The sequence below is a fragment of the Cibotium barometz genome, chromosome 29, assembly GCF_041138505.1.
Source record: "Cibotium barometz isolate CiBa-2024 chromosome 29, ASM4113850v1, whole genome shotgun sequence".
NCBI lineage: Eukaryota > Viridiplantae > Streptophyta > Polypodiopsida > Cyatheales > Cibotiaceae > Cibotium > Cibotium barometz.
Genome location: NC_141074.1, coordinates 52,297,069 through 52,369,157, shown reverse-complemented (window position 1 = coordinate 52,369,157; position 72,089 = coordinate 52,297,069). Strand labels below are relative to the sequence as shown.

Genomic DNA, 72,089 nt, shown 5'->3' with positions numbered 1-72,089 from the left:
TCAAAAACCAACAAATTCTCATTAGGCCAATGCCTCAATTTATAGCTTTTACATCCACAAGGTGCCAAGCACACACTCCCGCCACTGATTTCTCCTTGATTTGTGTCACCTCCCATACATCTGGGGACACCTTTTCATAGAATCTTTCCACACCCCTATATTCACTCATGCTACCCTTGATTCTCTCATCCAATAGATTCTTCTCACTTTTTCATTGCTACCCACTCAATTACGGACTCCCTTTTACAATCTCTAGCTAAGGGCTTGTTCCCGCATACACCCATTCACTTGCATATTTCAACACCTCCCCTCAAGTGAATAATTGTAGCAAACCTGGACCCTATACCAAGTTTCCCTCTTACTTGGTAGCCCGGACGACCAGTGCCTCAAGTCCCTAACTCATAGTCCTTGTTGACACTCTCTCTCTATTTGTCCAAGGCTACTACAAGTGCCCGTAACTTTGACTAAAGTGCTCACACATACATCTACCACATGGCCTACATCATCGGTGGCTCAAAGGTGGTTTTACTCTATTGGGGCAGGTTACATTGGGTTGTGGGGTTTCTCTCTTTCTCTCTCAGAGAAGATGTTCTGACTCCTCTTCCTTAGGAGTCTCCATGAAGTTTGCCAATGCTGATCCTTCTTCATTTGGTTTGTTGTAGCAGTCTCTAGCCATGTGTCATCCTGGCTTCCCACAATTGTGGCAAGTGAAGGTCCTTCCTCCTCCCCTACCTCTTCCTCGTTCTCGTGTGAGGCCTCCTCGGGTGTAGAGTGCTTTCTCCTCTCTAGTTGTTGGGTCCAATCATTTCTTCTCTTTGACCTTGTTCTCTTGCTCTAGTAGAGCTCCTTCTATCTCATACAACTTCAAATCTAGTACATTCTTTTAGGTTTCCACAATGTTCTCATACTCTCCCTTGTCCACACTCTTTAGAAGCACTACTAGTGCCTAATCATCTTCTACTTTCTTTCCAATGGCTATAAGGTGTTGTTTGATGCTTTTATATTTGTTCAAGTGTGTGGTTAGAGGTTCACTTTCCTTCATGCCAAGTTTGTAGAATTGCATTAGAAGATTTATCTTTGAATTCTTTGCTTGAGTGCCAAATAATTTGTTAAGTTCATCCCATGCATCTTTAGCTTGTTGTATCCCCACAATGTGGTTAATGTCATTTAAGCTAAGTGCGATGAGTTCTAATGCTTTCTCATTTCTTCTCTTCCACTCATCCTTTTCATGCTCCTCTAGACATTCATCTCTTCCCTCAACTAGCCCCCATAGATTCTTCCTCATGAGCAAATACATGGTTTTTCTTTTCCACGTATGGAATTGCTCCCCATTGAATTTAGCTACTTCCTGTGCAATGCTCATAATGATGCAAAGGGGTTCTTACCTCTTGATCCAATTCAAGATTCAAGGGTAGTGTCTACCCTTTTACAACTCTAATTTGGTGTTTAATGATGATTACAACAAGTTTACAAGCATGAATACACCAAAAATTGCATAAAGCCAAGGACAGTTGGTTTTGTAGTGGATGGTTGGGACATCAAACCAACTTCAAATTATAATCTAAAGTGATAGAGATCTATATCAGATACCCAATGGTAAGTTTTAACCATCAATTGCACCAAAATTTAGTGATTAGTGTTAATTAATCACTAATTAGTGAGATTAATCTTCTATTTATATGATAATTAATCACTAATTAGTGAGATTGATCCCCTATTTTATATGATAATTAATCACTAATTAGTGAGATTAATCCCCTATTTTGTGTGCAAAAAATAGAGTGTATGGGGAGGCCAGATCTGGTGCCTTAGAGTTCAAATGAGCTCAAATCCTTTTAAGGGCATCAATAACAGTTAGTCTAGTAGAGGATCAAGCCCAAAAACATAAGATCTGACCAAATATTGAATGCTTAATCTCTATTTTACCAGGTTACCTTTCAGAACTCGAAGAATCTGCGGAACAAGGGAATGATCTGAGAGGTCACCTTAGCACTGCTGGACAAGAGAGAATAAGTCACTTGCAAATTTAATCCAGAGCAGCTTGATGCCACTACTCCTTGATGAATTGCACAAATCTGAGATCATAGGCATGTAGAGCACCCTTGAAAACCCTAGGGGGGCTGAGAGGAATTAGGTTAATTCCATCTTTGGAAGTGTAGATCTACAATTTGCTCTAGAAAAAAGGCACCTACAAATCAGCGTAAATCAGCTCCATGCGTCAGCAATTTAAGGAATCGTTGTGGCAAGCCATGTTGGGAATAAAGGGTCACCGTGCCCGCCTAGCACCCTTCGGGGTTGTACCATTATTCATATACCTATCTGAAAAACCTTAGAGGTACATCATCAATGTACCCACATACTGTGTCTCTGTCTCTCTCTCTCTCTACCTGTATTGCTGCATCCATTGAAGCTCCGCACTTCGTGGTCTGTGCACTTCAAACTGGTATCAGAGCTAGACATCTGGACAGAGGAGCTCCTCGGCATTGCTTCTGCGCAGCAAACATTTCAAGGCTTACAGGACAATGGCAGTAATGGTCTTCTCTTCATGAGGTAGCCTTATCATAGCTTCTCATTTTGAAGCTTTGTTTATCTCAGCTTGTCTGAAGCCTTATTTGAGGGCTTCTTGGGACATTGTTCTTGCTCTCCCTACCTTGTCAAGCAGCCCCACGTGGCTTTCTTGGAGCACAGCAGGTAGCTCACGCAGGTTGGGCCTACTATAAACAGCATCAAAGAATGTTTTTTTCAGCTTTCTTAACATCTCCTCCATCAGGGCAGCTCAAGGACACTCATCTGTAGGTTCTTGACATTGGGAAAAGGTATTGGAGTGGTTATTGGTTGTTCCTCAACCTTCTACATAGCCAGTGCAACCCATAAACTATTCACAGGTCTACAACAGACTTACATCTCAGCTTGGCAGTTCATTGGTGACTCATATACTCAGGTAAAAGACAAATTGGGTGCCTAGTATTGATCTTAGGTACTGTCATTGGTCTTTGGAGCTTTCCACTCTCAAGCATTGGCTGTAAAACAAAGGCAGCATGCTGGAATTGACAGGGAAATCTCTGTTTTGAGCTGTCATCATTGCTCAATTATTGTGCTCATTAGATGCCACCACATGCTTACATGATGCAAATACATTGGGAGGTGTTATGCATTTGGTCTGATTTTAGCTGAGATTTTACTTAGTTTACATAGGGTTTTGTATGCTATAATAGCAGGGGCTGAATGTCATTTTGACAGTGAATGACATACCTATTGTCTTTGGATTACATTTTGGATGCTACTGATGTATTGTACATGCATATCATGAATGCCAATCATCTGGAGATGACTTTGGGGATGTTTTGAGCCTAATTTAGAGCTCGAGAAAATTGTCTTGGTTGCTGGAAGATGACTTTGGGGATGTTTTGAGCCTAATTTAGAGCTCGGGAAAATTATCTTGGTTGCTGGAAAATTGTCTTAGTTGCTCAAAACATCCCCAAAGTCATCTGGAGATGACTTTGGGGATGTTTTGAGCCTAATTTAGAGGTCGGGAAAATTATCTTGGTTGTTGGAAAATTGTACCATACCTGTAAGTGATTTTTAGTTGGGTTATATGCTTTCGGTGAAGCTCATAAGCACTGTTTTGGTACTGACATTAAGTCACATGCTTGAGCAGTGATTGGATATGTGTTATGCCTCATTTTTGAGCTGAAAACGGATCAGTTTGTGCAGACATCTTGTTGTTGTACACTGTGAATAGCAGAGACCATTTGCAGAGGCAGTTTGTACCTAGACTTGTCTGATGCTATTTAGTGATGTCTATATGCATGTTGCTGGTCTGAAATGTCACTATTATGTTGAAATATGATCAATAACCAGAACTAAGATCTGGAAGTATACTACTAGTTGGTTTTCTGCATCTCTTCTTGGTCACTTGTGTGACAGGTTAGGTTTGTTTTGGGTTGAACTCTTGTCATTTTGGGCTGTAATTATGGCTAGCAGTAGTGACAGCATGAACATAAAGAAGCTTGAAGGGGCACATAACTTTGCAATTTGGCAAAAGTAGTGCTACAATGTCTTGGTGCAGAAGAAACAAGTGAAGCCTATCAAGACGAAGGGAGTACGAGCAGCCGACATAGCACAAGATGAATAGGATGATCTGGATGAGCTTGCATGCTCTACCATTGAACTGTCAGTTTTGCAGACTCTTTGTTGTTTAACATAGAGGGATTGGACACTGCCTATGCTATGTGGATGAGACTGGAAGAGTTGTATGCTCAGAAGAGTGCTGCAAGTAAAGTCTATTGGCTAAAGAAACTCATGGATTTGCGCATGAAAGAGGGCACTGCCATGTCTACTCACCTTAGTGAGTTTAATTCTATTTTCAGCCAGCTAGCTACCTTGAAGTTCAATATCGATGATGAGTTCAAGGCTACCTTTCTGTTATGCACTCTACCTGAAAGCTGGGATACTTTCAGGACAGTTGAGCAACTCGAATGCTATGCTTGTGTACTCTGATGATGTAGAGAGTTCTCTGCTCATGGAAGAAATGAATCGGTAGAACAATGCATCTAGTAAGTCTTCCAGTGCTTTGCATACTAGAGGCAGATCACAACAACAGAAAGGGAAATCTGATAGCAAGGGATGCAGTAAATCTCGTGGTGGTAAGGATGTTGAATGCCATCACTGTGGCAAGAAGGGTCACTTCAAACGTGACTGCTATAGATGGAAGAAGGGTCACTGTGGCAAGAAGGGTCACTTCAAACGTGACTGCTATAGATGGAAGAAAGAGAAAGGAAAGGGCAAGAAGACAAATGACAGCAAGGAAGAGAAGAAAGAGAGTCAGCCTGCTAAGAAGAGCAGTGTAAAGATCGAAGACCGAGAAACCAAGTGTTTCCTTGTGGCATGGCCCGTTGGGACATATGAGTCAGACAGGAATGAAAGTACTTTCTCGTTTTTGGGTTACTTGCCTTGTCTTTGTTATGCTGATTTTGGGCACTATAATCATTGTGTTTATGGTAAGCATGCACAGACGTCTCATAAAAAGTTTCTTTCATTGAAATCTTTGCCTCTAGAGTTAGTACATTCAGATGTATGTCAGATGCTAAGGTTATCTCTAAAGGGAAAGAAATACTTTGTCACCTTTGTCGATGATGCTACACGACGGAAGGTATGGGTTTACCCTATTCATAGCAAGAACGAAGTGCTTGACAAGTTTCAGAAATTCTTGGCATTGGTTGAGAACCAGACTGATAAGACACTTAAGTGTCTTTGCTCTGACAATGGTGGGGAGTATGTGTCCAAAGCCTTTTAGGCTTTTTGTGACAGTAAGGGGATAAGAGGGAGCTCACTGCCCCTCATAATCCACCCCAAAACGGAGTTGCAGAGCGCATGAATCGGACCATACAAGATAAGGTCTGTATGTACGATGCTGTCTCATGCTGCATTTTCCCATGGCTTTTGTGGGCAGAGGCTGTTATGACAGCCGTTCATTTGATCAATAGGTCACCGAGAACAGGTCTTTGGGGGGGGAGAGTCCCTCAGGAAAAGTGGTCGGGCAAGCCACCTTCTTATGCTCATTTGAGAGTTTTTGGCTCTGCGAGGCTTTTGTGCACATACGGAAAGAAGAACGCAGTAAACTGGAACCAAAGTCCTGTAAATGCATATTCCTAGGATACGGTGACGAGGGTGAGATGGGTGGTACAGACTATGGGATCCCAAGAAAAGAAAGATAGTACGCGGCAATGATGTCATCTTCCGTGAAGATCACATGCATAAGTAGCCCGAGAAGACTGAGGAGGTCAAAAGGGTTGTTTTCAGGGAGGATGTACTTGTTAGACAACAGTTAGTGCCCAGTGGACAGTAGCGTATACCTGCTGTAAATGACCCTAAAAATGCAAGGAATGGTGTTGGAAATGACTAGCAAGGTATTGCCCATGATGCTCCACAGTTGCAGCAGCAAGAAAATATGCAGTTAGAATAGCCAGCAGGGGCTGGACAACATGCAAGAAAATATGCAGTTAGAACAGCCAGTAGGGGCTGGACAGCATGCTGAAATTTCAGGATAGCAAGCTGAAAATGCAGGATTGCAAGTTCCACAGCCTGCAAATGCTGAGCATTCACTCTGTAGTAGGTCAACCCGACCATCAAGGCCACCTGACAGGTTTGTTCCTGGTGTGCAGTATGCTGCTGTTATTTCATGGTTACTGACTGTGGTGGTGAGCCGTCATGCTTCCAGGAAGCAATGACTCTAGAACGGACAGCAAGAAGTGGTTTAAGGCCATGCTGTTGGAAATGGAATCACTTGAAAAGAATGGTACTTGTTGGGACTTGGTGCAGTTGCCTACTAAAGGGAAGAAAACCCTTCCATGTAAGTGGGTTTACAAGATGAAGGTCACTTTTGGTTCCTCGCCAAAGTACAAAGCCCGATTGGTTGCAAAGGGGTACAAGCAAGAACATGGAATTGACTTTGATGAGATCTTCTTTCCTGTAGTCAAGATGACTACTCTAAGAACCATTTTGGGCTTGGTTGCAGCTGAAGATATGGAGCTCAACCGGCTACTCCTCTAGATACGTGCTGTAAGTTGGAAATTGAATATGAGAACAATATACTTGAGTTGCCACAACCAGAAGATGCCAAGGCAACTTCAATAGCAGCAACATCGCAAGTCTCAAGTCACCAGGACACAAGAACCAAGAGCAAGAAAGTTGGAAATATGACAGTGGAAGAGCTAACTAATGCCATATTGGAGAAATTAAAGGTTAGGGATGGAAGAGAAGCATCAGGGAATGCTCATCTTTACCCTCCTGGAGAGAGTTGATTTAGTGCTTGCAGACAAAATCACATGAGCACCGAATGCCCTCACTTAAGACTAAGGCAATTACTTTATTGTGCTTACTATGTGATATTGGGAACCATGACACTACCATGTGCAAATATCTGAGGGTCCAGCCCATTAGCACAACTATCAACACCACCCAGAGTGTTGCTAGCCTTACCAGCACCACCAGTGAAACCTTTTGTAGCTGTAAGTTAGCCAAACCCATCCTATTTACCATGAGGGATGTTCTAAATGTAGGACATGTCGCCTTTTCCACCACATGTTCTACCACCACAACCACCACATGCTAAAAATCAACCAGATATTGATTGAGGAGCTCTTGGACAAGAGGGAAGTCATGTGTGAGGTAGAAATCAATAATGATTACTTCAAGGAGCCCACGGAGATTACACCAGAGTTTAATGTCTTATAAAACAACATGCTAGTGCTAGTGTTTCAAACCATGTTACAATGGAAAGGCAAAGACTTAAACTCAACTATGAGAAGGGGGGAAATACAGTGTTTTGGTTGTAACGGACCTCATCAAATAGCGGACTGTCCTCATAAGAATGTGGCTAATATGGGTCAAGCCTAACCCTTAGCAGCAGTAGCAAAAAAACCAATGTCATGCCAACACTTTCCTATGTTTAGTGTGGGGTTGATCATTTGATCAAAGACTGTTCATATCGTACACCAATGGTTCTACTTCCATTTTTAACCATGTCACTATCAAGACTATAAGTGTGTGTAGCCTGGGAATATCACGCCATTGAATGTCCTGACACGAGTGCAAGCAAAACAAGTTGGTAAGGGAAAAAACCCAGTGGGTATTACAACCTCTAATACTAGGAGAAGGAGAAGAGTGAAGAAAGTGGGAAAAGGTGATACCATGGTCACAATACAGGATGGATCCAAAGAAGACACCATTGACAATAGATCCACCCAATCAAAGGAAGAAGATGACCAAGTGCCGAAGAAGGATGGGCACGCCCAAGAAACTGCAAAGGAGAGACTAGCAACCCCTAAGGAGATTGGAGAATATCCAAATGCTGATGAAGAAATAAGGAAGCTTGAAGAAGCTAAGGCCCTAGTTGAGGAGTGCCAACAAAATCACAAAGCCAAATTAAGGGCTAATGGGGCTAGGGATATAGTGTATCTAAGAAACGAACTGATAAAGGAAAGGAAATTGGATGTGCCTACTCCAATTCTAGAAGGATCCGAGGAAGGGGCTCACAGTGACCTCATGGCAAGAATGTTTGAGGAAATAGAGACCAAGAGTTGTCCATCCATTCATTCCCTAGGGTTGAATATACGACAAACACATGGAAGGAACCCTCACTTTCTAGGGAGCCTAGAGACATAGGCAATCTTGTAGCCATTTTGTCCACCACCATCAAAATGCCGTTGGGACCATTGTTATGCAATATGTCGGCATTATGGGTAGATATCAAGAACTGGGTAGAGGGAAGATTAAACCTGATGTCCACAACAGAGGAGACTTAGTCACCTCTAGTAGAGAAAAACCTAGTGCATGAGGAGGGAACTCCCAGATTCATCAAAATACCTATCAAGCAACTGGGCCAATATTATGAGAGTGATGATACAAATGCTAAGATCCCAATTCACCATAACAAATACCAAGCACTGGCTATCTTGGGACGGAGGAGCAGAGGTGAGTATTATCACCAAATGATGTTGGGAAAACTGGGGTAAACCAAAATTGGAAAGAGCAGATCTAATCGTCAAAATGGCAGATGGAACATTCTCAAGACCCATGGGGCTATTGAAAAACGTAAGACTTAAGGTCTTTTCATTCCACTACCATCATACATGTGTTGTAATGGACTTCTTGTGTGCCAACCAAATTCATAAAACATTATCTTAGGTAGACCTTTCATGAGGGAAGCCAAATTGGTGCATGATTGGGTGTTAGATCAAGTGTATGTTCAAAAGGACATGCAAATTCTAAAGATCAATCTACAAACGTGGAAGGCACACCCAGTGGAAGGTCAACTGTTTGGGAGTGATTTGATCACCAGCGAATCACCAAACAAACCACGTCCCTACAAGTCTGCTAACCAACAAAGGAGAATTCACAGGAAGAGGAAGAGGCCGCAATGTACATGTCGCTTCCACCCCTAGATGTTAGTGAAAACTGGATGTTCTTGCTACTATAGATGTGTTGCCTTCCAAAGGAACCCAGTACGTTGAATCAGGAAACATTCCTACCACCTCAATGCACATGGTAGATGTGCAACCAAGAGAAGAAGAAATGGAGGATGAAGCCTCCAGCACAGAAGGTTCTAGATCACATGGCCACAAGAGCACCCAACGCCTTAGGAGATGGTGTAAGCAAAAGAGGTATATCACTTGACAAAATTCCTAACTACAAAGTAAGCCCATGGACACTCAATGGCTAAGATATCTCAAGGTCACTAAGGTGTATGTGGAGTTTTCTAAGAACTGGGGTGAAGAATTGAGTAAGATAACCCTGGAAGGGAAATGAGAGGAGAAGGTTATACCTCAAGAGCCAGAAGCGCCTAAAATCACAAAGGCAAGACAAAGAAAATGAAACAAGGCCCTGGCTAAAGCTAAGAGCATGAGGCTAAGAAGGCGATGGCTCAAACAAAAGATGAGGAGGACGACTGGCTAGACCTCCTCTCAGTGCCGGACCATTTTAGAACATACACCATTGACAAACGAAAAGTAGTCCAATTGACTAAAAGAGTAAAGGAAGATGGCCAATCCATGTCCTATGATGAACCAGTTGAAGTTAAGGAGGTTGATCTTGCAAAGCCACGGGAGGATCCCACACCTGTCTATATTGCTAGAGACTTAATTGCAGTGACTGAAGAACAAGAACTCGCTCTCCTCAAAGAATTCAAGGATTGTTTTTCTTGGAAATATATTGAAATGAATGGTTTATCACCCGAGGTGGTTAAACACACAATTTTGATCATACAGATCAAGACCATCCAAGCAAAAGCCATACCAGATGAATCCAAAATATGCAGTGATTTTAAAGGAGGAAATTGATAAACTCTGTGGATTTCATCTATGAGATCGAGCACATAGATTGGCTCTCACCAATCGTGATTGTCCCAAAAAATAATGGAGAATTAAGGGTCTGTGTTAATCTCAAAAGGTCAATGCAGCCACCAGGAAAGACCACTACCCACTATCGTATATACTGAACATGTATTGGAACAGGTAGCAGGTGAAGAAGCTTACAGCTTCTTAGATGGGTTTTCAGGTTATAATCAGGTGTCCATAGCACTAGAAGACCATCACAAAATGGACTTCAATACGATATGGGAAATATATTCTCATAAGGTTATGCCTTTTGGCCTCACCAATGCCCCAACAACCTTCCAACAATTTATATGCATGGCCTTCAAGGACTACTTGTTTGCAAAAGTGGCTGGAGGTATTCATTGATGAGTTTTGTGCACACTCACACTGGACTAAACATTTAGCTTGTTCAAGAAAGGTGTTTGAGTAATGTTGATTATATCGTATATCCTTAAACCCTTTGAAGTGTCAATTCTAGGTCAAGCAAGGTGTAATCTTAAGGCACATTATGTCTAAAAATGGTATTTCCACGAATGAGAGCAAGGTAAAGTTAATCTTGGAATTACACCGACCAACCAACTATGAAGGTGTACAGAGGTTTATGGGCCACGTTGGGTATTATCATTGTTTCATCATATTCTATGCTAAAATCGCCAGACCATTATATAGACTACTCATTTTCTTTGAATGGACTGAGGAATGCCAAGAAGCATATGATAAGTTGAAGAAAGCACTGGTAAGTGCACCTATTCTAAGGCCACCCAACTGGGATCTTTTATTCCATGTGCACATCAATGCATCGAATTTTATGATAGGATGCGTATTAGCGCAACCTAGGAAATTCAAATTGGATACCTAGTTTGCTTCGCAAGTCATTAACTAAGCGATGCAGAGATAAACTACACCACTACGTAGCGTGAAGGGTTGGCTATGGTTTATGCTATAAAGAAATATCAACATTACTTACTAGCCAACATATTTGTATTCTTTGTGGACCATCAGGCCCTATTATATTTGGTGAACAAGCCTTGCATCACATGAAGAATCACACGCTGGTTACTTCTACTCTTGGAATTCGACTTTATGGTTACAGTAAGAAAAGGGAAACAACATGTGTTGGCCAACCATCTATCTAGAATTCCAAATGAAGAATCTGAGTAGCATTGATGATGACCTCCCAGATGCTTGTCTGTTCCAACTTGACATGGTGCTTGAGTGGAGTAAGGAGATTTTAGACTATCTAGCTCATGGTTTGATTGACCTTTGATGAACAAGGATAAAATGTGTTGGCTTATTCAGCTGGTTGCACTTTATCAATTGATTGCTAGAGAATTATATAAGCTAGGCAAGGATGATGTCCTGAGAAGATGTGTGCGAGAAGATGAATTTGTCATGGTATTAGAAGAAGCACACTCAGGAATAGCCAGAGGACACTTCGGTGGAGAAGCTATAGCTCACAAAGTTCTTCAAGAAGGACTATGGTGGACTACGTTATTTGGGGATGCCATAGATTTTGTGAAAAGATGCGAGGAATGTCAGAGATCTGCTATTCTACAACAAAAACACAGGATGCCACTTACCCCTATAACTGTAAGACAACCCTTTGAGACATGGGGGATTGATTTTGTTGGACCCATTAGTCCAGCAGTGCATCCATCACAAGCCCGATATGTGATTGTGGCCACCCACAGATTATTTCACAAAGTGGGTAGAGGCGAGGGCCTCTAAACGAGCCAATACTCGAACCACAACCAAGTTCTTATATGAACAAATTATTTCTAGATTTAGCTGCCCACTTGAATTAGCCAATGACCGGGTTCACATTTCATTAATGAGGTGATTGAACACTTACTTACAAGATTCCTTGTAGTACATTGCAAATCATCACCTTATTATCCACAAGCAAATGGGAAGCAGTGCCAACAAGATTTTATATGCTATCTTGATGAAAACCTTAGAAGCCAATTGTATGGATTGGGAACACAAGCTAACTGCAGCTCTATGGGCTTATCGTACATCATATAAGGTGGCGACCGGATATAGTCCCTTTTGTCTAGCTTATGGCGTTGATGTGGTAATGCCAATAGCGTTTTTAGTTCCAAGCGTGCGAATTACAGTACAAGAAAGGCTTACTAAAAATGCATTAGCCAAGAGATTGGTTGATTTGAAAAAACTTGATGAAACCAAGCTAATTGCATCACATGGGCTACTACGAAGAAAATGTTGGTTTGACCATAACCTAAAACACAAGGAACTAGAAACGGGGGGCCTCATTCTCTTATATGGATGCACCAAGAAAAAGAAACTCAAATACAGAGGGCTAGGACCTTTCAGAGTGTCTGAAATCACCCCTCAAGGGTCGGTCTGAATTAAAATGATCGAGTAGAAATGGAAGGATACATCAATGGGAGCGAAGGATACATCAATGGGAGCAAAGTCAAAAAGTACTACGGACCTCTATCCCAGGAAATGCTTGCACAAGAGCATCTTCTAAAATAAAAGAAGGAGCTAGCCAAAGAAAATTGGACATGTGAATGTGCAGAGAATGAAGTCTATGCAGACTAAAGGAACTGTGACAAGCCTGCCAAAGTTTAAAGTTGAAGGTATGCAGAAAATATGTGAAGCATGCCAATTTGGAAAGCAAACAAAGCATGTATTTCCACGTGACAGAAATGTGAGCAGAAATGCACTAGATGTTGTGCATTCAGATGTATGGGGTTCTACGAAGACCATGTCTATGTGGAAGGCAAGTATTATGTGACATTTATTGATGACCACACAAGGAAAGTGTGGGTATACTTCATGAAGGAGAAGAGGGAGGTGTTCACTCATTTTCAGAATTTCACAGTTATGGTTGAAAAGCAAACAGGGAAACATGTAAAGTGCCTAAGGTCAGATGATGGAGGGGGAGAGTACTTCTCCAATGAGTTCTCTGAATTTTTGAAGAAGAATGGTATTCGGAGATAGTTTACATGCAGATACACTCCGCAGCAAAATGGAGTTGCTGAGCGAAAAAACAGGCACATTGCTGAGATTACGCGAGCATTGATGGGAGAGAAGAATATGCCACATATAGCTATTGGGCTGAGGCTATTTCTATAGCAGTTTACATCATGAACAGGACTCCAACTGTAGCCATACGTGATGTAACTCCAGAGGAGAGGTTTAGTGGCAGAAAACCTGATTTGTCTCATCTGAAAGTCTTTGGTTGCATTGCATATGTGCATGTGCCAGATGAGCTAGGTGGATCCAAAAGCTGAAAAATGTGTGTTTATTGGGTATTTCCTTGAGCAAAAGGGATACAGGTGTTATAACCCTGCTACACCTGAGTTGAGGGTAAGCAGGGATGTTGTTTTTGATGAGATGAGCAGCTGGTATGCTGCTAAAAAATAAGCTGTTGGGGCTGATGTGAGTGGAAATGTGGTGCACAGAATACAAGTCAGCAATCACAGTCTTTGAGTGGACCAGGAGAGTCCTCATCTAGTGGTTCAGTTGATAGACCATGGAGTGGCAGGCTGCGTCATAATACCAGTCCTACAAATGTGATTAGTACATCACATAAAGGCAAAGAGAAAGTGGTTGAGCCCCTAAGTATGCCTGACATTTCTGCAGGGCATTCTCATGTTGATGGAGAATCTAGTGGCTCAGAGATGAGCCTTGATGAGGATCTTGGGATATCAGCTATTTGAACACCTGGTGTAAAGAAGACTATGGAATCCATGAATGCAAAGCTGTGAAGATCTGGGAGAGTGAAGAATCCTGTGTAGAGGTTTACCCATGATGGTTATGTGGCACATCACTATGCATACATGGCAAAAGTTGTGTAGGTTGTAGAGCCCACATGCATTGATGAGGCTGTTGGAAATGTGTGTTGGGAGAAAGTTATGGATGAGGAGATGGATGCACTATATGGAAATGAGAGTTGGGATTTAGTGCAATTACCCGAAGGCAAGAAAGCCATTGGATGCAAGTGGGTGTACAAAGTAAAACATAACAGTGATGGAAGCATAAGCAGGTACAAGGCTAGATTGGTAGCCAAAGGATATGCGCAGACATATGGCATTGATTATGAGAAAACTTTCAGCCCAGTTGCCAAGATGGCAATAGTGAGAGTTGTGATAGCAGTGGCTGCATCAAAGCAATGGTCTTTACATCAGATGGATGTAAAGAATGCATTCTTGCATAGGGATTTGCATGAAGAGGTGTATATGTTGCAGCCACCTGATTATGAGGATGTGAGTCACCCCGAGCATGTTTGTAGGTTGAAGAAAGCCTTGTATGGCTTAAAACAAGCACCAAGAGCATGGTCTGACAAGATTTTTGAATATCTTGTCACTATTGGCTTTCATGTAGCCAATGCAAATTTCTCGCTGTATGTGAGACACAGTGATAGAGGGGTTACGCTTGTTGTCATCTATGTAGATGACCTGATCATTACGGGGGATCATGATGCAGAGATCTTTGATGTAAAGATCTTGCTTAGAGAGAAGTTTGAGATGAAGGATCTGGGGGAGCTCAGATATTTCTTGGGCACTGAGGTGATTAGGTCACCACATGGTATTGGATTACTGCAGAGACAGTATGGCTTGGACATGTGTCCAAGTATGGTATGACAGGCTCTAAGCCTATCTCAGTGCCATTGGATGAGAATGGCAAGTTGAGTGCAGATTCAGGAGAGATTTTAGAGGATCCTACTATGTATAGGCGCATAGTAGGAAGCTAGATCTACATGACAAACACCAGGCCAGATTTGAGCTATGCTGTTGGGTTGGTGAGTCAGTTTATGCAAGTCCCTCGAAAGCCACATTTGGATGCATTGAGATGCATACTGAGGTATGTGAGGTCTACTTTGCATTGTGGACTATTTTATGAAACTGGGACAGAGATAAGTGTACATGGGTAGATGCGGATTGGGTTGGTAGTATCTCAGATAGAAGATCTACTAGTGGCTTCATGTTTTCTTTGGGGAGTGCTGCTGTGACTTGGAGCCTACGCTTGCTCTATCCAGTACACAGAGGCCGAGTACAGAGGTGCTGCAATGGCAGCATGTGAGGTAGCTTGGTTGAGAAAGCTACTTGCAGATTTGGGTCTATCAGTGGATAGACAAGTTGTCATTTTTTGTGACAACATTAGCAGTATACAGTTCGCCAGGAACCCAGTTTTTCATGCTCGTACAAAGCATATAGAGGTCCACTACCATTTTGTTAGAGAGAAGGTTTTGGCAGGAGACGTTGACCTTGTTTATGTCAGCACACAAGATCAAGTCGCTAACATCTTCACCAAAGCATTGGGCAGTACAGAGAAGCTCTGTAGATTCAAGGCTTCGCTTGGTGTACATGAGATGGAGTTGAGCTCGAGGGGGAGTGTTGAGATATCGAGCTCATCTAGTGAGGCGGTGGACACTGATGACCCGCCTGGGGGATAGGCCCCACACTTACACCACTGGCATGGTTGGTGAGATCATGGGTGATATGCGGCTGGTGGGATGACAGGCTGTGTGGTGACAGCCATTCTAGAGACTGGCATAGTTATAGCGCCAACTCATTTAGTTGGGTTCACACTATAGAGAACCCTAGTAAGTATTTTGTTGAGTACCTTTTTATATTGTGTGTACTCTTATCTTTGTATATGGTGTGTACTCTTATCTTTGTATATGGTGTGTTGAATGTTATGTGAAGAAAAAGAAGATTTTCAGCCTCTCATCTTGTGTGTTCTCTTTTAGGGTTTTGTGAGTGTGTGTGTGCTTGCAAGAGCTCAAGCTCTCTTCTCCCCTGTATCTTTTCAGGAGCGGCTTCAAAAGAAGGTGGCACATGCGAGAGAAAGGGAAGAGCAACATACACAACAACTTAAGGATGCCCATGCCATGTTCACCACAGCTAAGGAAGAAGGATTTAAGAGGCACATCACTAAACTAAATGAAGCCATTGCTACATACGAAAAAAGAGTGGTCAACCTTCAAACCGAAATGGAGCATATAAACAAAGCCCAAGCTAACAAACTCAAGCCTTAAATGAAGTGATCCATGCAAAGACTGTGAAGGTTGATAAAATGCTGGCCAGCCACTAGCAGGTGCTTGAACATGTACATCAGCAGGCTAAGTAGTAGCTAGAGCTTGGCAATAGAAAGGTTGAAGCAAATTGAAGATGTTAATACACAGGCCACCACTACAAGAAGGGCCCAAGAAGAGGCTAGAAGAAGATATGAGGAGTTGGCCGCTGCTAGAGAGGTACGAGAGGCTGCCATTTCTGACCTCCTTTCTGCCAATGACTTAAGGATACAAGAACTAGAACGCTAGCTCGTCATGCAACAAAGGAATCAAAGAATGGAAACAAATGATGACTTACAACTCCTCATCAAACGAGCCAGAGATAGGTTTGTTTGCTGGTAACTCCTCGGGCCCCTCCTCAAAAACTAACATTGTTTTTATCTACACTAACACTTTCTCTCCTTCAATATGAGATTAACCTCATGGAAGACCTTGATCTAGGAGACCTCACACTCATCCATAAGAATATGGAAAGAGATATCGACCCCACCATCATAATGGAAATCCTTCGAAGGGGATATAGTACTAACTAACCCAGCTAATATCTTTTTCTATCCCTTACATCCCATAGTGCTCAACCTTCGTAGTTGGTGTCAGGTGCTACAACAATCAGACATCTTGGATGACATTGTCGATAAACTCGACCTATTTATGCCAGATGATATCCCAATAACACTGGCCAACTACGAGGTTGTTGCAAGAAGTTATCAATGGGTCATTAACCACGGTTGGATAGAGGTTTATAATACCTATCAGCATCTAAATCTTTTAGAATCCACCTTATATCATCCTTTTGGTATTATCAAACTTTATCAAAATATCCATAAGCATTTGGAGTCTATGGTAACTACTATGGTGTATAATTTTGATAAACAACACATTGAATATCCTAATATAACCACAGAAGATATAACTGAACTCCAAGAATTTATGAAAACTAACAAGCCCACTGACCCACCCCCAAGTTCAGGAGAGGGTCAAGAAGAGACACAAGGCTCTTCTATTTCAACTACTTATCCCGTTTTCTCTTCAATTGCAAGCAAATTACTAAATCCCTTTCTGAGTGTAGCTCCTACTAACAAATCTGAGGTAGATTGCACACTCTCTCGCTTACCATCTATCCATATTGATATTCCCACTAACCGAGGAAATGCCCGCACCCAATCTGTCTCCACCACGGCCGCTTGATGAGGCACGTAATATCTTACCTCAAGATGACATTGAATCTTTTATTGACATAAATGTCCTTGAGTCCTTAACAACTACAGATAACAACTACAGAATACTAGGGGCTCATCAGAGGAGGAAACTCACTTTTAAAGCCAAAACTCATGTTCAAGGTGTTGATGCAAATCACACCATTTGAACCCACCCGAAGGATCATGCCCAATTCTTATTCTACAATGGAATCAAGAAGGCAGCCTTATGTGCCTTACCTCTCCGTGCACCAATGCCAGATTTAGAGGAGTTGTTACCAATAGGCACATTATGCGAGAACGTGGCTAAGCACACAAAGCTAACAAACCCCCCTAGCTCACATGCTGGAAATTTGGATTATCACCTTCATGATTGGCTCTACTGTTTTGCAAGTGGCACAAGGCACACCCAGTTCATACAAGGGGAGGTTACACAACCATCACCACAAATGATACCGATCCCTGCATCGAGGATTTTTGTATCCAATCGGATTGGCGAAAGGAATACCTAACGATCTCTGAATATAGTCGCTCCCCGCCAACCCAAAGAGTGGATCCGTTCTATATGCCCATCAAGCGAAGACTCACTCCACTCTAATTCCACAATGCAAAGCGAAGAGATTCTCATGTTTGCTACAATTTTTCTCAATTTTTGACATCTACCTTCCCATATATTAGAAGCCAACAACAACAAATGCTCACATGGATACGAGCTTGGTGCTATAGAATTCTTGATCCAGACATCTTGTGGCTGCTGTCAGATTCCTGAAGTTGATCATAGTCCTTATCGATCAACCAAGGAAAAGGTGTGATAGATTTGAGGCAAAACAGCCTCTCTTTGACATAAACACAATGCCCCAATGAAAGAGGCATGATGCCGTATTATCATCGCCTACAATGTCTTCCCGGCTATATGCACATCACGTTTGAAGACATGGTGGACACCGTGTTCTAGACTTTACACTCAAAATTCAGAACCCTGAAAAAACTTCAATCACGCTGGAACTTCTACAAACATGAGTTCGACGACCAGGTCTTTCGACCTCGATAATAGATTCTGAGGACATAACCTACATCAGGTGGGGGAAAATTAATCCCATTTTGGATTAACAAAGATGCTCCTCCAATTGAGGACATTAATAAGTGTCATGTAAAGGCACTATAAAATTTGTATTGAGATACTGGCCATCACCCAAGGCCTTAGTTAGTAAGTTTTGGGCGCCCAAGCGTGAATAAGGGCCAGTTGTATAAAAGGAAATTCTCATAATAAAATGATATAATCCCCCTTTGTGCTATGATAACTCTTGTACTTTGGAGAGAGAGAGAGAGAGAGAGAGAGAAAAAATGTGTGTGTGTGTGTGTGTGTGTGTGTGTGTGTGTGTGTGCGCGCGCTCTAATACATGTGCCTCTTTCATACATGCATGTGTATGAGAGAGTGAGAGGTCGATTGCCTTGCATTCATGGTGTGAGCGACTCTCTGCAATGACAGTGTGGAATGAAAAGATGCAGGGGAGAAGAGAGCTTGAGCTCTTGCAAAGCACACACATACTCACAAAACCTTAAAAAAGAGAACACGCAAGGTGAGAGACTGAAAATCTTCTTCTTCTTCACACAACATTCAACACACTATATACAAAGATAAGAGTACACACAATATGAAAAGGTACTCAACCAAATACATACTAGGGTTCTCTATAGTGTGAACCCAACTAAATGAGCTGGCGCTATAACTATGCCAGCCTATAATGGCTATCACACAGCGTGTCATCCCACTGGCCTCATATCATCCATGATCTCACCAACCATGCCAATGGTGTAAGTGTGGGGCCTATCCCCCAGGCGGGTCATCAGTGTCCACCGCCTCACTAGATGATCTCGATATCTCAACACTCCCCCTCGAGCTCAAGTCCATCTCATGTACACCAAGCGAAGCCCTGAATCTGGTGGAGCTTCTCTGTACCCAATGCTTTGGTGAAGATGTCAGCTACCTGATCCTATGTGTTGACATAAACAAGGTCAATGTCTCCTGCCAAAACCTTCTCTCGGACAAAATGGTAATGGACCTCTATATGTTTCGTGTGAGCATGAAAAACTGGGTTCCTGTGGCCAACTGTATACTACTAATGTTGTCACAAAAAATGACAACTTGTCTATCCACTGATAGACACAAATCTGCAAGTAGCTTTCTCAACCAAACTACCTCACATGCTACCATAGCAGCACCTCTATACTCGGCCTCTATACTGGATAGAGCACAATTGTAGGCTACTTCTTCTTGCTGCTCCAAGTCACAGTAGCACTCCCCAAAGAAAACATGAAGCCACTAGTAGATCTTCTATCTGAGATACTACCAGCCCAATAAGCATCTGTGTACCCATGTACACATATCTCTGTCCCAGTTTCATAAAATAGTCCACAATGCAAAGTAGACCTCACATACCTCAGTATGCGTCTCAATGCATCCAAATGCAGCTTCCGAGAAACCTGCATAAACTGACTCACCAACCCAATAGCATAGCTCAAATCTGGCCTGGTGATCATCATGTAGATCAAGCTTCCTACTATGCACCTATACATAGTAGGATCCTCCAAAATCTCTCCTGAATCTGCACTCAACTTGCCATTCTGATCCAATGGCACTGAGAGAGACTTACAGCCTGTCATACCATATTTGGACAACATGTCCAAGCCATACTGTCTCTGCAGTAATGCAATACCATGTGGTGACCTAATCACCTCAATGCCCAAGAAATATATGAGAACCCCCAGATCCTTGATCTCAAACTTCTGTCTAAGCAAGATCTTTACATCAAAGATCTCTGCATCATGATCCCCTGTAATGATCAGGTCATCTACATAGATGACAACAAGCACAACCCCTCTATCACTGTGTCTCACATACAGCGAGAAATCTACATTGGCTACATGAAAGCCAATAGTGACAAGGTATTCAGAAATCTTGTCATACCATGCTCTTGGTGCTTGTTTTAAGCCATACAAGGCTTTCTTCAACCTGCAAACATGCTCAAGGTGACTCGCATCCTCATAACCAGGTGGCTACAACATATACACCTCTTCCTACTGCAAATCCCCATGCAAGAATGCATTCTTTACATCCATCTGATGTAAAGACCATTGCTTTGACGCAGCCACTGCTATCACAACTCTCACTGTTGCCATCTTGGCAACTCGGCTGAAAGTTTCCTCATAATCAATGCCATATGTCTGCGCATATCCTTTGGCTACCAATCTAGCCTTGTACCTGCTTATGCTTCCATCACTGTTATATTGTACTTTGTACACCCACTTGCATCCAATGGCTTTCTTGCCTTTAGGCAACTGCACTAAATCCCAAGTCTCATTTCCATATAGTGCATCCATCTCCTCATCCATAGCTTTCTCCCAACACACATTTCCAACAGCCTCATCAATGCATGTGGGCTCTACAACCTGCACAACTTTTGCCATGTATGCATAGTGATATGCCACATGACCATCATAGGTAAACCTCTACACAAGATTCTTCACTCTCCTAGATCTTTGCAGCTTTGCATTCATGGCTTCCATAGCCTTCTTTACACCAGGTGTTCTCATAGCTGGTATCCCAAGATCCTCATCAAGGCTCATCTCTGACTAGACTCTCTATCAACATGAGAATGCCCTGCAGAAATGTCAGGCATACTAAGGGGCTCAATCACTTTCTCTTTGCCTCTATGTGATGTACTGATCACATTTGCAGGACTGGTATTATGACGCAGCCTGCCACTCCATGGTCTATCAACAAAACTGAACCACTAGATAAGGACTCTCCTGGTCCACTCAAAGACTGTGATTGCTAACTTGCATTCTGTGCAACCACATTTCCACTCACATTAGCCCCAACAGATTCTTTTTTACAGCATGCCAGCTACTCATCTCATCAAAAACAACATCCCTGCTTACCCTCAACTCACGTGTAGCAGGGTTATAACACCTGTATCCCTTTTGCTCAAGGGAATACCCAATAAACACACATTTTTTAGCTTTTGGATCTAGCTTAGTTCTCATCTCATCTGGCACATGCACATATGCAATGCATCCAAAGACTTTCAGATGAGACAAATCAGGTTTTCTGCCAGTAAACCTCTCCTCTGGAGTTACATCATGTATGGCTATAGTTGGAGTCCTGTTCATGATATAAACTGCTGTAGAAACAGCCTCAGCCCAATAGCTATGTGGGATATTCTTCTCTCCCATCAATGCTTGCGCAATCTTAACAATGTGCTTGTTTTTTCGCTCAGCAACTCCATTTTGCTACGGAGTGTATCTGCATGTAAACTGTCTCCGAATTCCATTCTTCTTCAAAAATTCAAAGAACTCATTCACGTAGACAGACTTCCACCTTATCATCATCATCTACTAAAACGCCAATAGATGCAAGAGATTCCACAATACCCTTGATCTTCTCAATGCATAGTCATTCACAGACATACTCTTTTTCTCCACCACAGTATGAAGTTCATTCTTCAACTGTATCTTTCGTGCTTGGTATTCGTTTCATAGAGTTTTACCAAGGTGTCCCACGCCTCCTTGGGGGACTTGGCATCCTGTATGTGCCCAATCATGGTGTCCTGTATACTAATAGAGAGCCAATACATCACTTTCCTGGCTCCTTGGTTCCAATCCTTGAACTCTTTCACATCTGCAGCAGCAGTCGGATTGATCCCCGGTATCATTTCGGTGCCTCTTCATGCTCACCTTCTATGTAGTCCCAGTAACCCTTTCCCATCAGGAAATTTGTCAACTTGAACTTCCAAACATGGAAGTTGTTCTTATCAAGCTTCTCAGCAACAATCTAGTTTATGCCATCATTTGACATCTTGCCCCAAACACACAAATTTACCAGAAACAGCACTCTGGTTTGTCTTGCACAAACTGCTGTATTTTCTGTAGCGGTACTGTACTACACTCAAATGTCACAACCAGTGACCTCAATGTGCATACATACACCCAATGGCAACTGTTGATCTCCTTACAGCACACACAATGTTTGCACAACCAATCTGTCTTCCTGTAGTTCTTAAAAAAGAGTTCTGCATAGAATCGATGACTCACCCGCAGTGCTCGAAATTGCCTACTTTCTGAAAAATAGAGGTCTTAACGCGCCCGAAACGCGTTTCTGGCCCAAAAATTTTGGATAATATAGTTTCCCTATAGCTTTACTCCCGTGAAGAAAGCTCCTCAATCAGAGATCGTTTGCCGGTGCCTCCCGTAGAGCTCCCGACAAGGGTGTAGTCGCCAACACAAATAGGGAAGAGTAGATGAAGCTCTTACCCTCGTACCGCTTCCTGTGCTTCTCTTGCTTGCAGCTCAGCCCTTAGCATGAACCAGGCTCTGATACCATGAAAAGATACAGGGGAGAAGAGAGCTTGAGCTTTTGCAAGCACACACACACTCACAAAACCCTAAAAAAGAGAACACACAAGGTGAGAGGCTGAAAATCTTCTTCTTCTTCACACAACATTCAACACACCATATACAAAGATAAGAGTACACACAATATGAAAAGGTACTCAACCAAATACATACTAGGGTTCTCTATAGTGTGAACCCAACTAAATGAGCTGGCGCTATAACTATGCCAGTCTCTAGAATGGCTGTCACACAGCCTGTCATCCCACTGGCCACATATCATCCATGATCTCACCAACCATGCCAGTGGTGTAAGTGTGGGGCCTATCTCCCATGCGGGTCATCAGTGTCCACCGCCTCACTAAGATGAGCTCGATATCTCAACATGGAAGTGGAATTTGGAGGAGTGGAGCTTCCAAAGTGAGCTTGGGGAGCCTCAAAGGGACGTGAGCTTGAAGCATTGGTAAGTACCCAACGATTGTTGTGTCTATTGCTTCTCTTGTTTACGGTTGTGTGGAGTTCCCTCTTGGGAGATGCGTTGGGAGATGCGGTATCCCATAATAGCTTCTCTCTTGAATCATACTTGCTTCTCTATTTCATAACTCAGAAGATGCTAACCTTTGATATGACAACATCATAGCATACATCTTCATGTAAATATTTCATAACTCAAAAAACCCTAAAAAGGAAAACACTAACCTTGATATGAGAACATCATAACATACATGTTCTTCTTATCTTCATGTAAATAGTAATTTAACACACCTTCAAGACACTAATCCACCATGTAAATTTAAAAAAAAATCACTTACATCTTCAACCGTGAAAAACTAGTCAAGTTTTTCAAAAACTTAACTAGTTTTTCACACCTAGCTCTCTTCTCTCAAAATGGGATTCCACAAACATCTAATTGGACTACTCAATTAACTATTCCAAAGCCAAAATCTCAACATGAAAACTAAAAGTTTCTCATGCCTAAAGAATTTTTTTTTGTTTTTCATGCCAGTGTAACCATGATGCAATGTAACCAAAAGGCTTATTTCCTTAGTATATTACATCATACTAACCCCATGGTTGAGTGCTAAACTTAAAAAATTATGCTCTTGTTAAATGCTTCCTAACATGTACTAACATTAGCTAACCATGATAAACTCAAGCAACTTTTCCCAATCGTGAAAACACCCTAGTTTTTCATGTCAAGGAAACTATATGTACTCAAAATGATGAAATACATTGCATTGTAATGGGAAAAAAACCAATGTTTTTCATGACCGTGAAAATCATGCCCTAGTTTTTCACGCCCACCCACATGATCTAATAGGATTTTAGAGTCTAATTTTGGTCCACTTTGGAGCCAAAAATTTAAGCAAGCTTTGTGGTTACCATTTGTCTCTTCTCAAGTCTACAATTTGCCCAAAGATTTTACCCCTTAGTTAAGCCCTAATTAGCCATGGGGCTCTCATTTTCCACTAATTTTGGGAGCCAAATCAATTCCAAATTCAATGGGAATCTCCAATTGTGTTTTTTTGTTGTGTTGATTGAGTAGAGAAGAAGAAGATAGAAGAAAATTCAACTATCCATATCTCTCTTGTGTCTTGCTCTCTCTTGTGTGTGTGTGTTTGCTTGCTAGGGTTTGAAGCTCTCCCTCTCCCCCACATTCTCTTTATGGTATCAGAGTCTGGTTTGTGTAAGAGCTAAGGAGGCAAGCAAGAGGAAAGAACAAGCAAGGAAGGAAGCGATACTACACGGGTAAGAGCACCATCATCTCTTTCCCTTTCTTGGTTTAGGTACAACACCCCCTCAGTAGCTCTGGGAGCTACACATCTCCAATTGAGGAGCTGTCTTCACGAGAGAGAGCAAGTATATTATCTTATTGAACATCAATTTTTCAGCCAGATTCGCATTTCGGGCATGTTACGGGGCCCGTTTCATCACTGCAAGGTGTTTTTGGCAGTTTTCTGAAAGTTCTGGTAGAGAACTGTTTCTGCTCGAAATCTGGGTATTGCAGTGCAGCAGTGCATTTTGGAAGTGCAGACAGGGTTTGCACATGTAGTATTATCGATATTGGGTGTATGTACATGTACTCTGGTCACATTTAGTGACACACAAGCTGTGCTGAAGTACCGTTGTTGTAGCAGCAATTACAGGACATATTGTTGTATTACAAGTTGCATACATAAGTTGTCTATTTGCACGTTATTTTATTGTTGCTTTGCAGAGGAAAACATGTCTAACGGAATTAATCAGATTGTTAGTGAGAAGCTGGATAAGAATAACTTCCATGCTTGGAAGTTCAGAATGACCAATTTCCTAATAGGTAAAGGATTTTGGGATTATGTAGAAGGAGATAATGAGGAGCCTCCAGAGTTATCTGAGGATAATGCCACTCCTACAGATATAAAAGCATTCAAGGATTGGAATCAAGTTGCAAGAAAAGTCATGTACTGGCTTTCAATTAGTGTCACAAACACTATGATAGGACACATACAAACACTCCAGCAGTTGCATGGCAGAATCTGGTTCAAATGTTTCAGACTAACACAAAGGCAAGGAAGTTGCAGTTAAAGAGCAAGAGTTGCATACTGTGGAAAAGAAAAGCATGTCCATCAATGAATATGCCTTAAAGATCAAGGGCATTGTTGAATCCCTTGGGTCTATCAATGTATCAGTGGAGGATGATGATTTGGTGAGTGTTTGTCTGAATGGACTTGGCAAAGAGTACAAGCCATTCAAGACCTCCATTACAGTTAGGGAGAATATTCCCAACTTTCAAGACTTGATATCTATGCTGATCATAGAAGAAAAGGCTTTAGGTGATTGAGGATTCTTCTTCACAAAACAAGAACACATCGGAATAGGCCTTCTACTCTAATTCAAGTAGAGGCAGAGGTAGAGGCTATGGTTGAGGCCAAGGTGGTGGCCGATAAGGAAATCAAAATTCTAGACAATAATAGTCTAATGATTCATAGACAGCAATCATACACAGGTGGAAGAGGCCAGTCTAGAGGTAGGGAGAGCCAAAGAGGCCGAGGTGGTTGGCAAAGAAATCAAAATGCAAATAGCATAGAGTGCTATTACTGTGGCAAACCAGGACACATGGCAAAGGACTACTACAAATAGCAGAATGACATTAAAAGTGGGAAGTTGCAGCAAGGCAACTATGCATCATCTCTAGCAAACATGGAGGTGATGACAGAAGTGAGCAGTTGTTTATGATGCAGCACATGCTTAGTTCAATAAAAGTGGATGTGTCAAGATCTCAAGATATATGGTATGTGGATTCTAGTGCCTCTAACCACATGACCAATCATGCTGAGTGGTTTAGAGATATGCAGAAAATGAAAAAATCAGGTTATGTAGTAGAAACAGGTGATGATACTGTGTATCCCATTGCGCATGTTGGTAAAGTGCCATTGTCTATGCAGGATGGCAAAACAAAGTACTTGGCTTATGTACTTCATGTTCCGAATATTACAAAAAAACCTGGTTTCTGTTGGACAGATGGTTGAGGTTTTTTTGTAATATCTACAAGTGAGGTTTAATCCTCAAAGGATGTTTTGTGGAAGACTTCAAAAATAAGTGTCGCTTGGTTGCAAAGGGTAACAAAAATGGCAGGATGTTTACTTTGGATGTGAACATGCCTGAGATAAAGGCATCCATGTTTGTGCATGGAAGAGGTGTCATTGCAGATATTGACATATGGCACAAGCGCATTGGTCATGTCAATGTACAACGAGACTGAAGTCTATGCAAGCCCAAAATATTGTTGCAGGTTTGCCAAAGTTTAAGGTTGACGGTATGCATAAGGTAAGTGAAGCATGCCAACTTAGTAAGCAGGCCAAACATGCTTTCCCACATGAAAAGCATGTCAATGTGCAAGGCCATTGGATGTCATACATTCAGATGTATTGGGACAGACCAAGACTGTAACAATTGCAGGTTGCAGGTACTATATACATTCATTGATGACCACACTAAGAAAGTGTGGGTTTACTTCATGAAGGAGAAAAGTGAGGTGTTTGCTCACTTTCAGAGATTTAAAGCCTTGGTCAAGAAGGAAAAAGGCATGCAAATAAAATACCTAAGATCAGATGGTGGGGGAGAATATTTCTCCAATAAGTTCAGCAATTTCCTGAGAAAGCAGGGAATCAAGAGAGGCAGTTTACGTGCAGGTACACTCCGCAATAGAATGGTGTTGCAGAAAGGAAAAATAGGCACATTGCAGAAGTGGCACGTGCCTTGATGGTGGCTGAAAAGAATATGCCACATTACTTTTGGGCAGAAGAAGTATCAACTATTGTGTACATTATGAACAGGACACTCACTGCAACTATTCATGATGGTATAACTCCTGAACAGAAGTTTATAGGCATGACCGGATGTGTCTCACTTGAAAGTGTTTGGGTGTATTTCATATTTACATGTTCCTGATGAAGTGAGAACAAAGTTGGATCCAAAGGCAGAGAAATGCATCTTCATTGGTTATGCTATGGAGCAAAAAGGTTATAGATGCTATAACCCTACCACTTGTGAGATGCGAGTAAGTAGAGATGTTGTCTTCGATGAGATGAGTAGTTGGTATGCACCAGTAGTGAAGGCAATAGAAGATGCAAATGTAAGAAGTGCTGATGTTGCACCACATGTAGAGCAGCAATCACAGGTGCTGAGTGGACTTGGGGAGTCCTCGAGCAGTGGATCCAATGTTAATCACAGGTGCCGAGTGGACCTGGGGAGTCCTCGAGCAGTGGATCCCATGGTCAAGCAGGTTGAGGAATGATGCAGGTACACATGTATCACGGAAAGGGAAGGAAAAGGTAGATCAACCTTTTGTTACTGATCTGTCAGCAAGTCACTCATATGTGGATGGTGACTCTAGTGGCTCTAAGCAGAGCCTTGATGAGGAGCTTGGCATTCCGTCTGTGGTTACTCTTGGTGTAAGGAGAACCAGGGCTATTTTGAGGACACCTGGGAGTAATCTAGGTGTACGCAGGTCTACAAGGGTTAGATACCCTGTTGTTGAGACAGGTTGAGATATGATGGATATACATCCCATCATTATGTTTACATGATAAAAGCAATACAGGAGGTTGAGCCCACTTTCTTTGAGCAGGCAATTAGAAATAAGAAATGGGAAGATGCCATGGATGAGGAGATGGCAGCATTGGATGCAAATGCAACATGGGAGTTAGTGCCTTTGCCTAAAGGAAAAGAAGGCAATTGGATGTAAGTGGGTGTATAAAGTCAAGCACAATGCTGATGGTTCAGTGAGCAGGTACAAGGCAAGATTGGTTGCCAAGGGCTATGCATAGACTTATGGCATAAACTATGAGGAGACATTCAGCCCGGTTGCAAGAATGGCAACCATGAGAGCTGTCATTGCTATGGCTGCAGAGGCGAAGGGTTGGTCTTTACATCAAATGGATGTAAAGAATGCTTTCTTCCATGGTGATTTGCAAGAAGAAGTGTACATGATGCAACCACCAGGTTATGAGAGTGATGCACATCCAGATTTTATATGTAGGTTACGTAAAGCCTTGTATGGCTTGAAGCAGGCACCCAGAGCATGGTCAAACAAGATCGGGGAGTATCTTGTTACCATTGGATTTCAGATATCCAATGTAGATTTTTCACTATATGTAAAAAAGACAGATTGAGGGATCATGCTATTAGTCATCTATGTGGATGACTTGATTATCACTGGTGATAGTGATGTTGACATACATGATGTCAGGATGCTTTTGAAGCAAAAGTTTGAGATGAAGGATTTGGGTGAGCTGCGGTATTTCTTGGGCACAGAGGTGGTGAGATCACCTCATGGCATTTTGCTATTGCAGAGGCAGTATGGCTTGGACATGTTGTCCAAGTATGGTATGACAGGTTGTAAGCCTATTTCAGTGCCATTGGAGCATAACACAGCTTTTCACAGATACAGGTGAGCTTTTGGAGGACCCCACTACATACAGGCACAAAGTGGGTAGTTTGATCTACATGACCATTACAAGGCTAGCAGACTTGAGCTATGTTGTTGGACTTGTGAGTCAGTTTATGCAGGCCCCTAGGAAGCCACACTTGGATGTGGCTAGACAGATCCTCAGGTACATAAAGTCCACAGTTGATTATGGACTTTTCTATGAGGCTGGTACACAGAGATACAGTTGCATGCGTACACAAAGATATAGTTGCATGCGTACACAGATGCTGATTGGGTTGGCAGTATTGTAGACAGGAGATCTACGAGTGGTTTTATGTTCTCATTTGGGAGTGCTATTGTGAATTGTAGCAGTAAGAAGCAACCAACAGTTGCCTTGTCGAGTACAGAGGCAAAGTACAGGGGTGCTGCTATGGCAGCTTGTGAGGTGGTAGCTTGGTTTCAGAAGCTACTTTGGTGACATGGGAGAGCCCGTGGATAGGGCAATTGTCATATATTGTGACAAAATGAGCAACATATAGTTGGCCAGTAACCCAATATATCATGCTAGAACGAAGCACATTGAGGTGCATTATCACTTTGTGAGGGAGAAGATTCTAGCAAGAGATGTAGATCTGGTATATGTCAGCACAGAGGATCAGGTGGCTGACATCTTCACGAAGGCATTGGGCACAGAGAAGCTCCACAGGTTTAGGAGCTTACTTGGAGTGGAGTTGAGCTCGAGGGGGAGTATTGAGATATCGAGCTTAACTAGTGCTACAGCGAACATTGATGACCCGCCTGGGTGATAGCTTCCGCATCTACACCACTGGCATGGTTGGTGAGATTATGGGTGATATGCGGCCAGTGGGATGACAGGCTGTGTTAAAGCCATTTTGGATTACTAGAGACTGGCATAGTTATAGCGCCAGCTCATTTAGTCGGGTTCACATTATGGACCGCCGACCCTTGCATATTGTAGTAGTTGAGTACTAACCCATATAGTGTGTACTCTTATCTTTATGTTATGTTGGTTGAGTAGAGAAGAAGAAGATAGAAGAAAATTCAGCTATCCATCTCTCTCTTGTGTCTTGCTCTCTCTCGTGTGTGTGTGTGTGTGTGTGAGTACTAACCCATATAGTGTGTACTCTTATCTTTATGTTATGTTGGTTGAGTAGAGAAGAAGAAGATAGAAGAAAATTCAGCTATCCATCTCTCTCTTGTGTCTTGCTCTCTCGTGTGTGTGTGTGTGTGTGTGTGTGTGTTTGCTTGCTAGGGTTGGAAGCTCTCCCTCTCCCCCACATTCTCTTTAATGTTTTCTTACAAGAAAAAGGATGTTGATTCTCAGAGGACACAGTTCTGAATATGCAAGGGCAACTATAGCACAGGCTTTCCACAAACTCACCAAACTCAGGGCAATTAGCCGCCCCATAAGTGAGAACAGATAGCTAAATATACTACTAATGCAACCCAATGAAGCCAAAAATTTAAGCAAGCTTTGTGGTTACCATTTGTCTCTTCTCAAGTCTACAATTTGCCCAAAGATTTTATCCCTTAATTAGCCATGGGGCTCTCATTTTCCACTAATTTTGGGAGCCAAATCAATTCCAAATTCAATGGGAAAGTCCAATTGTGTTTTTCTACACCTAGAGCAAAAAAACATTACCTCCACACATTTTTTTTAAAACTTCTATATTGAATTAAGAATCAAGAAGATTAAGCACTAACCAAAGTAAATGCCTAGGGTGTTGCAAGTTTAAGATATTGGTGTGCAACTTTATCCAAAAAATGCATGAGTGACATGCAGGATTCCAAAAAAGTACTACTAAAAAACAAGACAAACAACCATTTTTTAAGGATTTTTAGTTTAGGAAAAGTTAGATTTAACGCAAATGCCTAGAGTATTAATAAAAGATTAAGTTATTTCTATGCAAATAGCTTAATCTTATATTAAGGTATTTGTGTGCAAATTCATGATTATATTTCTCAATAAAGTATTCATGATTCTATCTCTTAATAAAGTATTCATGATTCTATTAAAAAAGATTTCTAAAAAAACAAGACAAATCAACCATTTTTATGATTTTTTGTTTAGAAAAAAATGGAAGTTGGCCACATACTACCCAAAGTGTAATAATGGATAAGCCTAAAGCACCAACAGCATATTGAAGAACATTATGGCCAAGATTGTTGAATAAGATCATTCCAATTAGGACAAGATGTTGATCACAACCTTTTGGAGCTATCTAAGACCATACAAGCTCATACACTCTTTCATTTAGCATTTAGTTTGGAAACTATAGTGCCTTTCTAGTATAAGGTTTGGAGTCTCGAGGTAGAGATGGACTAAGCATGTATGATGCATAAAAAATCAAATGATACTAGCCACGTGTAGCTTCCATCACAAGTGGGTTATGGGGGTCACCATTATTAACCTAAGTCAACATTAGTCAAAATTCAAAAAGAGTCAACGTGTTGCATTAATAACCAATTTTGGTTTAAAACACTTAGTACCTAAAGATAGCAATGGATGTATAGCTAAGAAGAAAATGGTTAAAATGGACACCCAAGGTTTTTTTCCACTCACCGAAAAATCCATGGGAGTGTGACCCCTTTTACTTTTAAAATCAATTGCTAAAATGTTAAGTTGGTGAGAGGTGGGAATGATAGTGCCATGGATGCAAGGAGCAATAACAGGAGTGCTATGTGTAGGATTTAGAGCTATGGCAATAGAATTTCATTTTTTTAAATATTATCATATAAATAAATCTAATTACAAAGTGTCTTGCCATCTTTACATCCTCTTGATAGGGAGATAGAAAACAAAATGACAAGCTAAAAAACTCTCTATCAAAACGTAGGCATGCCACTATTGACACAAATGATCAATTTGTAAGTATGCACTTTAAAGAATGGGGAATGCTATACAAACCCAAGTGAGCCACACATACTCACATACACCACACATTCACATACATGACCAACCAAAGTTCATGTCATGGACCGACACTCACACTTGTGAGTCACGTATTTACGTATCTGTAAGCCACACACACCAACATACACGTGCAAAAACCACGTATATGTAAGCACGTCTATGATAACCACCCGTGAGCCACCACCATTGGCGCCCGTGAGTCGCCACCATTCACACTCGTGAGACCACCTATGCTCACATGTTCACAAGCTCCCTTTGCACAATGCTCCATACTCATGGTTTTTTTATGTACATGTTTACAAGAGTACTCTTGTCCTCATGCTCCTATAGTTTCTTTTTTTTTAATGTATAAAATAGCATTGTATTGACACTCCAAAGAGAGAAGATTACATCATCATGCCCTATACATGATTGGGCTAATGTCTCTCCAACCTCCTAAGCAGACCACCTACTATAGCTTTCTGATTAGGACTACTGTTTCTCTCAACCAGCTTGCAAGCTTCTATCAGAAGTGCATGCACCCTGAACTTGGGAATGACATGCCTCCATTCTTTCCCTTGAAAAAGCACTTTATTCCTTGCATCTCAAATTGTTGTGATCAACATTGCTCTTATGACTTCCTATAGTATTATTTCCCTTACTTTTAAAAGCAATTCTAAAGTCCCACCATTCACTTCCTACTCCTTGAAAAATGTAACCACACCATGCACCTTCTCTAAGGTCCTTAAACCTTCACCATCTTTAGCACTCACACAACCTTCACCATCTAGCACTCACACATCAACAACACAATGAAATCCTTTGCACCAAAGTTTGCAAAGCTTTGTTTCATAATACCAAGAGATTATGAAAGAAGATAATGCTTCCTTTTCTCAAGGCTTCCTTTCTCCCAAAAGTCCTCCTTTTTAGAGGCATTGTTCCTATGTCTATGTGGTTATAGAGAATATCTTAAAACACAGTTGAAGAGATAAACTTCAACTAACACTATAAGATGTCTTCAATCCCCTCTTGGTTAATTGCTTACAAAAGTGGTAACCTACTACCCCTTGATGGATCAAATTATATATGAAAATTTAAGGAAATCAAGATAGGCAGTCTATCAAGCACTTGCCATGAAAAATAAAGAATACTCTCCAAGGTTTATGGATAGGCATGAAGGAAGTTTCTTGTTGGATGAGACACCATAAAAGTGTCAAAATGAAACAAGAAAAACAAAATAAGATGAAGTGACAAAAGTATTTTGATGTATTTTTAAACGCTTTCTATAGGACATCCTAGAGGCTCCAGAAGATATATTCAGGATATACACAATATATTCACTGCTCACGTAACCCAGTTTGTAGTGTAATTTTCTTAGCTCAAATCTAGAAATCCTGGTTCGAACTCGAAGTTGCCTTCGAACTCGATGTTGCCTTTAATTTTAAGGGTTGAAATTTGTACATTTTAGTTATAAATCCAGGTATTTGTACGACATTTTAGTTATAAATCCAGGCATTTGTACAATTTGCAGTGATTTTTAAGTCTAAATCCCGATTAACCCTAAGCATTGCCTTTAATTTGAAGGGTTGAAAAAGAAAAAACTCTTAATTCAACGACTGAATTTATATATATTGCTGAATTGAACGAACTGATGAGGAATGGTGCGCCATGAATGAGTGAATGCAACAATGCGAGTGTAAAAATGGCATATGTTCCCATCCGTTGCCAATACGAAAGAAGTTTTTCATCAAAAAGGGACAGCAAAAGAGGGTAAAAGAAGTAGTTATATATATTTTGTGTTTCGTCAGATTGCACGCAGCGGTCCTATGGTCTAGTGGTTAGGACACTGGACTCTGAATCCAGTAGCCCGAGTTCAAATCTCGGTAGGACCTTTTTTAAGCCCTACTTTTGTTTTTAATTCATTCTTTATTTCTTTAAAGAGATCTTTAACGAGCTTAAGATTTTTTTTTTTAATCCCTTCTTTATTTCTTTAAAGAGATCTTTAACGAGCTTCTGAAATTTTTATTTCCTTCTTTTCTATTTTATTTTTTTTAACTTCTATCTTCATTTTATGTACAAAGTCGAAATTATAAACTAATTAGCTTCAAACTTTAAAAACTTGCTCTTTGGGACAACCTTATTCCTTTTGGAGGTCTTATGCATTGTAGATCAAATCTCGGTAGGACCTTTTTTATGCCCTACTTTTGTTTTTAATTCATTCTTTATTTCTTTAAAGAGATCTTTAACGAGCTTAAGATTTTTTTTTTTAATCCCTTCTTTATTTCTTTAAAGAGATCTTTAACGAGCTTCTGAAATTTTTATTTCCTTCTTTTCTATTTTATTTTTTTTAACTTCTATCTCCATTTTATGTACAAAGTCGAAATTATAAACTAATTAGCTTCAAACTTTAAAAACTTGCTCTTTGGGACAACCTTATTCCTTTTGGAGGTCTTATGCATTGTAGAGAAAGACCCATGTGTGACCTAGGGGAATTATGATATTATAGACCCCAAGCCCCCCTCTCTTCTTTGTTCAAAATGTGCATGAAAAAATTTAAATAATCTCTCCATGGCCCCTTGCTTATTTAGTTGGGAAAACCTATTAAATTCATTATATTACAACATAATGATCTAATTCATAATTCTCCAAAAAAAAAGTTTGCAAAGTTTGGAGTGGTTTCAAACAAATGTTTAGCCATTGAAATGATTCTCTCTCTCTCTCTCTCTCTCTCTCTCTCTCTCTCTCTCTCACACACACACACACACAAACACTATATTTCTTTCTTTCTTTTTTCTTTATTTGTGTGTTTGTTTGTTTCTTTTTTTTCTTTCTTTTTTTGTTTGCTTGTTTATATGTATGTATGTATGGGTGACATTGCAAAATTAGCCAACAATCAAGGTTTTGAGAGATTTGAAATTTACATGAGATCTTACTTCCTTTTTCGAGAGATACAATTATAGGCATGAGATCTTGCTTGCTTTTTGGTCTTTATATGCCTATGTGTTATTTAACCCCTCAAAATTTATATATATTCTTTGGTGGAACCAATATGACTAGCTGAAGATGGCATGCAATTATTACTCTTAGAAATTGTAAGAGGGTATTAAAAATATTAGCAAGGTTTAGTAGTCACATTGCATGTTTCTCTTTGCATTTGGCATGATTATAAATGTAGTGTAAGAGTATATTTATGGCTAGTTTAAATGATATATGGCTAATATCCAATTCTAGATTTTGTGAGGTATTTAAAGAGATTTAAGGACACACTTGCCTCCTAAAAGCCCCATATGTACTCCTATTGATAGGTTGAGATGGCTACACCTTATTTTGAATAGATTGAGATGGCAAGTTTTGCTTAACTAACCTAAACCGTAGATGTTAAAAAAAGTAGTCTACAACCTCTACACCTTATTTAGATGCATTTTTGTTAAAACTAAGTATTGGCCTCCAAACAACTAATCATATGTGCTATATGTTCCTTCATGATTTTGAGAAAGCTTTTCATTAAATAAAATAATCCCCCACCCCAAAAAAGAAAAAGGTTAGTAATCTTAGGCTATGTACTTCTCTCTCCTGAACCAATGAAATGGGTTCCATTTAATTAATTAGTTTTTGCATTACATGGTGGTCTGAACATGGTGTGGGAAAATTCAAGTACACAAACTAAATCTTACTCCAAAAAGCATTTCAATTGTAATTACTTCTTTCTTTCTTGGTCCTTGTAAATTTCAATTTTTTGGTCAACGAGGAGAGAGCACAAAATGATGAAGAGATCTACTCACACCCCACCAAGGATCAGATAGATATAAGTTAAACTTTAACCTAGGGCTCACAGCTTTGAATATTGCAAAAAATCCTCCTAAATGGTGCAGTTTCATCCGAGTATACCCTAATATATATGCTCATACACAACCATGATGATATACCCTCCACTTCTCAATGCAGTGTGTAAATGAGTCTCTGTATGGGGTAGGCATGAAGGATTCGTCAACAGAGCTTGCAAATGATTCTCAATGTATGATACAGTTAAAATGAGTTTCAATTGATGTGAAATGCACCTTGATGAGATGCACCACCAGATGATAGGTCTCCAGAGTACTATACTTGTGACTTGTGACACATTACGACAAGTTCACTGAGGGGTAGGAACTACATCATGGGCAATGAGAAGGACTTAATCTTTGAGACAACGCCAAAAAGCCTACAAAATCAGACTAGAACCATTATAACTGTCCAGTTTCCTCTACTCACTTTTCATGGCCAAGTGTATATAATCAACCATTATAACTGTCCAGTTTCCTCTACTTACTTTTCATGGCACAAGTGTATATAATCAACCATTACTCTTGTACGCATTACTAGCAAGCAACATGTGAATAAACATAATCTACTGAATTACAAAGACCATATCATGCTTTCCTACAACAAGACTGTACGCCTTATACTACCTCAACTAAGGGCAATCAAGGCGCAAAATTAGATAATCATAATCTCGAAACATCCCAAGCACACCACAAGCAATCACAGCTTAATATGAGTCTACGACATCGCACCAAAAATCATCTTAGAGCTTCATTTAGCACGAAAAACATGGGATTATGAATTGCAGGAACATGAGTGGACCAAAAAAAAAATGTGAAAGAGAATCTAAGAAACATCTCTATTGACATACAATGTATGAGTAGCAGTTGGGCTCCCCACAAACTATGAATGCAGAGGCTCATGAGAGTTATTCCAACAACAAATTGGCTTAAATATTCAATACCACCAAGATTGTGACAGGCAGATAAAAGGGCAGCCATACCCTAGCATACAAGGCAGTAACAGCCAACATGTCTTCTTTGAACAGTGAAAATACTGATACTGTACACATTCATAAAAAATCCAGCAGTAGACTAAGCGAACAAGTTGGGGATCATTAACATTAATCTCGTGCTTTCGCTTCTGACAAGGATAGTACTCCTTCGATGCGCCTTATCAAATCTGGAGCTGTCATAGCTCCTTCCTGAATTCCATTCAAGTGCAACTTAGCATACAGCTAGTCACAGATTATATATAGATTACAAGACTAAGGGACTTTACACACGCTGCCAGTCCAGAGCAAAGGGAAGATCTCGCACAAATGTTTGGTAGATCTCCCTGTCCACCAACTCCAGCCCATCCGAACAAAAGAAGGTTGTGTGTTAAGTCCCTAAACACAAATAACAAACAAGTTACTAACCAGTCTATCGATCGGTTGACCATTCTGGAAAAGAACCAAAGTTGGGAGCGCCTGTACTCCATATCGGCTAGCAATATTTGGATACTTCTCGGAATCAATCTTCACCTGCAGCCAAGAGAATGCACAGAGTTGCTTAGAATACGCAAGCATGAATATTAAGCCGACTCATAAAGAAGGTTTGAATTCAGAAGACTTACAATGCGAACTTTATCTTTCAAGGCACGACCTACATCATCCAGGATAGGAACCATGAATTGACATGGTCCACACCTGCAAAGCCCAAACAGTTCACAGGAGACAAGATCAAAGACTGAAAGAATCAGGTAAAGAGACCTCTAGTCAACAGAAAGGAGGTTTAAAATCTAGAAAGAGGAATATATGAAAATGTATACACGAAACACAAAAGCAAGTTGTATATGGAAAGCTATTAAGCATAATCCAACTGCTCATTAGAGGTGCATAATTGATATGCCTAGAGTTGACGAGAGACTAGATCACGGGGCATCACAAGCCTCTGCTTTTTCTCAGGCATCTAATAATTGGTTGGGTTGTTAACAGTGAGAAGTAAAAAAGGTGGCATGAGGGGGGAACCAAAACACTGCTTGCTACCTAACATCAAATAGCCTCTCTGAAGCCACATCCCAGTATCATACCACAATCTTGTAGGCAAGCTTTGAAGTCTTGCACGTTGAAATATCGAAAGACCTGAGCTATATGCATGCTGGTATCAGAGCAGGTTGGGCCAAAACAAGGGCTCAACCACTATTTCTAGAGCTGCATCAAAAGCTTTGCCTAGAGTTGACGAGAGACAAGATCACACAACATCACAAGCCTCTGCTTTTTCTCAGGAATCCTGTTAAATTATAATTTATAGATTGAAAAGCCTAAGGTTCCACTTCATAGCCAGCGTCATCCGGTCTAAATTTTAAAAGGACATGTATGTTATCCTAAAAGCTAGAGTTCACAGTGACCTCTGTCATCCTGTCCAAGGCACCACATACAAGTTATTCCACAGTCAAAGAAACTAACAGGACTCAAGTCCACAGCCAATAAAATATCAGTAATACTGTGAAGAAGTTCTATTTTGTCGAGAGCAAGCAAAATCCCATTATACGTGATCATTCCTCCAAGCTCCAGGTACATAACGAGGCAATGAACTTACCAAGTGGCATAGAAGTCCACCAACAGTGCAGTTTCTGTATTGTTGAGCAAGTCATCAAAGCTTGAATAGGTTCTCTTGGCTGACTGAATCTGCAAGTGGACCGAACATATAAATGAGAGTCAAGGTAACCAGGTTACAAAGTTAGAGCAATTTTACATGCTAACATGGTCATTTGGAGGGACAACCGGATCCCAGCACCCTAGTCTAAGAAGCTTTACATGCTAACATGGTCATTAGGAGGCACCCTAGTCTAAGAAGCTTCACATGCTCATGATACCCGAGGAAAAGGAAAAAGCTTCCCAAACTTCATGTTCAAACCCCTGCTGCGGTATGAGTGTGTATAAAGTCCCTCAAATGATTAGTAAAAGAACAGAAACACCCTGAAAATTATGTGCAATGCGGAGATTGAATACCAGAACTGGCAGAAACAACCAGCCCAGCTTCAGATAGTATATATTTAAGAGACTACAATGTACTGCCTTTTGAGGAGGTCTAATCCATACCTTTTTCTTAAGAACCTTTCTGAGGGGGCCATGTAGGGTTTGATTCTGCTTAGGGTGACTTTTTTTTCTCTTGTTTATTTTACAGAAGATTTTCCTGACCTTATTGGAAGACAAGCATTGTTACATGGCCAACATGGCACATGGCTCGTGCACCAAAATCTAGGACAAGGATAAGCTCAAAACTAATTGGTCCCCCGAACCAAAACTTAAGGTGTCCATTCATAATCATTCCAGCCACCATGTTATCTATAACTAAGCAATTTTTGTGGAAACACGATGCTCAGAGAGGCCGTCTTTTTTAAGACGAGAGGTACACTCCATTTAATGTAAAAAAGTCCTCCAGAGGCCATGTGAGCTACACATAAGACACCCTTTCCATGGATGGGAAACACAAACGAGCCCTCAACAGGAAAACTTGACTGCCATTCATACTCAAAACCAAGACAACCAGATATAAGTGAGCTAGCAACACAACAGGGTTTGAGAGATGCCCGCAATGCCAATGTGATGGCATCACTCACTGCCTGTGCGTACAAACCCAAACCTAGGACTACTCGCAATAGAAATTGGTAAACAAACCCACATCGGAGTAAGAGGCGTACCTGTGTACGTTGATGTCTGGAAGAGGTGGAGGCAGGAGAGTGGAAAGGGCTTCGGCGAGCAGAACTAAGAGGCCTCCCTCCTCCATCGTCAGGCTGCAGCCGCGCTCTTGCTCCGATGCTCCTGGGAGCAGAAACCAAGCGCAGCGATGGTACACAGAGCTCACAGCGGAAATGGGAGCCGGACGAAGACGGTGTGGCAGAAGCTGTGGGAAGGAGATGCTCTTTTTGAGAGAGGCAAGAGGTAGCTGTCGGCAGACTGTGGATGACCTCCATTAGGGCTGCTAGGGCTAGGGTTAGGGTTAGGGTTCAGGTCCCCAACGCACAAGAAAGTGTGGCAACACAAACTCCAAAGGTAAACGCTAAGCGATTTATCATACCATGATATTATTTTGGAGGGCACTTTCATTTCTCGTGATCTTCATCCGTGATCTATCTATTGTCCAATAGACTTGGTGGATCATAAGGGTGGGTTCACAAACCACCACACCCATCAACTCCGAGACTCCTCACAATGGGCCCATGGGCACATTTGCATCCCGCCCTATCTTCCATCTCGTCATCAGAAGGCGAAAAACAATTCTCTGTGGCTTGCATTGACTGGCAAAAACATCGTTTAAGGGCTCTCCTCACCCTTTCTCTAAAGGTTTCTCTTCGAACCTTTCTCTAAGATTTTCCTTAAACCTTTATCTCAAAGGTTTTAAACCCTTGCTCATCCAAAAGATGTCACTCATCCTTGCTTATCTAAGGCATGGTAACTTTTTTTATGAAATCCGATCCTAAATTTGTTTTGATGCACTCATATGCATGGAAGTTTTCTATTGTATTGTAATGGAGTTAGACAGTGTCCTTGTGTTGATAAACAAGTGTTAAGACCTCTCCTAAATCAATGTTCACATTGGTGTATATAGTTTTGCATCATGATGAAGTGGAAGGTGGAAGCAATAAGCATGTTGAGAAGCACATGCATAAGCTATTAAAACATGGGTGGCAATCTTGTGTTAATCTATGTGGCAGACAGCTGGACTAAGGAAGCTAGCATGATTGGAAGGAGACATGTACGCATGAAGCGTGTCTACCATAAGAAAGGATTGGAGAAGCACGAAGATGCAACCAATGAAGCCTCCACGAAGCCACTATGGAAGAGACGGTACCAAACATGTTACTAAGGTTGAGGGGAATTATGTAAATTCCTCAAATGTTCAAAATAATCAACTCTTCTAGTTGAGGAGTGAAGCATGTTTACTAGAATTGGTAGTGAACCACATTTTCTAGGAATTCCCAAAGCAACGAAAGTACCCACTTTGGCTACAGAACTGAACAGGGAACTTAAGGGTAAAAACAAAGAAATTTAGCAAGGAGATGCAGATAGAAGCCCTCCATAACCAGACACAGCGAGACAAAACTGTTCAATTGGGTGGAAGGAACAATAAAAATACTCCCACATGGAACTAAAACAACTGCATCAATAAATGCCCAAAAGTGCCCAGGTGACCCCTTGGTTCTCATCATGGCAATAAACAAAAGGTATCCAATGATTGCCCAAATGGGTACAAGAGGTAAGGAATGTATCATTCACTCATCATGTGCATGTTTGACTGCTTGAGCATAAAGGAAAAATGAGAAGTATTCAATCTTATGCATTCCATGTGTGAAACTGCAGAAAATAGGTTCACATCGTGAACAAGATCCAAAAACGTTCACGCCGTGAAACGATAAATTTTCAGCATCCAATCACGCAGCACCACGTGGCATTCTTCATTAAGATAGCCGCCCTGTCTAACGGCTACGTTATAAAATCGATTTTCTTTCCTTTTTTCGTCGTTTCGCATCGTGTGCGTGGATTGATAGTCTGCATTCGCTTCTTTGTGCATCTTCCGAGATCTCCATCTCTCTTCAGCGACTATTCCTTCGAGGTGGGAGCTTGATCCTCGTCTTATCTTATCTTATCTTTTTTGTTTGTTTTTTGTTTGTTTTCTATTCTTCAAAGAATCGCAATACACATTAAGTGGTAACACAAATGACCTGAAGCCCTTCATGATTAATTCATTCAAAAAAATTTGGTGTCTCCTCATACACCAAACAAACATAATCAAATGATTAAAAATACTGTCTGCACTTTCACGAACACGGTGCCTGCACTAACCCCGTAGACAGATATAACAGAGTCGGTCTCAACAAAATAGCAAAAGTACATGAAGAAAAAGAAGAAGATTGGGCATACTATCTACATAAGGAGATGGAGAACTATTTGAAGGCCCACCAATCTAAAATATCTAACCCATACCTTCTCACATAGGTTCTCAATCATGTAGCCAAAAGACCTCTCAAGGAGCCTCAACCGGAGGAACATATGTAGTTGGCACTGCTACCAGACCAGCCCACGTTAACAGCTAAAGATGTACAGAAGGGCAAGCCATCTTGATGGAGACTAAGGATATAATAAAGCAGATGAAGAAATATCGCAAAGAAGAGAATAGATAAAAAGATGAGAAGGGTGCTCACCGATGTTGCTGCTCTGCTGAGTCACAAAGACTAGAGGAAGAAGTGGCCACAAAAATCCGTACTTACCAAGAGGCACTAAAAGAAAATATTCTCAGCCATACCACACAGGAACCCCAACAACAACAGATCACTCCTCCAACAAGCCCAGCCCAACTTATATTTACAGACTTATCTCCTCTCAAAGACACAAGTCTGGGAGACACACCAACAGAGACAGCTCCAGAACCAGCAACGCTCATACAAGCTGAGGAAAGATAAGATGAAGAGGTAGCCGCAACCCAAGTACAGGAACCAGAGGACCCCATGGAAGCAAGTAAAAGACAAAGACCTCCAGAGCCATCAAGTCCAAGCAAGCAAGAGGAGAAGATTGGAAGACGAAGAAAGACTACCCCAGCTGGCCTCTATGTAGAACATCGATTATCAACAATTCTTGCAAGAGATCGTAGAAGAATTTGACGAGCGGCTCAACCAACCACAGACTGGGCTGGAGATAGAATCAAGCACCAATGCAATGTGGGAGCAGGAACAAAAAGTTTGGCGATGCCACCTCCTAACAAAAAGTTTGGCGATGCCATATCCTAACAACACATTGCTCCACGACCGTAACACTGCACTCTGGAAGCAAGTCAAAGATACATCGGCACAAGTTTAAAAGTTAAAGGCAAACTTGGAAGCAACTGAGACAACCCACAAAGAGGTCATTATGAAGAGTTTGAAAGCTATAGAAGAGCAAGAGAAAAGGTACAATGCACTGGAGAATAATAACCTGGTATTAAGCCAAACAATAGTACAAAAGATCAAGGAGAATGCTGATCTCAATGCCACATTGGAACAAGCAAAAGAACAACTCCAGAAAGAAGTCAACTACATAAAGGAACTCACGATACTCCATGCACAACAACTACAAAACTTCCAAGCCAATGCCAGGGCTAAGGAAGAAGCATTGCAACACCAAATCACACAACTAACAGCACAATTCAAAGCAGAGGAGGAGAGGATGAACCATCTACAACAGGAAAGGGAACAGACCAACAAGGCTCATGCAGAGAAGATCAGAGCTCTCAATGAAACAATAAGTGCAAGCCAGGCAAAAGCACACAGAAATGAGTTGGCACACAAGGAAACAGTGACACAGCTTACGAAACAACTTCAAGACACTGAGAGGTTGGCGGCCCAAAGACTCCAACTAATTACCGATGCTCAGGCAAGGAAAGCAACTGCCTGGCGAGCCCAAGAAGATGCAACATGAAGATTTGAAGAATTGGATGCTGCAAGGATGGTCAGAGAAACAACAATTTCAAACCTCATTAGCAACACAGACTCCCGCCTACAAGAATTGGAGCGTCAGTTCATAATCCAAGAAAGAAGTCAGCGACGGCCGGAACCCAATGATGATCTTTGTCTCCTCCTAGAGGGTGCCTTCGAGTTGGGACAGTTGCTAGTAACTCCTCGGGCCCCTCCTCAAACTGTTTCTTTGTTTTTGTCTACACTAACCCTCTCTCTACTTCAATATGACATAAATCTATATGAAGATATAGCCCTAGGAGAACTAACATTAATCAAACAAAATACGGAAAGAGACCTTGATCCAACGGTAATCATGGGAATTTTGAGGGGTGACTTAGTATTGACTAATCCCCAAGACATCTTTTTCTATCCCCTACATCCTATCATGCTAAACCTTCGTAGTTGGTGTCACGTTCTCCAAAACTTAGAAATTCTGGACAATAGTGTTGAAAAATTAGACCTGTTTGTCTCAGATAACATTCTAGAGATGCCCGCCAACTACGAAGTACTAGCACATAGTTACCAATGGGTCATAAGTCATGGGCTGGCTAGAGGTATATAACACTCACCAACATCTAAACCTATGTGGAGTCCACTCTCTATCATCCTTTTGGCATTCTAAAACTCTACACTAATATCTATAAACATTTAGAAGCCATGCTGACAACTGTACAATACAATTTTGATGCTACCCATATAGAGTATCCCACTATAAACGAAGAAAAAATTCCAGACTTACGGGAATTTATTAAGTCTCATAAGCCTAGCCACCCACCCACCCCCTAGCATAGGATAGGGTCAAGAAGAATCTTCTTCTTTGTTTTCAAAATCCCCTTACCCTGTCTACTCTAATGTCCCTAGTAAGCTACTTAACCCATATCCTAACACATAACCTAACACACTGACCTAAGGAGCCTTATGATGGCTATGAGGTAGAACGCTTGAGGTTTGATATGAACCAAGGGCCATCAAATAGGGGAATCATGCTTTATTACCACCGGTTTCGATGTCTTCCAGAGGATACATGCACATCACTTTCGAAGACATGGTAGATACTGGATTCTGGAGATCACATTCGGCTTTCCGACGATGTATACTCAAGAAGCTCCAATCTAGGAGGAACTTCTACCAACATGAGTTCGATGACCAGGTTTTAAGATCTCAGTAACAGGTTATGCGGACAGAACCTACATCATCAAGAAGGGGGGGCATTTTGGATTAACAAACATGATCCTCAATTGAGGACATTAATAAGTGTCATGAAACGGTACTATAAAAGTTGTACATTATGAGATATTGGCCACCCAAGGCCTAGTAAGTAAGTTTTGGACGCCCAAGTGTGAATAAGGGCTAAATGTATATAAGGCATTTTCTCATAATGAAAAGACACAATCCCCTTTGTGCTATAGAGAGTTCTCTCTTGTGTCTTGAGAGAGATTGAAGGAGTGAGAGCATTCTAGCATTGTGCCTCTTTCATGCTTGTGTGAGAGAGTGAGAGAGAGAGTGAGATTGCCTTATGCAACGGTGTGAGCGACTCTACGGTGACAGCGTGGAGATGGAGCTTAACAAGTGAGCTTGGAGGCCTCAAGGGACTCAAGTTCAAAGCATTGGTAAGTACCCTACGATAGTTGTAATCTATTGCTCATCCTTTGGGTGAATGTGTAGAGTTCCCTCTTGGAGGTGTGGTAGCCCATAGCAAACGGCGTCTCAGACGGACGGACGGACGTGGGCTGCCTGAGGGCGGATGTCGACGACCAACAGAGAGTTTTTTCCCTTTTTGCCTCCTTTGATATGGGTCTAAGAGCATAACATCAACAACAAAAGACTCCCTCTTCTTCACAGTTTACAAAGCGACTTCCTTAACCTCTTCTTCACGCTTCAAAGAGAAATTGTTTTCTACCACCGTCCTTCTTGATGAGGATGTGAATGGCTTACAATAGTGAGAGATATGGAAAAGGGGATTGAAGGGGAACTTAGCCTTTGCAAGGCCGTGATACCATGTCAAAATTATGGGGAGTATACACAACGGAAGCAATATTGATGGCAAGATAGAGCAACATATATGAGAGAGAGCAAGAACACAAGATGTATAGAAAGCTTCTATATTACCTTCTACTTCACTCCAAAGTTGGCTTAACCTTCATCTTCAAGTGTTGTGTTACTTATGTTATAAAAAGTGAGACCTCCTTCCCTATATATAGGGTCCACCAAGGGCTAGGGTTACGCTAACCCTAGATCCCTTTTCCACCCACATGCCCACTTTATTTGGGGTGTGTTTACACCTACATGACCTCTTTCTCTCACCCTTTATCATTTGTACATCTTATATTTCAACACCCCCTCTGAATGCCACCATAGGACAATGCCCAACATGGGGAAAGGTGAGCATTGGACATACAAGAACAAGATGGCACCCTCTCAACCATACAATAGATGACAAGGTAGGTAGCCTTTATAAATTAGGCTTTTACAAAAGAGTTGATGTTGCACGCTCTTACCACCCGCTTTTTGATGATTCGTCCTATCTGTGGTATTGGCCAACTGAGTGGGGTTTGGGTACTCATATTGTTACATTGCCTTGATAGTATCCTTGTGCTCACAACAGTAAGTCCTTTCGGACCCATTGCTCACGGGCTCCTTGAGGTCTCTTTGGATGCTTGGAGTCCTGCCAATTGGTTCGAGTCAACAAGGTCTGACTTTTGAATTATTTGCAGGTTCTTCTTTGGTACTTTATATCATTCATGGTGTCCATCTTGTTCGGTTGATCTGTTAGTTGATTCTTGGGCACCCACTTTTGTGTACCCTTAGATGTAGGGTATTTTGTGGGTAAGCTTCGCGGAACGGTTACTGGTTCTATCCTTTGAGGTGTTGCCATTGCACTCGTTGTTTGTTCATCAGTTTATGATGTGCTTCCCTCTATTTGTCGAGTTCCATGAGGGTATGGACATGACCTTCTTGCCTGTGCTTATCAATGCTATTCGTTCTTCCCATTGGATATTGCATTTACTGGCACAGATCCAGGATCGTCCTAGAATCATCTCTTCTTCCATGGAACCTGCAGGCATGACAAACACCTTCCCAACCAAAAGGAATTATTTTTTATGGAAATGTTAACATTTAAAAATCCCTCTGCTTTTGTGGCTATCAAGTGAATGCTACGAACTTGTGCATCAGTGGGTTCAAGGTGTGGTTTACCTAATGCTACCCAGGTTTCATATGAGATCAAGTTATGACTTGACTCCGTATCTATTAATGCAATGCTTGTTGCATGGCCTTTAGCTGTAGTAAGTCACACCTTAAATTGTGCTGGCTTAATGTTTAGTTCCCCTTCGTCCAAAAGGGTCACAGAAGCCATGTTGACATGTATCAATCTTTTGTGCAGTAATTGTTTAGCTGTGATCTCTCTAGTCTTAGCCTCTTCTTGTGCTTACTGTATCTTTTCTTTTGCAAGTTGTTTCTGTTGTTTCAAGAAATGTTCTTGCACGAGCATCTCTTGGGTCAGTGGTCCAAAGTATTTTTTTAATTTACTTCCATTGACATAACCCTTCATTTGGATGCCGTTAAAAACTGTCTCAATTCGAACAAACCCCTGAGGTGTGATTTTCGATACTCGGAATGGTCCCAGGCCTTGGTATTTGAGTTTCTTTTTCCTGGCGCTACCGACACCATACATGAGGCAAGGTCCCCCGTTTCAAGTTCTCTTTGCTTAAGGTTTTTGTCAAACCAATGTTTCCTGTGTAATTTTTCAATGTAAGGTTCCTCCCTTCTAAAATGGGGGAAACACTTAAGATAGTCCACTAAGTCTTATCTTGGAAAAAATTTCCTATTCATCGACACCTTGACCCTGTAGAGATTCAAGGATACGATTCATAGGTATGACCTAGCTCTATCCCGCAGGGGGAGCGTGATTTTCTAAACATCAAATCACCCATAGGGCAATTGATCATAAATTAGGCAACTACTAGACTTGATTTCTAGAGACAACGCTTTTTTCCTCATCTTATGCAAGGCACAGCCCGCTGGCCTAGTCTTCTAGAATAGAGTTGCCCAAGAACCTAATTATCTAGCGTAGGGCTTTCACTTAATCTGTTGGAAAGCTACCCGACTAATCGGGTCCACCCGTCCGTAGGATGGTGCCGTCGGGGCATTCCATCCTCCCACTTTCCACCCTACTCACGCATCAATTTGTTTTCTAATTAATCCTACCACACTGTTTGACATAAATAAACATATTCCTTAATTAAGGCCCTTTTTCACAAGGTTTGTTAAAACAGCCTTTTTACACAATACAATCATGCCAAAGACAAGATATATTTATATAAAAAGTTTATACATGAATCAATTCCATATAAGCCAAACTGGCTCTCTTATTCTTATACTGTCGATGATCTAGAATTCGGCCTTCCAGCCTCTACATGCTGGGCAAAACCCTATGGGACCATACACCTCATCGTCGGCCGCTGGCGAGGACTCAAGCCGGCCTGTCGCCCTCTCAGGCTCCATCGCTCGATCCTCCTGCCCCTCAAAGGGATGTCTGCGCACTAGGGTGGGCTTATTTACCGCACTAGCCTGGGCCCTCAGAACTAGGCAGCCTCATAATCTCTCGCCTCAATCGGCGATCCTTATTCTCCCAATGGTATGAGGGATACCTTGGGCCATTCCCGGGCTTTGCTAACGACGTTGCCCGGCTACACTCGGCTACACAAGCACGGAACGGAGTTAGCGTTGAAGCCAAAAAAAATCTTGAATTCTAAAGATAACAACTTCAATGTAATTTATTAAATATAGCATTCACAATTCGTGAAGATAACAATTTCAATGCAATTTATCGAATACAACATCACATAATTCGTAACTTCATACAATTTTTATGTCGTTTTAAAAGGAAAAGATACCATTCATTAACACTAATTTAAGAAAAATCTCTTCTTTTAAAAATGAACCAAGCTAACTTGGCCACCATTTCCTTGAGGAGCTTGAAAAGGGAGGGCTGGAGCCGCATTGGGAGCATCTTCCCTAATCTCGTTATTGCGCGCTCCTCTTGAGGCAATATTTTAACGTCTCTGAGAAGAGGCCATCTTAGGCGTCGCCTTGTAGAGCTCGCTGCTGCGATTGAAACGCTTCAGTCGGATCTGAATTCTGAGTTTGTTTGCTCACCGTATGAGCAAAAGAGTATGGCGCACGAACCCTTTCTTAAGGCAAAAAACCCTTATTAAAGTCTACACAAATGGGGGGGAATTGTGAGATGTCCTTAAGGGCAAAAACGTGGAGAGGGCTGAGAGGGACTACTGTAAGTCTCTTCACACGCCGGGGGGGGAGAAGAGTTAAGGACACTGTCTTCTAGCAAGAGTTCTAGCAAGGGGGGGATGGAGGAATATTGGCTTATCTGAAAAGAGGCAAATGTGGGGGTGTGAGAGGGGGGCTGCAAGGGACGACTATACTACAGCAAGTACACTGCACAGGGACAGACGACGGTACAACAGGGCATACGCTACACAGAAATGTGTGCTGCCTGTGGAGCACCCCGAGGGTTTATATAGCTGAGGGGTGAGGGTACGGGCGCTGCGCAAAGCAAGGACGAAAGGACGGTGTACCGTCAAAGGGTATGGATCAGTGGCCTACATGCGTCTAGGGGACAGGTACGGTGTCAGTTGTCAGGGAAAGGAGTGGTACGCATGTACCTTATCTGGTCTGGGGCAGCATGGGTGTCCACGTAGGGGTACGTGTGGACCATACAGTGGGCGACCGTCCTTTGGGTCTTGGGCGACCATCGTACGGGCACCCTAGTAAGTGTGTACGGCCTAAATTTTGGGGCGGGATACCCAAATTTGGGACGCTCGCCTTGATTTGCGTGTCGGACCGCCCCGGGGGTAAATTTTTTTCTTTTGTCCGGGAGGTTCTCCTGGTCGTTGGGGTTCAGACCGTTCGTCAATCGGACGCCCGGTCGTGCATTTATTAAGGTTTAAAGGTCACCGTTTTTTAACTAAAATGACTGAAATTTGTGTATAGGCTTGATCCGGTGTCCGTTTTAGATGCTGTAAAATCTTATATTAGGGTAAAATCGTGCGCAGATTCCAAATTTGGGCTCAAAATTTGAAGATTCTAAGTAGAAATGACTCAAATAATAAAATCAATGATTTTTATACCATAAAAACTCATAATTACATGGACATTTCTTTATTAGTGAAGATGGGTATGTTACATCCTTCCCCCCTTAAAGAAATCGAGATGTCCTCATCTCGTCATGAATTGGGGATAATCCTTTAAGAGTGTAGCTTCATCTTCCCAAGTTGCATCCTGTTCAGGGTAATCTTTCCACTGCACTAGATGTTCTACAAGAGTTCTATTTCGGAGTTGCCTTTCCCTAGAATCTATGATGCTACTGGGCTGTAATTCAAGGACTCCTTGAGTAGGGATTACAACTTGTTCATCATCAAGAATATGATCGAGACTGGGGACATATGGTTTTAACAAACTTACATGAAATACATTATGGACTTTGATATGGGCTGGGAGTTGGAGTTTATAGGCACTTTTACCTAGACACTTGAGAACTGTATAAGGACCACAATACCTAGGGCTGACCTTCTTATATTTCCCAAGTGATAGAGAACTTCGTTTGGGTTACACTCGTAGAAGAACTCTGTCTCCTTCCTTGAAGATCCTTTCAGACCTCTTGTTGTCAGCATAATGCTTTTGTCGATCTTGGGCAGCTTTAATATCCTTTTGGATTGCCTTGGTTTGTTTCTCCATTTCTTCGAGCATTTTCCTGGATGCCTCAACTCTGGTCAAGGTGGAAGAAGTCTCATCTCATGATCCAGATTATCAGAGAATGATGAAGTTGAGGCATCCAGGAAAATGCTCGAAGAAATGGAGAAACAAACCAAGGCAATCCAAAAGGATATTAAAGCTGCCCAAGATCGACAAAAGCATTATGCTGACAACAAGAGGTCTGAAAGGATCTTCAAGGAAGGAGACATAGTTCTTCTACGAGTGCGACCCAAACGAAGTTCTCTATCACTTGGGAAATATAAGAAGCTCAGCCCTAGGTATTGTGGTCCTTATACAGTTATCAAAGTGTCTAGGTAAAAGTGCCTATAAACTCCAACTCCCAGCCCATATCAAAGTCCATAATGTATTTCATGTAAGTTTGTTAAAACCATATGTCCCTAGTCTCATCTCATGATCCAGATTATCAGAGAATGATGAAGTTAGTAGAAGAAGGGGGAAATTTCTTGGCATTGAAATAGCACTCAAGAAAGATTTGCGGCTAAGTGCATCTGCTACCACATTATCTTTCCCAGGGCGGAATTTGATGTCGAAATCATATTCTTGTAGAATTTCAATCCATCTCCTTTGCTGCATGTTGAGGTTAGGCTGGGTGAAGATCCACTTTAGACTTTTGTGATCAATTATTTACAAGCTGGAATTTACCCCCCCAAGAGATAATGTCTCCATAATTTGAGGCAATGAACAACTGCCAAGAGCTCCAAATCATGGGTGGCATAATTTGCCTCATGTTGCTTCAGCTTGCGGGAAGTATAAGCAACTGGTCTTCCTTCTTGGCCTAAGACACCACCAAGTGCTAGACTACTAGCATCAGTAACTACTTCAAATTCCTTGGCAAAATCAGGAAGTTTCAGGACTGGGGCAGAAGTAATAATGACCTTGAGCTGATCAAAACTGTTTTGATGGATTGGCAGCCACACTATTTTGCAATCCTTCTTAAGAAGATCCGTCAGAGGTGCAGCTACCAAGGCATAATCTTTGATAAAAATCCTATACCAACCCGTGATTCCCAAAAACCCACAAACTTCACGAACTGATTTAGGGGGTGGCCATTCTAGAATATCCTTGTCCTTGGCGGGGTCTACTGAGATGCCATCTTTGGAGACGATGAATCCAAGATACTCAATTTGATGAGTAAAGAAGGTACATTTGCTTTTCTTGTCATAGAGTTTGTGTCTGCGCAGCAATTGCAGAACTCTACGCACATGCTCCTCATGCTCTTCCATTGATTTGGAGTAGATTAAGATGTCATCAAAGAAAACAAGCACAAATTCATCCAAGTAAGGACGGAATATATCTTGCATTAGGCGGTTGAAGGTTGTAGGAGCATTGGTTAACCCGAATGACATTACAGTAAACTCATAGTGGCCATAACGGGTATTGAAGGCTGTTTTGGGTATATCTGCTTCCTTGACTTTGATCTGATAGTAACCAGACCTCAAATCTATTTTTGAGAAGACTTTGGCCCCATGAAGCCTGTCAAGAAGTTCGTCGATGCGAGGGATAGGATACTTATTCTTGACAGTGACTTGATTTAGCCCTCGATAATCTATGCAGAGGCGGAGAGTCCCGTCCTTTTTTTTTTGGAAAAGAACAGGTGCTCCCCAAGGAGAGCTATTGGGGCATACAAATCCTTGTTCAATGAGTTGGGAAAGTTGCTCCTTAAGTTCAATGGCTTCAGGAAGGGACATTTTATAGGGAGTTTTTGAGACGGGTTGAGCTCCAGGGATCACCTCGATTTCATGATTGACTTCTCGAGGAGGCGGTAACCCTGTAAGCTCGTCAGGGAAGATGTCACAGAATTCTTGGAGCCAAGAGGGTTCTGTCTCCATACTAGGTTCAATGACTTTGTTGAGTTTGACTAAGAAAACTTGCTGACCCTTACGTGTTCCCTTGAGAAGATGTTTTGCCTTGACTACCCTAGATTTAGGTTTTCCTGTGATCCCCTGAATAGATATTACTTGGCCATGCTCATTTTCAAAAGTGATACTCCCCTGGTTACAATGAATGCTAGCTTTGTTTGCAATTAACCAATCCATCCCAAGGATTCCATCATAAATTCCTAATGGGGCAAGACTCTAAAGTGACCATGAGTTTGCTCATTACCCAGCTCAAAATCAAGGTTTCCTATAGAGTGGCGAGATACTACTTCTTTCCCACTGGCTAACTCTACAATCATTCTTCTAGCTGTTTTTTGACCCAAGTTTAATTTTTGCAAACACCTAGGAGAAAGGAATGAATGGGTACTGCCACAATCAATCAAAAGCTGAAATGGCTTACCGTGATGAGTTGCGGGGGTTTGGATTACACCAAATTGTTTATTCGGACCTTGGTGTTCTACTGCCGCATGGACGATGGCGCGCTCTTCTTCAGCCGTTTCTAAGGTCGGTTCTTCACTTATAACATAGGCAGTCCTAGCAACTGCTTCTCCGCGGCCTCTGCCACGGCCACTGCCTCTTGCACCTTGGTGGATAGGGGTTCCACGGCCTTGATTTCCTCTGCTACCTTGGGGAAATGATGTTGCCATCTTGGGACAGTTGGCTCTAAAGTGTCCCGGCTCATTGCACTCAAAACACAGAGGGCCTTCTCTGGAAGAAGCAGCATACAAGCGGGGGACAAAAGAGTTGCCTTGTCGCCCTCTGTTGTAGTAGGGGAAATTTTGTTGGGGTTTCTTGTAGAGTTGATCTTTAAGATTTGCCTCAAGGTAAGATCTCTTTTGATTCTTCGGTTTGTTAGCCTTCATTTCTTTCACAAGGGGCTTTGCTCGTATGAGAGCATCCTGTAATGTGCTTGGCCTCATTGCTTCAAGGCGGGAATCTAAGGGTTCATTTAGCCCTTGGCAGAAACGAGCCACTTGCTGGGAAATAGTCATAGCTGGGGCATACTTCCGAAGGGTGATAAATTTGGAATAGTAGTCCTCAAGAGTTAAGCTGCACTGCCTAAGACTAAAAAACTCATTCATCTTTATGAATTCATGGGATGGGGGAAGATATCTTTCCTTCACTGCCTGCTTGATATCTTCCCACGTTTGAGAATGCTCGGTGACTTCCTTGTCACGGCGCCACTGTTTCCACCAGAGTTTAGCATCTCCGATGAGGCGAAACCGTGCGAGCATAGACTGATTTGCTACTCCAGTACCGGCAGCAGAGAAATAATCGTCCATCGCCTCAATCCAGACTTCAGCATCCTTCTCAACCTTTGAACCTTCTCCTTTAAAGGAGGGAGGTTGCATTTGCTTGAGCAGGAGCTTCTTCTCCTGGGTATCGGTGTAAAGCGCATTGGGAAGTGGAGGGTGGTGGTGCTGGCCATCATTGTACAAACAATTTTAAGATTACAAGATTCATATTTGCACAACGCTTATTTTTGGAGAGTAAAACATTGAAATTATTTTATTTCCAAATATTTACAAGGACAAGTTTTATTACAAAGATCTGAGACTAATATAATTAGTCTTATTTGACATCAAGGGAAATTCCTAGGCTTGACTATGACATAAGGGTAGAGTGGTCCACATAGGTGAAATATGGGGGTTCCGTTGTAGTTTCTAAGACTCTAAAAACTGATGGTAAGGGTGGTAGACTCTGGATTGGGGTAGATTCCAACAAAGCTACTCTATCAGCAGGTAAGATCTGCATCACTTGGTCATACACCCAACGATCCTGAGGTATGCGAACCCCATCTATAGTCACCGAGGTGTCGGCCCTGGGGGTACCGACGAACCAAAATAAACGGATTATCTTCAACTTCTCAATCCAACGAATCCGCTTTAGGTCGGTGGTAAGGTTCCCAATTTGATCTGCTCGGATGAAGAAGTATCTCGGCCCACGACTCCAGAAATCTCTACCCCATCCTCTTTGAATACGAGAGAAATGAGGGAGGGATATCTTCTCTAGTATCTGCACCATGGTGTCGTGGAACTCGAAATTCGAGGAGTGACTAGCAGTCTCGAAGATGCATTGAAAAACTAGAAACTTGGAATAGGCATCTTCCTCTTCCTACAATCATTCAAACATCAATTCAACTTATTTGTTTTAGTAGGATGTTTTTACTAATTAGCATTATGTTAGGTAAAACATTCATTGCAAAACAATCCTTAAATGACAATTCCTAGGAGCTAAGATCGGCTCTGATACCAATTGTAAGGTTCCTCCCTTCTAAAATGGGGGAAACATTAAGATAGTCCACTAAGTCTTATCTTGGAAAAAATTTCCTATTCATCGACACCTTGACCCTATAGAGATTCAAGGATATGATTCATAGGTATGACCTAGCTCTATCCCACAGGGGGAGCGTGATTTTCTAACATCAAATCACCCATAGGGCAATTGATCATAAATTGGGCAACTACTAGATTTGATTTCTAGAGACAACGCTTTTTTTCTCATCTTATGCAAGGCACAGGCGCTGGCCTAGTCTTCTAGAATAGAGTTGCCCAAGAATCTAATTATCTAGCGTAGGGCTTTCACTTAATCTGTTGGAAAGCTACCCGACTAATCGGGTCCACCCGTCCATAGGATGGTGCCGTCGGGGCATTCCATCCTCCCACTTTCCACCCTACTCACGCATCAATTTGTTTTCTAATTAATCCTACCACACTGTTTGACATAAATAAACATATTCCTTAATTAAGGTCCTTTTTCACAAGGTTTGTTAAAACAGCCTTTTTACACAATACAATCATGCCAAAGACAAGATATATTTATATAAAAAGTTTATACATGAATCAATTCCATACAAGCCAAACTGGCTCTCTTATTCTTATACTGTCGATGATCTAGAATTCGGCCTTCCAGCCTCTACATGCTGGGCAAAACCCTATGGGATCATACACCTCATCGTCGGCCACCGCTGGCGAGGACTCAAGTCGGCCTGTCGCCCTCTCAGGCTCCATCGCTCGATCCTCCCGCCCCTCAGAGAGATGTCTGCGCACTAGGGTGGGCTTATTTATCGCACTAGGGTGGGCTTATTTATCGCACTAGCCTGGGCCCTCAGAACTAGGCAGCCTCATAATCTCTCGCCTCAATCGGCGATCCTTATTCTCCCAATGGTATGAGGGATACCTTGGGCCATTCCTGGGCTTTGCTAACGACGCCGCCCGGTTACACCCGGCTACACAAGCACGGAACGGAGTTAGCGTTGAAGCCAAAAAAAATCCTTGAATTCTAAAGATAACAACTTCAATGTAATTTATTAAATATAGCATTCACAATTCGTGAAGATAACAATTTTAACGCAATTTATCGAATACAGCATCACATAATTTGTAACTTCATACAATTTTTATATCGTCATTTTAAAAGGAAAAGATACCATTCATTAACACTAATTTAAGAAAAATCTCTTCTTTTAAAAATTAACCAAGCTAACGTGACCACCATTTCCTTGAGGAGCTTGAAAAGGGAGGGCTGGAGCCGCAGCATCTTCCCTAATCTCGTTATTGCGCGCTCCTCTTGAGGTAATATTTTGACGTCTCCGAGAAGAGGTCATCTTAGGCATCGCCTTGTAGAGCTCGCTGCTGCGATCGAAACGCTTCAGTCAGATCTGAATTCTAAGTTCGTTTGCTCACCGTATGAGCAAAAGAGTATGGCGCACGAACCCTTTCTTAAGGCAAAAAATCCTTATTAAAGTCTAAGCAAATGGGGGGGGGGATGTGAGATGTCCTTAAGGGCAAAAACGTGGAGAGGGCTGAGAGGGGCTGCTGTAAGTCTCTTCACACGGGGGGGAGGGAGAAGAGTTAAGGACACTGCCTTCTAGCAAGAGGGGGATGGAGGAATATTGGCTTATCTGAAAAGAGGCAAATGAGGGGGTGTGAGAGGGGGGCTGCAAGGGACGGCTGTACCACAGCAAGTACACTGCACAGGGACAGACGGCGGTATGAACGACGGTACAACAGGGCATACGTCGCACAAAAATGCGTGCTGCCTGTGGAGCACCCCTGGGGTTTATATCTCTGAGGGGTGAGGGTACGGGCGCTGCGCAAAGCAAGGACGAGAGGACAGTGTACCGTCAAAGGGTATGGATCAGTGGCCTGCATGCGTCTAGGGGAAAGGTACGGTGTCAGTGTTGTCAGGGAAAGGAATGGTACGCATGTACCTTATCTGGTCTGGGACAGCATGGGTGTCCACGTAGGGGTACGTGTGGACCATACAGTGGGCGGCCGTCCTTTGGGTCTTGGGCGACCATCGTACGGGCACCCTAGTAAGTGTGTACGGCCCAAATTTTGGGACGGGGTACCCAAATTTGGGACGCCCGCCTCGATTTGCGTGCCGGACCGCCCCGGGGCGATTTTTTTTTTTGTCCGGGAGGTTCTCCTAGTCGTTGGGGTTTAGACCGTTCGTCAATCGGACGCCCGGTCGTGCATTTATTAAGGTTTAAAGGTCGCCGTTTTTAACTAAAATGATTGAAATTTACGTATAGGCTTGATCCGGTGTCTGTTTTGGATGCTGTAAAATCCTATATTAGAGTAAAATCGCGCGCAGATTCCAAATTTGGACTCAAAATTTAAAGATTCTAAGTAAAAATGACTCAAATAATAAAATCATTGATTTTTATACCATAAAAACTCATAATTACATGGATATTTCTTTATTAGTGAAGATGGGTATGTTACATTCAACCATGAGTCCATGCGATGCTATCAATCTGGTCTCATCAAGCTTCTCTAAGTCAATTAGCCTTTTAGCTAATGCATTCTCCATTATACCCTTCATTTGGATGCCGTTAACTGTCTCAATTTGAACAGACCCCTGAGGTGTGATTTTCGATACTCGGAATGGTCCCAGGCCTTGGTATTTGAGTTTCTTTTTCCTGGCGCTACCGACACCATACATGAGGCAAGGTGCCCCGTTTCAAGTTCTCTTTGCTTAAGGTTTTTGTCAAACCAATGTTTCCTGCATAATTTTTCAACCATGAGTCCATGCAATGCTATCAATCTGGTCTCATCAAGCTTCTCTAAGGCAATTAGCCTTTTAGCTAATGCATTCTCCGTTATACGCTCTTGTACGGCAATCCTTAAGCTTGGAACTAGGTATTCCATAAGCATAACTGCTTCCACACCATAAGGTAGACGAAAGGGAGTGTAACCTGTCTCGCTACCTTATATGATGTTCGATAGGCCCATAGGGTTGCTGTCAACTTATTTTCCCAGTGTGTTCGACTTGCTTCCAAGGTTTTCGTCATCAAGATAGTACACAAAATCTTGTTTGTACTCTCTGCTTAATCATTGGCCTATGGATAATAAGGTAATGATTTTTTATGGATCACTAAGAATCCCACAAGTAAATGATCAATCACCTCATTGTGATAAAATGTGATCTGCGATCACTCACCAATTCTAATGGGCAGCCGAACCTTGAGATGATTTGCTCATATAAAAATTTTGAAGTTGTTCGCGCATCAGCTCTCTTTGAGGCTATGGCTTCTGCCCATTTCATGAAATAGTCCGTGGTCCTCACACGATCACGTATTGGGATTGGGATGGATGTGCTATGTCCCACAAAATCTATCCCCCATTTCTCAAATGGTTGTCTTACAATAATGGGGGTGAGCGGCATCTTGTTCTTTTGCTGTGGAATAGCGAAACATTGACATTTTTTGCATCTTTTGACAAATTCTATGGCGTCTCCGAATAACGTAGGCCACCATAGTCCTGCTTGAAGCACTTTTTGAGATGTGATTTCTCCAGCAAATGTCCACCTTCTATCCCTGAATGAGCTTCTTCCAATATGGTGACGAACTCATCCTCTCTAACGCATCTTCTGAGCACATTATCTTTCCCTAGCTTATATAGTTCTTCTGAGCACATTATCTTTCCCTAGCTTATATAGTTCTCCCGCAATCAGTTGATAAGGTGCAACCAGTTTGATAAGTCGTCGCATTTTATCTTTGTTCAAAGGTATTTCATGCGAAAAACCATAAGCTAGATACTCTGAGATTTCTTCACTCCATTCGGGAACCATATCCAACTTAAATAAACAAGCATCAGGAAGATCATCATCAACACCAGTTGTTGGTTCCCCATTTGGAATTCTTAACATGTGGTCGGCCAACACATCCTGTGTTCCCTTCCTTACCGGACGTTAAAGTCAAATTCCAACAACAATAGTAACCATCTTCTCCCCGTGGTGCAAGGTTTATTTACTAGGTATAGTAAGGCTTGATGGTCCACGAAAAATACGAATTTGTTGGCCAAGAGGTAATGTAGATATTTATTTGATGGCGTAAACCATGGCCAATCCTTCTCTCTCTGTGGTGGTGTAATTCACCTCAGCATCATTTAGATGACGACTAGCGAAGTAAATTGGATAGTCCAATTTGAACCCACCAGGCTGGGCTAGTACGCAACCAATAGCAAAATTTGATGCATCAATATGCACGTGAAATATGAGATCCCAATTGGGGGGTCGTAGAATTGGCACGCTTGCCAATGCTTACTTCAGTCGATCATATGCTTCTTGACACTCGTCGGCCCACTCAAAGACAATGAGGAGCTTGTATAAGGGTCTGGCTATTTCAGCATAAAAATTTGTGAAGTGGCGATAATATCCCACATGACCCATAAATCTTTGCACTCCCTTGTAGTTGGTAGGCAGTGGGGCAGCTCCAATATCAGCTTGACCTTGCTATCGTCTCGATATACCATTCTTTGAGACAATGTGTCCAAGATCACACCATGCTTGTCCCAAAACTGACACTTGAAGGGGTTGAGTGATATACGATATAATCGACATCGCTCGAACACTTTCCTCAAGCAGGCCATATGGTCTACCCATCGAGAGTGTGCACATAGATCATCAATGAATACCTCCAACCACTTTTGTAAGTAGTCCTTGAAGGCTGTGCACATCAACCATTGAAAGGTTGCTGGGGCATTTGTGAGGCCGAACGTAACTCTGTATGCAAATGTCCCCCACATTGTGTTGAAAGCTGTCTTGTGTTGGTCCTCTGGTGCTATGGATACCTGATTGTAGCCGGAGAATCCATCCAAGAAGCTGTAAGCTTCTCTCCCAGCCACTCTTTCCAAAATGTGTTCTATATAAGGCAATGGATAATGGTCTTTCCTAGTGGTTGCATTAACCTTTTTAAGATCAACACATACCCTAAGCTTTCCATTCTTTTTTGGCACTATCACGATCGGTGAGACAACCAATCCGTATGTTCGATTTCATAGATGAAATCCGCAGCACAATGAGCTTGTCAATTTCCTCCTTTACAGTTGCCGCATACTTAGGATTCATCTAGTATGGTTTTTGCCTGGTTGGTCTTGAACCTTCCATGATTGGAATCGTATGTTGTACGACCTTAGGCGGTACCCCCTTCATCTCCTTGTAATTCCAGGCGAAACAATCCTTAAATTCCTTGAGAAGAGCAATGAGCTCATCTTCTTCAGCCGAAGTCAAATCTTTAGCAATGTATACGGGCCGAGCTTCTTTCCCTGGTCCCACAATATCCACTTCCTTAGCTTTTGCCGGGCCATCGTATGATGTGGATAGCCCATCCTCTTTCACCCTTGTAGCTCTCAGTCAGACCACCTTCCGTTCGCCACACCAATATAGGTTTTGAAGTGGTCGGGTACTGAGAGCAAGTCTGGTTTGTCCTCATTTTCACTTTTGGCCTTAGCCCATGATCTTTCTAGCCTCGCGCTATGCCTCTTCCAGTGCTTTATTGTGTTTTCGGTGCCCAGCTTTTGTAAGCTTGGGTGTTTCTGGCTCTTGAAGGACTATTTTCTCTTTGTGCCTTCCCTCCAATGATATCTTACTTAACTCCTCGCCCCAATCCATTGAGAACTCATCGTGTACCTTAGTTGCCACAAGGTACCTCAACCCCACTAGGCATCCATGGGTTTTCTTCGTAATAGGGCATTTCGTCGGGCTATATACTATTTCTATTTCCACCACCATTTGCGGCGCTGAGCATTGGTGATAGTACCTTTTGTACTTGATGTCTCCCCTTCTGATTCCTCTTCTGATTCCTCATCAATGATCTGCTAATTAACCATGTAGATAAAGGTTGTGGGGACGGTCCTAGATTCTAAATACTGGATTCCCCTAGGCTGCATCACATTAATGGTGGCCAATACATGCATCCAGTTTTCACTAAAGTCCAGAGGAGGAAGTGACGCATACATTTTCATTTCCTCTTCATCCTTGGAATCTCCGTTCGAGGGTTGGCATATCTGTATAAAGGTGGTTCATTCCATTGTGATCGAATCGTTACCAAACAACTACCCCTCCATGGTGTGTGCTTTCCATGGTTTTAGATCAATCTTTAAGATTTGCAAATCCCTACATACATACACATGATCCAAGGCCCAATCATGCACCAATTTGGATTCCCTCATGAAGGGTCTCCCTAATATTATGTCATATGTATCAAGTTGGCACAGGAAGTCCATGACCACAAATGTATGATGATAGCGAAACGTAAAGAGTCTGAATTAACATTCTCTAGAAGCCCAATGGGCCTCGAAGATGTTCCGTCAGCCATTTTAATGATCAGATCTGCTTTTTTTAGATCGGGTTTCCCCCAGTTTTCCCAGCAACATTTTGTAATGATGCTAACCCCTGCCCCACCATCCAGGATAGCTAGTGCCTGTACCCATTATGATGAATCAGAATGGTAGCATTTGTGTCGTCGCTTTCGTAGTAGCATCCCAATTGGTTAACTGGTATCTTAACGACTCGGGTTTTCCTTGTATGCCTCAAGGTTCTTTTTCTGCCACCAGAGGTGGCAAAGTCTCATCTATAGTATCGACTGGCTTTAGTCTGGCCTCTACCCATTCTTTTACGTCTGTCCATAGGGTTAGTAAATTGCGTAACAGTTGCCCTAAGGAACAGGCGTGGATAGCACAGCCACGAGACTTCCTATGTCTCTGGGTTCTTTGGAGATAGAGGGTTCTTCCCATGTAGGTGTCTCGTATTCTTCCATAGCGAAGGAATGGATGGACTCCCCCAACCCATTTTCCTCAAACATTCTAGACAGTTTGTTTGCTTGGGACTCCTCTTTTGTTTCTTTCGGAATTGGGTTGGCACGTGCAATTCCCTATCATCACGGGTTGGCTCATTTCATGGATAAACTATATCCCTTAACCAGTTGGCTCTTAGCGTGGCTTCATGAAGCCGTTGGCACTCTTCGACTAAGGCCTTGGTGTTGGAATTAGGGTTGCAGGAAAGCATACAAAGCTTGGAGAAGAAGAAGCAAGAATGCACACAACACAAAGTGTATTAGATTGTGTCAATGTACAAAGATAAGTTAGCCCTAGAATGATGGGCGTATATACAAGCCAGGGGAAAAAACCTCCTAAAGAGAGAAAAAGTGCCCCGGCGGTCCTAAGTGTGTTCACACACATCACTGCCTATGTATATGGCAACAAATCTCCCCTGGGAGTGATGGTGTGAACGAGAGCTGGCACTCATGTATAGGGGAGTGCCATGCCCGAAGTAGATTAATCCACAAAGGGGAGCAAGCCCAAAGCTTTGCGGAAAGCTTCAAACTTCTCACGAGGAAGCGCCTTTGTGAAAAGATCGGCGAGGTTGTCCTGTGTTGGCACATAGGCCAAGCTGATCTCTCCTGCTGAGAGTCTCTCCCTGACATAGTGATAATGCACCTCAATGTGCTTTGTGCGAGCATGAAAAACTGGGTTTCTCGCAACTGCCAATGCGCTCTGACTGTCAGTGTAGATAGAGGTGGCAGACTCTTGTCCAACACCCAAGTTAGCCATAAGCCGTCTGAGCCACACACACTCAACCGTAGCTGTGAAAGCTGCCCTGTACTCAGCTTCACAACTCGAAGTGGCCACAGTAGGTTCCTTCTTGCTCAACCAAGATATGCATGAGCTACCGAGCATGAAACAAAAACCACTTGTGGACACCCTTGTGTCATAGCAACCAGCCCAATCTGAGTCCGAAAAAGCATGCAAATCTGGCGGCAACGATTCCCCCCTTGGGATAAAACAACCCAAGATGTATGGTGCCACTCAAGTAGCGAAAGATGCGTTTAACTACCTTCCAATGCTGAGACCCTGGGCTATGCATAAACCTGCTCACCTGTGAGACTGTAAACTGAATGTCCGGCCTCGTAATGCATACATAAATGAGGCAACCAATAGCTGTTTGATAGAGTGTGACATCAAAGTGATCTCCAGCATCATGAAGACTCAACTTCAAACCTGTCTCCATTGGAGTAGCAATAGGCTTGCAGTCTTCAAGGCCAAATCTCCGCAACAATGTCTCAATATACTTTGTCTGACACAAAGCAATACCTCCATCACACTGCTTAAATTGTATTCCCAAATAATGATGCAAATTCCCCAAATCTGACATCTCAAAAGAGGCATTCAAATCAGCCTTAAAATCAGCAATAGGACTCTCATTTGGTCCTGTGAGCAGCATGTCATCGACATAGAGAGCAATGATTAGATGTACATCATCCACATGTTTAACATACAAAGTGCTTTCTGTTGGACTATTCTGAAAACCATGTTCAGTCAAATATGCATGTATCTTTTCATACCAAGCTCGTGGAGCTTGCTTTAAACCATATAAAGCCTTTTTCAACCTGCACACTTTGTTTTCCTGCCCTCTTTGAACAAAACCATGAGGCTGCGATACATACACCTCCTCATGCAAATCTCCATTCAAGAAAGCAGTCTTTATGTCCAACTGATGTACATTCCAACCATTATGAGCTGCCAATGCACAAATGCTACGAATGGTAGTCATACGACAAGTAGGAGCAAAGGTCTCATCAAAATCAATGCCCTTTTCTTGAGCATAATCCTTTGCAACAAGTCTAGCCTTATAGCGATCAACACTACCATCTGGCTTTCGTTTCAACTTAAAAACCCACTTACATCCAATGGCCTTTTTACCAATAGGCAAATCACACAAAGACCATGTACCATTCTTCATTATAGCATCATTTTCACTTTGCATTGCAGCCAACCAATTTTTTGAATTTTGTGCCTCATCAAATGAAAGAGGTTCTTCCTCTTCACACATACTAGACACAGCCAAAGCATAACAATCTGATGTATAAGAGGCATGCTGAAAACTTGAACGAGTACGACTAGTCATAGGTGCATCTATCTTACTATCATGCAAGGTTTGCACCAGCCATTTAGGCATACCTCTAGCCTGCTCATTTTCAGCCCTATCCTCATGAATTACATCCTGTAAATCTGCATCAGAAATAGGCTGATCTATGATGTCGTTTGAAATCTGCATAGGCTAAATATTTGCCTCATTAGGACTTACATTTGAATTCCCACCTGTAAAGAGAGGCAACAACGTATCAAATACATCCCGTGAGCTCACACCTGTCTCTTTGGTACATGATAATAAGGGCTGCACAGCATCTTCCACAAAAACAACATCTCGACTAATCAAGATACGCTTTGACTGCAGATGATACAATCTGTAACCCTTGCTCTCAGCACTGTAACCAACAAAAATGCATTTGACAGCCTTATCATTCAATTTTCTGCATTGTTGCACAGGCACTAAAGCATAGGCCAAGCAACCAAAGACATGCAAGTGACCAATAGAAGGCTTCCTGCCATGCCAAGCTTCATATGGAGTAATAGACTGCAAGGCCTTAGTGGGACACCTGTTGAGTACATATGCAGCACACATGACAGCCTCAAGCCAAAACGCATGTGGCAAAGCTTGGCTCTTGACCATACATCGTGCCATCTCCATAAGTGACATGTTCTTCCTCTCAGCAACACCATTTTGCTGAGGGGTATACGGCACTGTACATTGGTGTTTTATCCCACGACTAGCCAGAAATGCATCAAACTCTTTAGACATGTACTCCCCCCCTCGATCAGAACGGAGGGTACCCACAGTACAATTGGATACATTTTCAACCATAAGCATAAACTGTTTGAAGCACAAAAACACTTCGGACTTTGCCTTCAGTGGATATACCCATGCATGCCTTGAGTAATCATCAATGAAAGTCACGAAGTACAAGTGTTTACCAAATGACGAAGTTTGCATAGGCCCACATACATCACTATGTACAAGTTGCAATTTGCGAGTGGCCCGCACAGAACCATCCTTTGGAAACGCAGTGCTGGCCTAGAGGCCCAATCAATATATCAACAATAAGGTTGGCCTCATGTGAGGTACTAATAGTATTGTCTTCACCTTCTTCTTGATTGTCTTCTTCCACGAGGTTGGCAGAGGTCTTCCACGAGGTTGGCAGAGGTCTTCTTCTTGATGTAGAAATCCTTCTCAAAGTGCCATGGACTGCCACAAAAGTTGCATTTACCATTTGCTTTTTTTTTTAAAAGGTACCCTTTGTTAATGTAGACCATTTGGATATATTCTTTGTGTAGTGGGCCTCATCATGGGAGAAGAGATGGTTGCTTCCATGTTTTTGCTTTATCTTCTTCTATTCCTCCATCAAGGATGCAATGATGTCAACCACCAACATAGGAGATGATAGATTGGTGAGTGTAGTGACTATGTTTCCATAGTCTTCTCGTGGTAGACTTTTAAGAAACAAATCAATGCAAATATCTTCATCAATGTTCATTTTAATACCTTCAAGTTGAGTTGTGAGACTCTTCATATGGTTAAGATGTGCACTCCAAAGAGTTTTTCCAACTCTTCCCAAGCTTCAAAGGATGTATCCATTCTCCACAGTTTAAGGGCATGAATTACAGCCAAAAGTTCTAGATCATGAGTAGCATAGTACATGGTAGGTAGTATCGCCATACCTTAAGGGCATGAGTTACAGCTAAAAGGTCTATATCATGATGAGTAGCATAGATCCCCTCATAATCCTTGAGTTTCCTTGAAGTGTAAGCTATCGGTTTCCCTTCTTTGTAAGAGTACTACACTGATATCCAATCCACTAGCATCAAAATTTGGTAGTTAAAGAATGGGTGCAATTGTGAGAGCCACCTTGAGTTTGTCAAAGCGTTGTTGACTACTTCAAAATCTACATCAAATTTGGTAGTTGAAGGATGGGTGTAGTTGTGAGAGCCACCTTGAGTTTGTCAAAGCATTGTTGATGCTCCTTAGTCCAAATTGCTTCTTTATTGTTTTTAAATTGCTTAGTTAAAGGTGTAGCTCTCTTTGTATGATCCTAAATAAAGATACGGTACCACCCTGTTATGCAGAAATCCTCAAATTTCCTTGACGTTGGATGGTTAAGAACATTCCAATATGTCTTATAACTTTGTAGGGTCTACTGAAATCCCATCTTTAGAGATAATGAATCCTAGATATTTGATTTTTTGTGCAAAGAAAGTACACTTACTCTTTTTAGCAAGAATTAGTGCTCCCTTAGGATTTTTAGAACTTCTCTAACTTGGGCTTCATGCTCTTTCTCATCCTTAGAGTAGATCAAAATATCATCAAAAACACCAATACATGATTATCTAGCCACTTCCTGAATATATCTCCTGAATATATCTTACCTGAGCCTATTGAAATTTACTAGGGCATAGCTAACCCAAGTGGCATCATGGTGTATTCATAATGCCCATATCTAGAGTTGAATGTTTGTTGTCTTTAGGATGTCTTCCTCCTTGACTCTAATCTGGTAGTAACTAGAATTTAATTCAATCTTTGTGAAGACTTTAGCTCTGTTATCTAGATACGGTGTATTCATAATGCCCGTATCTAGAGTTGATTGTCTTTAGGATGTCTTCCTCCTTGACTCTAATCTAGTAGTAACCAGAATTTAATTCAATCTTTGTGAAGACTTTAGCTCTATGAAGTCGGTCTAGAAGTTCGTCAATCCTAGGATGGATACTTATTTTTCATACCCTATAGTCAATGCATAATTGTAAGGTTCTATCCTTCTTCTTCTGAAATAGGACTAGAGTTCTCCAAGGCAATACACTCGGCCTGATGAACCCTTGCTCTAACATTAGTTAGAGTTCTTCCTTGAGTTCTATTGACTATGGAACGGATATTTTATATGCCCATTTTGCCACAAGTTGTGCTCCATGAATAAGCTCAATCTTATGGTCAATTTCCCTATGTGGAGGTATTTGGGTAAGCTACTTAGGGAAGAGAACTTTGTAGTCATGTAGCCAATCACGTTCACTCCATATAGTAACTTTCTCTACCTTGTTGAGCAATACTACAAACACCCTTTTATTCTTCTTGAGACCCTTTAGCTACTTACTACGCTTTACTAGCTACTGTAAAGTTGGATCTACCAGTCCTCTCTGAAGCCACTACTTCTTCATTTTTGGTATCCTTAAATGAGATTTCTCCACTCTCATAGTGGATGGCAACAATTTTTACTTTTATCCAATCCATTCCAAGAATATCATCATAAATACCCAAGGGCATCATGTGGAAAGTAGTAGTGGATTAGCTTGCCATCAAGATCAAAATTTAGATCCCCTATGGTATGTTGGGAAATTACTTCCTTGCCACCACTATCTAGCTCAATGACCATTTTCCTAAATGGTTTTTTATCAAGGCCTAATTATCTGTGATGCACTTTGGTGACAGAAATGAATTAGTGCTTCTAAAATCAATCTCATCAATTTAAAATGTCTACCATGATAAGATGTTGGTGTCTCAATCACTAAAAATTGCTGATTTTCGCCTTGGTGCTCTATTGCAACATGAACCTGGGCTCTATCCTCCTCTTCATCTTCAAGGGTTGCTTCTTCAACTTGGATCGTAGCAACTCTTCCTCTTCCATGAGGTATCCAAATCTAGGGCCTTGAACTCCATTTCTTACTTAACGGGGTTATTGAATGGAAACAACTCTTCCCCTAGGATTAGTTTGTGGATTCCTAGGAAAATTTGGAGGAGGTAATTTTGGAAGGAGAACCTTAGGTGGATGAGGACAATCGGCACGGCGGCAGTGACTTGGTTGGTGGCAGTTGTAGCACACTCCACTTTGTCATGCTAGATCATTTTGTAGGGTTTTTAGACAAGGAAAGAGTGGTCGTGAATTTTGACCATTAATTGGAACGATCAATTGAAGGGGTGATCCAATAGGTCGTCATGATTCAGGTCTACACACTTGTAGCTTTCCATTTTTCTTTGGCACATTGATGATGGGTGATACCCAGTCAGTGTGCTCAATTTCATAGATGAACCCTACTACAATAAGTTTATCAATTTTATGCACAATAATAGAGAATACTTGGGGTTCATCTGATATGGCCTTTACCTAGTGTGGCCTTATGGACAAATTAATCTACTTGGGATTTATGGATGTAGAGCATAAGCCTTAGGTCATTTGTCAAAAGGTTAAAATCTCATAGAGTAGTTGTAAACTATGCTAGTAAAGGTGAAAGAATCCATGAGGTGTACTAGGAGCTAGGAGCATTAAAAACAGCCTCCTTTGTTGACTTTGGAAGCTAGAATCTAGGGCATGTGGAGGCTACAATCATGGAGAGATTCTAGGGAGAGAATCATGAAACTTTATTAGTATTTAATCTTGATTAGCATTGACCTAATCATCTTATACTCTACCTATATAAGAGACACACATCTAATGGAGAATATCTCTCTCATTCTACTCATTATGCCTTGTTTATGTTAAAATTTTATCATTAAGCTAATCTCTCATTATTAGTATATCATTAGCACACCTAAACTATGAGCTTCCTTATATACTTTGAGCCTCCATGATTCCAACTTTTGGTATCAGAGCAAGGATTAGGATAGTCTTATCCTAGGTATTAGAATAGGATTAGTATCATGCATTAGATTAATCACTTAATTAAGTGATTAATTATGAAAGGCACACCGTGTGATTAATTATGAAAGGCACACCGTGTGAAAGGTATTAGAATAGGATTAGTATCATGCATTAGATTAATCACTTAATTAAGTGATTAATTATGAAAGGCACACCGTGTGATTAATTATGGAGATTGCATGCTTAGATTAAGTGGTTGCACAAGCCTAGGTGGCCTTGGATAGCCATGGACCTATATTTTAAGTATGGCCACCAAGGTATAAGGCTTGGGGCCAAGATAAGGATGAATTTGTATTCTCACCATTCATTCTCTTATGCATAATCAATAGAGTGCTCTTCTTCTCTACTCTCTTGCTATCTTGTGTCTTGCTTGCCTAGTTAGAGCTATTATATACTCATTGTGTATGTGTGAGAGAGAGATTAAGTGAGAGGAGGGTCGAGCTATGTTTAGAGTGTGGAGGTAGCAACCGACGAACAGGAGCTCTTGGGTGCTCTTGCGGGGTGGCACAACCTATGAGGATCCCAAGCACAAGTATTGACGAGGTGAGTGACCTCTGATTTTATATTCACGTGATCACAAAATTTTTTTTGTTAATAACATGTGTGAACATGTTATTAACATGTTCACATGTTAACATGTTCACAAAAAGCCGGTGGCAAGCGACCTGGTAACCGGGAAAAATCCCGCCGGGCTTTTGCTATACCTCGGCGGGCCCGCCGGGCTTTTGCTTTGCCCGGCGGGTCCCGGAGGGGTCGTCACATATCCCGGCGGGGTACATTTTTCTATATATATGGGCCCGGGGAGCCCTTTGGGATTTCATTGCTGACAGCATACACAGGTAATGAAAACTTGTGTGTGTGTATATGTGGGTGTGTTCGTGCGGGCAGCCGCCCATTGTCGCAATGCACGGCAGGATGTGGGTGGTCCGCCACACGAGGGATGTGTGTGTGGGTGAGTTCGTGCGGGCAGCCGCCCATTGTCGCAATGCGCGGCAGGATTTGGGTGGCCCGCCACACGACTGGTGTGTGTGTGTAAGGCCATTCTTCGGAATGGTGCTTACCCTGGGGCACTTAGTCGGTAACGCGGCTAGTCTGTGTCCTATGGTAAGTATGGCACGCCGTAGCGGTACTAGTCGGTAACGCGGCAAGCATAGTATCGTTTTGGCGATGTCACCTTCCCTTCCCTTCCCTTTGTCAAATGCGGACATATGGTCGGTAACGCGGCCAGTGTATGTTCGTATCCTATTGGTATTCCCATAGAATCGGGTGGCATTTTGTCGTTAACACGGCAAGTTGGTGTCGTCCGCTAGTGCATAAAATGTTTTTTGCATATTGCGGCATTTGATCGTTAACGCGGTCGAAAAAGTATCGTAAATTTGCTTGCGTATTTCGGCATATGATCGTTAACGCGGTCGAATAAATATCGTAAATTTGTTTGATTTGACTTGTATTGTTTTTATTGTGTTTGATCCATGCGATACTTGGTTGCTAACGCGGCATTAGTATTTCATGGATCAAAGTTTACATCATATTGTCTAAACGTTTTATTTTATAATATCGTGATTCGTAACTCGAAAAATATGAATCTCTCTCTTCTTACTCCCCTCTCTCTCTCATGATACACTTCACAACTCTTTCTCTATCTCTCTCATGATTCACTTCACAACACGATAGATGTGTAGATAATGATTTTTTTTTATTTCTCTTAAAATATACATAATTTTTAATAATTTCTTTTTTCTCCCTCTATTTACTTAAAAATTAAAACAATATATTATTTTTCTCTTTAGGAACTCACAAAAACATTAAAAATGTCATTTAATGTTTCTTCTCTCTATCTGTCACAACTCTCTCTTCCTCTCCTCTCTCTCTCTCTCTCTCATGATACACTTCACAATTCTCTCTCTCTCTCTCTCTCTCGCAATGATACACTTCACAACTCTTTCTCTCTCTCTCTCATGATACACTTCACATCTCTCTCTATCACGATAGGTATGTAGATGAGGAGTGCTTTAGGATTACAAAACATTATTTTTCTCTCTTTAGGAACTCACAAAACTATAAAAAATATCATTTAATTTTTCCTCTCTCTATCTGTCACACCTCTCTCTCTTCCTCCCCCTCTCTCTCTCTCTCTCATTCGATAATGTATACACTTTGTAAGTAATAATGCGCTTGTTGCGGTTGTCTCACGTTCGATAATGTATTGCATGATGTTGAGTTCAAGAATGTTGTCTGATACATTCTGTTTTTGTTTGATCATTGATAAGTAATGATACACTTATTGCTGTTTTCTCACGTTTGATGATGTATTGGATGATGTTGAGTTCATTAAAATTATTTGATATTCCGTTTTTGTATGAACATTGACGATATTGATATACTTGTTGCTGTTCTCTCACGTTTGCTTGATGTTTATTTCAGTAATGTTTGATATTCTGTTTTTTTGTGTTTAGTGATATTTGCTAGATTTACGAAGACGATCAACATGCTTTCTCCCGAAGAGCGCAAAATTGTTCTGTGAGGAATTCGCGTTGAAGCGGTCATCACGGTATCACAATGTACTGATGATGTCGTCAAAAAGATCAACGAGTCTGAGATACTCATGCGAGATCTCATAGACCAAATATGGAAAAATGCACAGCGTCGGCTTCGAAGCGGAGGCAACGCTGAGTTGCTAGATAGACAGAAGATAGCAGATTTCAACCATCAGCACATAACACGAACCATTTTGGGGAGCATGCGAGTAGCATGCAGTGATCTTAGAGATGCTGCCCCGCCTGAAGCCAACATGCAACGTCTACAGTTATGGGACGTTGTATGGAGCGAGCAAAGAGCCAAGAGCAAGCGCATGAAGGCGTTGGATGCAGAGTCCCTCCCCAAAAGAGTGCGAATTGCCCAGGACGTCGCTGCAACGTCCAGTCAGGCAGATGCAAGTGGTACAGGTGTCATTAATCGTACCATCTACAATTCTATGTGCACACATCTTATTGGCATCCCGCACGAAGCTCTTCACGAAGGACGAACAATAGGCTCCGGTGTGTTTGGAACAGTAAAAGAGTATGCAATTAAAGGTATATCATTTTTACCGAAGCACATCACTTTTTGCGGAAAGCACTACAAAGGAGAAGGCAGCGCGAAGTTCGAGAGCTTCCAGGCAGAGCAGGGTATGCAAGTGCTACATCCATCGATTGTCCGATGCATTGCCTTTACAAAAGAGGCTCCTTGGATCACAATTTTCCCGTACTATAATGGCGGCGCTCTTGGTGATACTCTTCTGAAGGTTCCCTTCAGATTCAGTGAGTTCACCGGAGCCATTTTTCGTTTGGATCGAGGATGGAGACAACCCCCGCCTGATAATATCCCTTTAGGTCATCTAGAACTTTCAAAAATAAAAGAGGTAGTAATAAACATGCCACATATTATGCATGCCCTGGTGGAAGGTGTAGCGGCAGCACATATGGCAGGTATTGTACATACCGACCTACATCCTTTTAATGTAGTGTTGGATTATACAAAAGAGCTAAAGCCACGCATAGGTATTATCGATTGGGGGTTGCTGCTGAGAGCGCCCAAAAAACGGGTGTCTCTCAATTTTGTTTTTGAAGCAGACAAGAACCCGGAGAAGGTGGCACAGGCAGTCTCCTACGCAGACAGAGAGCGAAATAAACGGCCGTGGATAGTCCCAGAGCTTTATGATCCATTTTTGGCAGATGCATACACTCCTGCATCTGATGTTTTTGCCTTGGGATATTTATTACAAACTTTATATGACTTTTGGAAGAAAGTGCAAGAGTTGTGGATGGATAATAGTTCCCATGACAAAGTTACCATGGATACTATTATTCATAGAGTCAAAAATTGGATGTTTCTGCCTAATCGCGATGAGCGAAAATCAATTTTGCAAGTAGTTGAATTTTTTAGATCACTAAATACTGACCCTACGAGGGCACAACGTCCTCTTGTAGAGCTATCGGTGGCATTCACCCCAACTTTGTAATGATACAATATCAAGAGATGAAGTTTCAGGAATTTGAAAATTTGATGTGTCCAATGTTTCAAAATTTTGTTTCTCTCTTCAAAATTTGATGTGTCCAATGTTTCAAAATTTTGTTTCTCTCTTCATTGAGTCTTTGCAATATCTCTCTCCTCTTGTGGTGTTTAAGTTTATGTTTTCTCTTCAAAATTTGATGTGCGAGCATTGTTTGAAGTGTTTTTGGAGTCAAGTGGATATTTCTCATCGAGTCTTTGCAATACATATCTCCTCTCGTTGTGTTTGACTTCAAGATTTTGAGAGTAATGGTCAATTTATCTTACGTTGATCTTTACAGTTCATTAAAATCCTAAAGTCGTTTACGTTCATGCAGATATGGAGCAGGCGCAAGCGAACGAGCATCAAGAGTTAGCCAAGAAGGCATACGAGCGAATGAAGGCCCTTGCACATGGCCTGACAGCCCGCGAAGCTACAAGAACAGCGTGCAGGTTATCGAAATGGACAAATCCAACTTATGCCCAATGGAAAGACATAAACAAACGCGTAACCACAGAGATGATAAAGGAAATATGGCCATGTCCAGATGGCGAGATTAAGAAGGGAAGATGGAAGATTTCTCGTTGCACTCACAATGATATCAAAACTAATGCCGAGCGCATTTTCTTGGAGGTGTACGGTCGTCCTCTCCACAACGCCGACGCTCCACTCTATTTTGCTAAAATGCTATATGCTCACTTTATCCTGGAAACTCCAGTGGACTTTGCCTCCAGAGAGGCCACTGTCAACACCCACGACATACGTGAAGAGACAGTGACATTCACAAGAGAAGAACTTGCTCTCATGGTGGAGGGCGCCGGACTGGAGTTAAACCAGGTCAAAGAAAGCTTAGGGGCACAGCTAGCAGAGAAGGAGAAAGAAGCTGACCGATTAACTCAAGCGTCAACTCCTCCCCCGGCCAATAGAGGGATTCAAGAGCAGCTAACAAAGATCAGCCAAGATGTGCAGAGC

The 72,089-nt window shown here is 41.8% G+C and overlaps 1 protein-coding gene and 1 non-coding gene across 2 annotated transcripts; one reads left to right on the top strand and one right to left on the bottom strand.

The window, feature by feature from the left end:
- The first annotated feature begins 33,153 nt into the window (after positions 1-33,153).
- TRNAQ-CUG (transfer RNA glutamine (anticodon CUG)) lies at positions 33,154-33,225 on the top strand. Its single transcript has one exon. It is a non-coding gene; the product is annotated as a tRNA-Gln (tRNA).
- Positions 33,226-35,981: 2,756 nt separating this feature from the next.
- LOC147622348 (thioredoxin Y1, chloroplastic-like) lies at positions 35,982-39,201 on the bottom strand. The gene is made up of 5 exons (XM_086823453.1): positions 38,822-39,201; positions 37,717-37,805; positions 36,752-36,824; positions 36,555-36,659; positions 35,982-36,338 (listed from the first exon to the last, which is right to left on the bottom strand). Exons 1-5 carry the CDS (start codon positions 39,092-39,094, stop codon positions 36,258-36,260), a joined length of 621 nt encoding a protein of 206 aa, XP_086679579.1. The 5' UTR covers positions 39,095-39,201; the 3' UTR covers positions 35,982-36,257.
- Positions 39,202-72,089: the final 32,888 nt, after the last annotated feature.

Bases quoted from the DNA above. Each gene is read 5' to 3' on its own strand.
- LOC147622348 (XM_086823453.1), bottom strand. From the start codon at position 39,094: ATGGAGGTCATCCACAGTCTGCCGACAGCTACCTCTTGCCTCTCTCAA. The intron at 36,825-37,716 runs GTAAGTTCATTG...TGGGCTTTGCAG, and splicing joins GTGGACTTCTATGCCACTTG to GTGTGGACCATGTCAATTCA. The intron at 36,660-36,751 runs GTAAGTCTTCTG...TCTTGGCTGCAG, and splicing joins TGAAAGATAAAGTTCGCATT to GTGAAGATTGATTCCGAGAA.